Source organism: Symsagittifera roscoffensis, chromosome 9, assembly GCF_963678635.1.
Source record: "Symsagittifera roscoffensis chromosome 9, txSymRosc1.1, whole genome shotgun sequence".
Taxonomy (NCBI): Eukaryota; Metazoa; Xenacoelomorpha; order Acoela; family Convolutidae; genus Symsagittifera; species Symsagittifera roscoffensis.
This window is the reverse complement of record NC_087070.1, coordinates 47,676,255-47,748,343: the sequence shown is the minus strand read 5'-3', so window position 1 is coordinate 47,748,343 and position 72,089 is coordinate 47,676,255. Positions and strand designations below refer to the sequence as shown.

Here is a 72,089-nt window from a genome sequence, read left to right as displayed (position 1 = left end):
TGCCCCTCTTGGGTCGCTAACACAGTAATAAATACCAGCTAGTAAGGAATCCACTTAAATAACAGTGGCGAAGCTGCAACTTCGCAAACACAAATAAAAACGGCAAAATAAGCTACAAAAAGGTCAAAATGGAGTAAACTTGAATGAAAAACAAAACTAGTAAACAAATCTGCAATGTGCCGAAATCGAAACATCGACTGAGACATTAAGAAACCTAGCATCTGCGACATAGGCTCTCAATAATCATCAAACACTAGCCTCAAATAAACCAGATACAAAAATCAAATGCTATGCAGCAAAAGAAAACCAGATATTAAGTTACTGCAGCAAAAGTGACACTCCGAAACTAGGGGCCCAGCTGAAAGCTGGAGAGACCTGTTTGATTATTTTAATATTGATTATTTTAAAATTGTCTTTACAAATCTATTCATGACCATCAATGATTAACATAACGTAAATAATTTAAAAATCATGGAAACATTGAAATCTCCCTTCGAAGATTGAAATCACTCAGGATTCGGCGAGGAACGTACCTGATGTAGAGAAAAACAACAAACTGAACATGTCTTTACAAATCTATTAATGACCATCATTGATTAACATAACGTAAATAATTTAAAAATCATGGAAACATTGAAATCTTCCTTCGAAGATTGAGATCACTCAGGATTCGGTGAGGAATGTACCTGATGTAGAGAAAAACAACAAACTGAATATGTCTTTACAAATCTATTGTTGCAAAAAAGAGTAAAAGGATTTTCTGACAAAATGAAGTTCGTTACAAGTTAAAGTATTACATGAAATTTAGTTCCTACAATGAGTTTTTCAAAGTACGACAAGGCAAGTTAAAGTGAAACTTAAGGGAGCTTTTCACAGTGCGATAAAGCATGCAAATTATTAATTGAATAAAACAACTTGTTGGTCACCTTGTTGTGCATCTCTTCGCCAGAATTGCTAATAAATTCTGCCCGGGGAACGGGACGAGGACCCAGATGGACAAGGCAAACCGTATCAATCATGGTTACATGCTAAATATATTTACAATAAAATCATATGCACAATGCTTCAACAATGTGAATAATTATTCACTAGAATTAAGTGAAATGTGTAATTCACAAACCAGCTAATATTAATGAAATAAAGTATTTTCATTTTTCTATCGACTCTTTAATTTTCGAATTAATTAAATTTTGTCCAAGCATTGCAAATATGACTATAATATGTTGACTATAACTGACATCACAAAAACGTTCTGGAACAAACCGACCTGATTAAGGAGAACTAGCGTAACTCGTGCAACTTCTCGTTGGACTTCTTCGAACCATACAAAAAAACTCAACACAAAGCCAATAGCACCAAGCAAAAGCGAGAAAACGTAAGCATAGCGGATTCCATTGTCTAAAAAATACACACAATAAGTATATTGAATCTTTGTTCCAATGCCAAAAAACTTTTAAAAAAACTTTTCCTAAGTGTACAGCTCTTCCCCGAGACAAATTAAGGACCAGACGCTTGGGCAGGGGAGTTTCCTACAACCTGGTCTATCGATTAAACCCTTAATCCTAAATCTGGATGGGTAGTTTTTGAAGAAATCGAAAAAGTTTGAAAAAATGGCCTAAAAACCGAAAAATTGACTATTCCTAAGTGTATAGCTCTTCCCCTAGACAAATTAAGGGGGTTCCTAGAACCTGGTCTATCGATTAAACCCTTAATCCCAAATCTGGACGGGTAGTTTTTGAGGAAATCGGAAAGATTTGAAAAAAGGCCAAAAAAGTGACTTTTCCTAAGTCTATAGCTCTTCCCCTAGGCAAGTTAAGGACCAGCCGCTTGCGCGGGGGAGTTTCCTACAACCTGGTCTATCGATTAAACCCTTAATTCCAAATCTGGATGGGTAGTTTTTGAGGAAATCGATAATTTCCGAAAAAATAGGCAAAAAAATCAAAAAAGTGACTTTTCCTAAGTCTATAGCTCTTCCCCTAAGCAAATTAGGGACCAGCCGCTTGTGCATGGGAGTTTCCTACAACCTGGTCTATCGATTAAACCCTTAATCCCAAATCTGGACGGGTAGTTTTTGAGGAAATCGAAAATTTCCGAAAAAATGGGCAAAAAGTGAAAAAAGTACCGAGTTGTGAAGCTTTTCTAAGACCGTAGGGGGTGGGATAGGGTAAAAATTGCCCTAAATTTCATGCAGGCAGGTAGGTGAAACGATACTGAATCCATTGGTACCACTTTTATGAGAATCTGACGGGTAGTTTTTTGGGAAAGCGAATTTTTCGAAAAAGCGTCTCAAAAAAAAAAAAAAAAAAAAACCAGATCTCATCTGGAAAAAACTAGGGGCCCAGCTGAAAGCTGGAGAGACCTGTTTGATTATTTTAATATTGATTATTTTAAAATTGTCTTTACAAATCTATTCATGACCATCAATGATTAACATAACGTAAATAATTAAAAAATCATGGAAACATTGAAATCTTCCTTCGAAGATTGAGATCACTCAGGATTCGGTGAGGAATGTACCTGATGTAGAGAAAAACAACAAACTGAATATGTCTTTACAAATCTATTGTCGCAAAAAAGAGTAAAAGGATTTTCTGACAAAATCAAGTTCGTTACAAGTTAAAGTATTCCATGAAATTTAGTTCCTACAATGAGTTTTTCAAAGTACGACAAGGCAAGTTAAAGTGAAACTTAAGCGAGCTTTTCACAGTGCGATAAAGCATGCAAACTATTAATTGAATAAAACAACTTGTTGGTCACCTTGTTGTGCATCTCTTCGCCAGAATTGCTAATAAATTCTGCCCGGGGAACGGGACGAGGACCCAGATGGACAAGGCAAACCGTATCAATCATGGTTACATGCTAAATATATTTAAAATAAAATCATATGCACAATGCTTCAACAATGTGAATAATTATTCACTAGAATTAAGTGAAATGTGTGTTTCACAAACCAGCTAACATTAATGAAATAAAGTATTTTTCATTTTTCTAACTACTCTTTAATTTTCCAATTAATTAAATTTTGTCCAAGCATTGCAAATATGACTATAATATGTTGACTATAACTGACATCACAAAAACGTTCTGGAACAAACCGACCTTATTAAAGAGAACTAGCGTAACTCGTGCAGCTTCTCGTTGGACTTCTTCGAACCATACAAAAAAAATCAACACAAAGCCAATAGCACCAAGCAAAAGCGAGAAAACGTAAGCATAGCGGATTCCATTGTCTAAAAAATACACACAATAAGTATATTGAATCTTTGTTCCAATGCCAAAAAACTTTTAAAAAAACTTTTTCTAAGTGTACAGTTCTTCCCCGAGACAAATTAAGGACCAGACGCTTGGGCAGGGGAGTTTCCTACAACCTGGTCTATCGATTAAACCCTTAATCCTAAATCTGGATGGGTAGTTTTTGAAGAAATCGAAAAAGTTTGAAAAAATGGCCTAAAAACCGAAAAATTGACTATTCCTAAGTGTATAGCTCTTCCCCTAGACAAATTAAGGGGGTTCCTACAACCTGGTCTATCGATTAAACCCTTAATCCCAAATCTGGACGGGTAGTTTTTGAGGAAATCGGAAAGATTTGAAAAAAGGCCAAAAAAGTGACTTTTCCTAAGTCTATAGCTCTTCCCCTAGGCAAGTTAAGGACCAGCCGCTTGCGCGGGGGAGTTTCCTACAACCTGGTCTATCGATTAAACCCTTAATTCCAAATCTGGATGGGTAGTTTTTGAGGAAATCGATAATTTCCGAAAAAATAGGCAAAAAAATCAAAAAAGTGACTTTTCCTAAGTCTATAGCTCTTCCCCTAAGCAAATTAGGGACCAGCCGCTTGTGCATGGGAGTTTCCTACAACCTGGTCTATCGATTAAACCCTTAATCCCAAATCTGGACGGGTAGTTTTTGAGGAAATCGAAAATTTCCGAAAAAATGGGCAAAAAGTGAAAAAAGTACCGAGTTGTGAAGCTTTTCTAAGACCGTAGGGGGTGGGATAGGGTAAAAATTGCCCTAAATTTCATGCAGGCAGGTAGGTGAAACGATACTGAATCCATTGGTACCACTTTTATGAGAATCTGACGGGTAGTTTTTTGGGAAAGCGAATTTTTCGAAAAAGCGTCTCAAAAAAAAAAAAAAAAAAACCAGATCTCATCTGGAAAAAACTAGGGGCCCAGCTGAAAGCTGGAGAGACCTGTTTGATTATTTTAATATTGATTATTTTAAAATTGTCTTTACAAATCTATTCATGACCATCAATGATTAACATAACGTAAATAATTAAAAAATCATGGAAACATTGAAATCTTCCTTCGAAGATTGAGATCACTCAGGATTCGGTGAGGAATGTACCTGATGTAGAGAAAAACAACAAACTGAATATGTCTTTACAAATCTATTGTCGCAAAAAAGAGTAAAAGGATTTTCTGACAAAATGAAGTTCGTTACAAGTTAAAGTATTCCATGAAATTTAGTTCCTACAATGAGTTTTTCAAAGTACGACAAGGCAAGTTAAAGTGAAACTTAAGCGAGCTTTTCACAGTGCGATAAAGCATGCAAACTATTAATTGAATAAAACAACTTGTTGGTCACCTTGTTGTAAATCTCTTCGCCAGAATTGCTAATAAATTCTGCCCGGGGAACGGGACGAGGACCCAGATGGACAAGGCAAACCGTATCAATCATGGTTACATGCTAAATATATTTAAAATAAAATCATATGCACAATGCTTCAACAATGTGAATAATTATTCACTAGAATTAAGTGAAATGTGTGTTTCACAAACCAGCTAACATTAATGAAATAAAGTATTTTTCATTTTTCTAACTACTCTTTAATTTTCCAATTAATTAAATTTTGTCCAAGCATTGCAAATATGACTATAATATGTTGACTATAACTGACATCACAAAAACGTTCTGGAACAAACCGACCTTATTAAAGAGAACTAGCGTAACTCGTGCAGCTTCTCGTTGGACTTCTTCGAACCATACAAAAAAAATCAACACAAAGCCAATAGCACCAAGCAAAAGCGAGAAAACGTAAGCATAGCGGATTCCATTGTCTAAAAAATACACACAATAAGTATATTGAATCTTTGTTCCAATGCCAAAAAACTTTTAAAAAAACTTTTCCTAAGTGTACAGTTCTTCCCCGAGACAAATTAAGGACCAGCCGCTTGGGCAGGGGAGTTTCCTACAACCTGGTCTATCGATTAAACCCTTAATCCTAAATCTGGATGGGTAGTTTTTGAAGAAATCGAAAAAGTTTGAAAAAATGGCCTAAAAACCAAAAAATTGACTATTCCTAAGTGTATAGATCTTCCCCTAGACAAATTAGGGACGAGCCGTTTGTGTAGGGGGGGGGTTCCTACAACCTGGTCTATCGATTAAACCCTTAATCCCAAATCTGGACGGGTAGTTTTTGAGGAAATCGGAAAGATTTGAAAAAAGGCCAAAAAAGTGACTTTTCCTAAGTCTATAGCTCTTCCCCTAGGCAAGTTAAGGACCAGCCGCTTGTGCGGGGGAATTTCCTACAACCTGGTCTATCGATTAAACCCTTAATTCCAAATCTGGATGGGTAGTTTTTGAGGAAATCGATAATTTCCGAAAAAATAGGCAAAAAAATCAAAAAAGTGACTTTTCCTAAGTCTATAGCTCTTCCCCTAGGCAAGTTAAGGACCAGCCGCTTGTTCGGGGGATTTTCCTACAACCTGGTATATCGATTTAACCCTTAATCCTAAATCTGGACGGGTAGTTTTTGAGGAAATCGAAAATTTCCGAAAAAATGGGCAAAAAGTGAAAAAAAGTACCGAGTTGTGAAGCTTTTCTAAGACCGTAGGGGGTGGGGTAGGGTGAAAATTGCCCTAAATTTCATGCAGGCATGTAGGTGAAACGCTGCTGAATCCATTGGTACCACTCTAGAATCTGACGGGTAGTTTTTTGGGAAAGCGAATTTTTCGAAAAAGCGTCTCAAAAAAAAAAAAAAAAAAAAACCAGATCTCATCTGGAAAAAACTAGGGGCCCAGCTGAAAGCTGGAGAGACCTGTTTGATTATTTTAATATTGATTATTTTAAAATTGTCTTTACAAATCTATTCATGACCATCAATGATTAACACAACGTAAATAATTTAAAAATCATGGAAACATTGAAATCTTCCTTCGAAGATTGAAATCACTCAGGATTCGGCGAGGAACGTACCTGATGTAGAGAAAAACAACAAACTGAACATGTCTTTACAAATCTATTAATGACCATCATTGATTAACATAACGTAAATAATTTAAAAATCATGGAAACATTGAAATCTTCCTTCGAAGATTGAGATCACTCAGGATTCGGTGAGGAATGTACCTGATGTAGAGAAAAACAACAAACTGAATATGTCTTTACAAATCTATTGTTGCAAAAAAGAGTAAAAGGAATTTCTGACAAAATGAAGTTCGTTACAAGTTAAAGTATTACATGAAATTTAGTTCCTACAATGAGTTTTTCAAAGTACGACAAGGCAAGTTAAAGTGAAACTTAAGCGAGCTTTTCACAGTGCGATAAAGCATGCAAACTATTAATTGAATAAAACAACTTGTTGGTCACCTTGTTGTGCATCTCTTTGCCAGAATTGCTAATAAATTCTGCCCGGGGAACGGGACGAGGACCCAGATGGACAAGGCAAACCGTATCAATCATGGTTACATGCTAAATATATTTAAAATAAAATCATATGCACAATGCTTCAACAATGTGAATAATTATTCACTAGAATTAAGTGAAATGTGTGTTTCACAAACCAGCTAACATTAATGAAATAAAGTATTTTTCATTTTTCTAACTACTCTTTAATTTTCCAATTAATTAAATTTTGTCCAAGCATTGCAAATATGACTATAATATGTTGACTATAACTGACATCACAAAAACGTTCTGGAACAAACCGACCTGATTAAAGAGAACTAGCATAACTCGTGCAACTTCTCGTTGGACTTCTTCGAACCATACAAAAAAAATCAACACAAAGCCAATAGCACCAAGCAAAAGCGAGAAAACGTAAGCATAGCGGATTCCATTGTCTAAAAAATACACACAATAAGTATATTGAATCTTTGTTCCAATGCCAAAAAACTTTTAAAAAAACTTTTCCTAAGTGTACAGTTCTTCCCCGAGACAAATTAAGGACCAGCCGCTTGGGCAGGGGAGTTTCCTACAACCTGGTCTATCGATTAAACCCTTAATCCTAAATCTGGATGGGTAGTTTTTGAAGAAATCGAAAAAGTTTGAAAAAATGGCCTTAAAACCAAAAAATTGACTATTCCTAAGTGTATAGCTCTTCCCCTAGACAAATAAGGGACGAGCCGTTTGTGTAGGGGGGGGGGGTTCCTACAACCTGGTCTATCGATTAAACCCTTAATCCCAAATCTGGACGGGTAGTTTTTGAGGAAATCGGAAAGATTTGAAAAAAGGCCAAAAAAGTGACTTTTCCTAAGTCTATAGCTCTTCCCCTATGCAAGTTAAGGACCAGCCGCTTGTGCGGGGGAATTTCCTACAACCTGGTCTATCGATTAAACCCTTAATTCCAAATCTGGATGGGTAGTTTTTGAGGAAATCGATAATTTCCGAAAAAATAGGCAAAAAAATCAAAAAAGTGACTTTTCCTAAGTCTATAGCTCTTCCCCTAGGCAAGTTAAGGACCAGCCGCTTGTGCGGGGGATTTTCCTACAACCTGGTCTATCGATTTAACCCTTAATCCTAAATCTGGACGGGTAGTTTTTGAGGAAATCGAAAATTTCCGAAAAAATGGGCAAAAAGTGAAAAAAGTACCGAGTTGTGAAGATTTTCTAAGACCGTAGGGGGTGGGGTAGGGTGAAAATTGCCCTAAATTTCATGCAGGCATGTAGGTGAAACGCTACTGAATCCATTGGTACCACTCTTATGAGAATCTGACGGGTAGTTTTTTGGGAAAGCGAATTTTTCGAAAAAGCGTCTCAAAAAAAAAAAAAAAAAAAAAAACCAGATCTCATCTGGAAAAAACTAGGGGCCCAGCTGAAAGCTAGAGAGACCTGTTTGATTATTTTAATATTGATTATTTTAAAATTGTCTTTACAAATCTATTCATGACCATCAATGATTAACACAACGTAAATAATTTAAAAATCATGGAAACATTGAAATCTTCCTTCGAAGATTGAAATCACTCAGGATTCGGCGAGGAACGTACCTGATGTAGAGAAAAACAACAAACTGAACATGTCTTTACAAATCTATTAATGACCATCATTGATTAACATAACGTAAATAATTTAAAAATCATGGAAACATTGAAATCTTCCTTCGAAGATTGAGATCACTCAGGATTCGGTGAGGAATGTACCTGATGTAGAGAAAAACAACAAACTGAATATGTCTTTACAAATCTATTGTTGCAAAAAAGAGTAAAAGGAATTTCTGACAAAATGAAGTTCGTTACAAGTTAAAGTATTACATGAAATTTAGTTCCTACAATGAGTTTTTCAAAGTACGACAAGGCAAGTTAAAGTGAAACTTAAGCGAGCTTTTCACAGTGCGATAAAGCATGCAAATTATTAATTGAATAAAACAACTTGTTGGTCACCTTGTTGTGCATCTCTTCGCCAGAATTGCTAATAAATTCTGCCCGGGGAACGGGACGAGGACCCAGATGGACAAGGCAAACCGTATCAATCATGGTTACATGCTAAATATATTTAAAATAAAATCATATGCACAATGCTTCAACAATGTGAATAATTATTCACTAGAATTAGGTGAAATGTGTGTTTCACAAACCAGCTAACATTAATGAAATAAAGTATTTTTCATTTTTCTAACGACTCTTTAATTTTCGAATTAATTAAATTTTGTCCAAGCATTGCAAATATGACTATAATATGTTGACTATAACTGACATCACAAAAACGTTCTGGAATAAACCGACCTGATTAAAGAGAACTAGCGTAACTCGTGCAACTTCTCGTTGGACTTCTTCGAACCATGCAAAAAAAATCAACACAAAGCCAATAGCACCAAGCAAAAGCGAGAAAACGTAAGCATAGCGGATTCCATTGTCTAAAAAATACACACAATAAGTATATTGAATCTTTGTTCCAATGCCAAAAAACTTTTAAAAAAACTTTTCCTAAGTGTACAGTTCTTCCCCGAGACAAATTAAGGACCAGCCGCTTGGGCAGGGGAGTTTCCTACAACCTGGTCTATCGATTAAACCCTTAATCCTAAATCTGGATGGGTAGTTTTTGAAGCAATCGAAAAAGTTTGAAAAAATGGCCTTAAAACCAAAAAATTGACTATTCCTAAGTGTATAGCTCTTCCCCTAGACAAATTAGGGACGAGCCGTTTGTGTAGGGGGGGTTCCTACAACCTGGTCTATCGATTAAACCCTTAATCCCAAATCTGGACGGGTAGTTTTTGAGGAAATCGGAAAGATTTGAAAAAAGGCCAAAAAAGTGACTTTTCCTAAGTCTATAGCTCTTCCCCTAGGCAAGTTAAGGACCAGCCGCTTGTGCGGGGGAGTTTCCTACAACCTGGTCTATCGATTAAACCCTTAATTCCAAATCTGGACGGGTAGTTTTTGAGGAAATCGGAAAGATTTGAAAAAAGGCCAAAAAAGTGACTTTTCCTAAGTCTATAGCTCTTCCCCTAGGCAAGTTAAGGACCATCCGCTTGTGCGGGGGAGTTTCCTACAACCTGGTCTATAGTTTAAACACTTAATTCCAAATCTGGTTGGGTAGTTTTTGAGGAAATCGAAAATTTCCGAAAAAATGGGCAAAAAGTGAAAAAAGTACCGAGTTGTGAAGCTTTTCTAAGACCGTAGGGGGTGGGGTAGGGTAAAAATTGCCCTAAATTTCAAGCGGGCAGGTAGGTGAAACGCTACTGAATCCATTGGTACCACTTTTATGAGAATCTGACGGTAGTTTTTTGGGAAAGCGAATTTTTCGAAAAAGCGTCTCAAAAAAAAAAAATAAAAAAAAAAAAAAAAAAAACCAGATCTCATCTGGAAAAAACTAGGGGCCCAGCTGAAAGCTGGAGAGACCTGTTTGATTATTTTAATATTGATTATTTTAAAATTGTCTTTACAAATCTATTCATGACCATCAATGATTAACACAACGTAAATAATTTAAAAATCATGGAAACATTGAAATCTTCCTTCGAAGATTGAAATCACTCAGGATTCGGCGAGGAACGTACCTGATGTAGAGAAAAACAACAAACTGAACATGTCTTTACAAATCTATTAATGACCATCATTGATTAACATAACGTAAATAATTTAAAAATCATGGAAACATTGAAATCTTCCTTCGAAGATTGAGATCACTCAGGATTCGGTGAGGAATGTACCTGATGTAGAGAAAAACAACAAACTGAATATGTCTTTACAAATCTATTGTTGCAAAAAAGAGTAAAAGGAATTTCTGACAAAATGAAGTTCGTTACAAGTTAAAGTATTACATGAAATTTAGTTCCTACAATGAGTTTTTCAAAGTACGACAAGGCAAGTTAAAGTGAAACTTAAGCGAGCTTTTCACAGTGCGATAAAGCATGCAAACTATTAATTGAATAAAACAACTTGTTGGTCACCTTGTTGTGCATCTCTTTGCCAGAATTGCTAATAAATTCTGCCCGGGGAACGGGACGAGGACCCAGATGGACAAGGCAAACCGTATCAATCATGGTTACATGCTAAATATATTTAAAATAAAATCATATGCACAATGCTTCAACAATGTGAATAACTTCTTCGAACCATAAAAAAAAATCAACACAAAGCCAATAGCACCAAGCAAAAGCGAGAAAACGTAAGCATAGCGGATTCCATTGTCTAAAAAATACACACAATAAGTATATTGAATCTTTGTTCCAATGCCAAAAAACTTTTTAAAAAACTTTTCCTAAGTGTACAGTTCTTCCCCGAGACAAATTAAGGACCAGCCGCTTGGGCAGGGGAGTTTCCTACAACCTGGTCTATCGATTAAACCCTTAATCCTAAATCTGGATGGGTAGTTTTTGAAGAAATCGAAAAAGTTTGAAAAAATGGCCTTAAAACCAAAAAATTGACTTTTCCTAAGTGTATAGCTCTTCCCCTAGACAAATTAGGGACGAGCCGTTTGTGTAGGGGGGGGTTCCTACAACCTGGTCTATCGATTAAACCCTTAATCCCAAATCTGGACGGGTAGTTTTTGAGGAAATCGGAAAGATTTGAAAAAAGGCCAAAAAAGTGACTTTTCCTAAGTCTATAGCTCTTCCCCTAGGCAAGTTAAGGACCAGCCGCTTGTGCGGGGGAGTTTCCTACAACCTGGTCTATCGATTAAACCCTTAATTCCAAATCTGGATGGGTAGTTTTTGAGGAAATAGATAATTTCCGAAAAAATAGGCAAAAAAAATCAAAAAAGTGACTTTTCCTAAGTCTATAGCTCTTCCCCTAAGCAAATTAGGGACCAACCGCTTGTGCATGGGAGTTTCCTACAAACTGGTCTATCGATTAAACCCTTAATCCGAAATCTGGACGCGTAGTTTTTGAGGAAATCGAAAATTTCCGAAAAAATGGGCAAAAAGTGAAAAAAGTACCTAGTTGTGAAGCTTTTCTAAGACCGTAGGGGGTAGGGTAGGGTAAAAATTGCCCTAAATTTCATGCAGGCAGGTAGGTGAAACGATACTGAATCCATTGGTACCACTTTTATGAGAATCTGACGGGTAGTTTTTGAAGAAATCGAAAAAGTTTGAAAAAATGGCCTTAAAACCAAAAAATTGACTTTTCCTAAGTGTATAGCTCTTCCCCTAGACAAATTAGGGACGAGCCATTTGTGTAGGGGGGGGGGGTTCCTACAACCTGGTCTATCGATTAAACCCTTAATCCCAAATCTGGACGGGTAGTTTTTGAGGAAATCGGAAAGATTTGAAAAAAGGCCAAAAAAGTGACTTTTCCTAAGTCTATAGCTCTTCCCCTAGGCAAGTTAAGGACCAGCCGCTTGTGCGGGGGAGTTTCCTACAACCTGGTCTATCGATTAAACCCTTAATTCCAAATCTGGATGGGTAGTTTTTGAGGAAATAGATAATTTCCGAAAAAATAGGCAAAAAAAATCAAAAAAGTGACTTTTCCTAAGTCTATAGCTCTTCCCCTAAGCAAATTAGGGACCAACCGCTTGTGCATGGGAGTTTCCTACAAACTGGTCTATCGATTAAACCCTTAATCCGAAATCTGGACGCGTAGTTTTTGAGGAAATCGAAAATTTCCGAAAAAATGGGCAAAAAGTGAAAAAAGTACCTAGTTGTGAAGCTTTTCTAAGACCGTAGGGGGTAGGGTAGGGTAAAAATTGCCCTAAATTTCAAGCGGGCAGGTAGGTGAAACGCTACTGAATCCATTGGTACCACTTTTATGAGAATCTGACGGGTAGTTTTTTGGGAAAGCGAATTTTTCGAAAAAGCGTCTCAAAAAAATAATAATAAAAAAAAAAAAAAAAAACAGATCTCATCTGGAAAAAACTAGGGGCCCAGCTGAAAGCTGGAGAGACCTGTTTGATTATTTTAATATTGATTATTTTAAAATTGTCTTTACAAATCTATTCATGACCATCAATGATTAACATAACGTAAATAATTTAAAAACCATGGAAACATTGAAATCTTCCTTCGAAGATTGAAATCACTCAGGATTCGGCGAGGAACGTACCTGATGTAGAGAAAAACAACAAACTGAACATGTCTTTACAAACCTATTAATGACCATCATTGATTAACATAACGTAAATAATTTAAAAATCATGGAAACATTGAAATCTTCCTTAAAGTGAAACTTAAGCGAGCTTTTCACAGTGCGATAAAGCATGCAAATTATTAATTGAATAAAACAACTTGTTGGTCACCTTGTTGTGCATCTCTTCGCCAGAATTTCTAATAAATTCTGCCCGGGGAACGGGACGAGGACCCAGATGGACAAGGCAAACCGTATCAATCATGGTTACATGCTAAATATATTTAAAATAAAATCATATGCACAATGCTTCAACAATGTGAATAATTATTCACTAGAATTAAGTGAAATGTGTGTTTCACAAACCAGCTAACATTAATGAAATAAAGTATTTTTCATTTTTCTAACGACTCTTTAATTTTCGAATTAATTAAATTTTGTCCAAGCATTGCAAATATGACTATAATATGTTGACTATAACTGACATCACAAAAACGTTCTGGAACAAACCGACCTGATTAAAGAGAACTAGCGTAACTCGTGCAACTTCTCGTTGGACTTCTTCGAACCATACAAAAAAACTCAACACAAAGCCAATAGCACCAAGCAAAAGCGAGAAAATGTAAGCATAGCGGATTCCATTGTCTAAAAAATACACACAATAAGTATATTGAATCTTTGTTCCAATGCCAAAAAACTTTTAAAAAAACTTTTCCTAAGTGTACAGCTCTTCCCCGAGACAAATTAAGGACCAGACGCTTGGGCAGGGGAGTTTCCTACAACCTGGTCTATCGATTAAACCCTTAATTCCAAATCTGGATGGGTAGTTTTTGAGGAAATAGATAATTTCCGAAAAATAGGCAAAAAAAAATCAAAAAAGTGACTTTTCCTTGGTCTATAGCTCTTCCCCTAAGCAAATTAGGGACCAACCGCTTGTGCATGGGAGTTTCCTACAACCTGGTCTATCGATTAAACCCTTAATCCGAAATCTGGACGCGTAGTTTTTGAGGAAATCGAAAATTTCCGAAAAAATGGGCAAAAAGTGAAAAAAGTACCGAGTTGTGAAGCTTTTCTAAGACCGTAGGGGGTGGGGTAGGGTAAAAATTGCCCTAAATTTCAAGCGGGCAGGTAGGTGAAACGCTACTGAATCCATTGGTACCACTTTTATGAGAATCTGACGGGTAGTTTTTTGGGAAAGCGAATTTTTCGAAAAAGCGTCTCAAAAAAAAAAAAAAAAAAAAAAACAGATCTCATCTGGAAAAAACTAGGGGCCCAGCTGAAAGCTGGAGAGACCTGTTTGATTATTTTAATATTGATTATTTTAAAATTGTCTTTACAAATCTATTCATGACCATCAATGATTAACATAACGTAAATAATTTAAAAATCATGGAAACATTGAAATCTTCCTTCGAAGATTGAAATCACTCAGGATTCGGCGAGGAACGTACCTGATGTAGAGAAAAACAACAAACTGAACATGTCTTTACAAATCTATTAATGACCATCATTGATTAACATAACGTAAGTAATTTAAAAATCATGGAAACATTGAAATCTTCCTTAAAGTGAAACTTAAGCGAGCTTTTCACAGTGCGATAAAGCATGCAAATTATTAATTGAATAAAACAACTTGTTGGTCACCTTGTTGTGCATCTCTTCGCCAGAATTTCTAATAAATTCTGCCCGGGGAACGGGACGAGGACCCAGATGGACAAGGCAAACCGTATCAATCATGGTTACATGCTAAATATATTTAAAATAAAATCATATGCACAATGCTTCAACAATGTGAATAATTATTCACTAGAATTAAGTGAAATGTGTGTTTCACAAACCAGCTAACATTAATGAAATAAAGTATTTTTCATTTTTCTAACGACTCTTTAATTTTCGAATTAATTAAATTTTGTCCAAGCATTGCAAATATGACTAATATGTTGACTATAACTGACATCACAAAAACGTTCTGGAACAAACCGACCTGATTAAAGAGAACTAGCGTAACTCGTGCAACTTTTCGTTGGAGTTCTTCGAACCATACAAAAAAACTCAACACGAAGCCAATAGTACCAAGCAAAAGCGAGAAAACGTAAGCATAGCGGATTCCATTGTCTAAAAAATACACACAATAAGTATATTGAATCTTTGTTCCAATGCCAAAAAACTTTTAAAAAAACTTTTCCTAAGTGTACAGCACTTCCCCGAAAAAAATTAAGGACCAGCCGCTTGGGCAGGGGAGTTTCCTACAACCTGGTCTACCGATTAAACCCTTAATCCTAAATCTGGATGGGTAGTTTTTGAAGAAATCGAAAAAGTTTGAAAAAATGGCCTAAAAACCGAAAAATTGACTATTCCTAAGTGTATACCTCTTCCCCTAGACAAATTAGGGACGAGCCGTTTGTGTAGGGGGGGTTCCTACAACCTGGTCTATCGATTAAACCCTTAATTCCAAATCTGGACGGGTAGTTTTTGAGGAAATCGGAAAGATTTGAAAAAAGGCCAAAAAAGTGACTTTTCCTAAGTCTATAGCTCTTCCCCTAGGCAAGTTAAGGACCAGCCGCTTGTGCGGGGGAGTTTCCTACAACCTGGTCTATAGTTTAAACACTTAATTCCAAATCTGGTTGGGTAGTTTTTGAGGAAATCGATAATTTCCGAAAAAATAGGCAAAAAAATCAAAAAAAGTGACTTTTCCTAAGTCTATAGCTCTTCCCCTAAGCAAATTAGGGACCAGCTGCTTGTGCATGGGAGTTTCCTACAACCTGGTCTATCGATTTAACCCTTAATATTAAATCTGGACGGGTAGTTTTTGAGGAAATCGAAAATTTCCGAAAAAATGGGCAAAAAGTGAAAAAAGTACCGAGTTGTGAAGCTTTTCTAAGACCGTAGGGGGTGGGGTAGGGTAAAAATTGCCCTAAATTTCATGCAGGCAGGTAGGTGAAACGCTACTGAATCCTTTGTTACCACTTTTATGAGAATCTGACGGGTAGTTTTTTGGGAAAGCGAATTTTTCGAAAAAGCGTCTCAAAAAAAAAAAAAAAAAAAAAAAAAACCAGATCTCATCTGGAAAAAAAAAACGTTTTCATAATACCTCTTTAATAAATCAAACAGGAATTATATTTGTGACTTGGGTTGGAAAGTGAAATTGTAATATGACACTACGCCCGATGGTGTAAAAAGTCTGAAACATACGCTATTAAATCGCCACATATATTTAGCGCAGAAAAACGTGAAATTAAGCACAATAATTGAACACTTAATTGTGAGATCTATCCTGTAAAAAAAAAGAAATCGTATTAAAACGCAAGCGTTTCCTTGTATCATTATATGCAATAAATGTTCTAAAGTAAGACTAAAATTGAAGTTTCCAGCCATCGAGACTTATGCAAATCGATACTTCGCCTGTGACAAAACACCAGAGACAACTTATACTAAAGCCAAAACTGCTGGTCGAAACATGCAACTGAACAAAAATGATAAGCGGATGCGACGAAAACAAATCTTTTATCAAAAATAAAATTAAAAACCTATTTTTCCAGCTTATTATACAGATACTCGAAATCTATTTATAAATATATTTCAACAAGCACCCGAATATAGAGCACAGCAAGAGTAAAGGAAAATGAAGAACGAGATGTTGTGATGGTCTCGATGCAAAACAAGCTCAAGTACGACAATGTATTCTTTTTTATACGATGAAAGCATTAAATAAAAAAGCTATTTCATATTAGCCTTCACTGTATCATTTTAATATCCATATTAATTGATAAATTATCAATTCTTTACACATCCCACCAAACATGGCATTAATTAACGATGCGATTTATTATCTAACACTAAATGGTTATGTCATTTCTAAATTGACCCTGATATTTTTTGTAGTTGTCTGCAAATTTTCTGTTTCTTATATCGTTGTCACGTGAATATAGCAATGATTTCAGTTTCTGGCACTTTTGATCACATGTAGGAGCAATTATAATTCTCGCCTGTTATAATTCGATCACGAGCTGCTAGTTGTGATCACGTTTTGATGGCAATGCTGTTAACTTGATATATTTTTGATCTGGTTTGATTGTTGATTTTCTACCACGAGTTGATTTTGATGGTGTAATTATTATGTATTGGCTGGGGTGAGTAGATGTGTGACGTAATAGTCGTGGTAGTACATGAAGACTACAGCTGGTTGGCCCATTATGAGACTGAGCCACATGAGAATGTTGCCCTGCCTAGCCGTCAGTCGCATTGACACAACTGCCAGAGGAACCTATACAAACAATACACGTATGTGAACAAGGTTATCTGACTACTGTGCAAGTCGCATAGAATGTTTAGACCACAGTAATCAATGCAAAAAAAGCAAAATAAAAAACTGTATTTTAAAATTATTTTTCCAAATTTTGTCAAAACATTCTCCTCAACTTTTTAGGGAGAAAAAGGTAGAATAAGTTAGGTTTCGGGATACGCCGGCTTTAGAAACACACACCAAAAAACGACAAAAATTGCAAAGAGCAGTTGATAGCTCTAAAGTTTTGCTTTTACAACATTTCACTGCAAATGAAGCCCTTTCCATTAGTTTGAAGTTTCACTCTCAATATGGAACTTTCTGTATCTTATCAAGTCAAAGAAACAAATTTAGTCTGAAGACTGATGCTTGGACAGGGAAGTTTCAACACCGAAGCGTTCAAGACTGAATGTAAAAGCTCGCAAAAGTGATTTGCGTTATAATTATCAATTAATTTGACGATACCTGTGCCATCATTCCCAGGAATATCCAGAGACGGAACACCTTTAGAGGTACACTGACCAGGTACTCGTGGAAGAAAGCAGATACCAGAAAAACAAAGATTGAAGCCTGGATCTTCGAGAACCCTGAAACATACCATTCGTCTATGTTATAACATTTATTGACGATATAGCAGTTCAGTTTTACACAAAAATCATCATTGAATTCCTATTCCTGATTAAGGTCTACATTTTCAACATGCTTCAAATTGTTCTGGACTAATAGGTAAGGTCTAAGGTTGAAATGGTAGCGCCAAGTAATAAAGCGTCAATAATGATGTTGGTAAGTAGTAAGCCACTACCTCTCTGAAGCAGTGGCTTGTACACGTGTCGCTTGCCCCACTTGTGCACCGGGATGTTCCACTTCTGCCAGAACTCCGCCTGGTTCCGGCTGTTCCACCAGTCCAGGTAGAACTCCCGGTCTCCGAATCCAGTCACCTCTACTCAACACGCACACATACTTAGACATTATTATACAAATGCGTGAAACGAGTGAACAATGTGCCAACACCGGAGGACAATAATGATATGATTGTACATTACAAATCGACTCTTCTTCAATTTCAAATCCCCTAGCAAAAAACTAAGTCGTTCAAAATTGAAATTCTGTCCAATCAGTTTTAGATAAACTTTGATCAAATCTTCTTTTATTCGATTACATTAACGATTAGGATGGATATTGCTAACTATTGCCCCTCAAAGATACCTAGTTTAAATGTTTTCACTATTTCTAAAGGACTATTTCAACTGTTAAGCATTTAAGAATTTTGTACCTTCTAAGGAATTGCCCTCTCTTTTGCAATTGCATTAGCTTATAAGCAGTTCAGAAGATTACTTTCATCAATTTTTCAAGTGAATGTATAGGTCAATTTTTCAAGTGCATGTAATTAGGTAACACAAGGTTAATTACTGTTTGCCTTTATCTATTAACCTTCTAAACTCGTTTCACCTAGTTGCATGACTCTATTTGAGATTCAATTTCCGGCTTTGAGTACGATTGTTAAATTTCACCCTTCTATTGCGTTGTTTTAGAATAGAATTTCCCGTATGCGCAAACAAATCGTGGTATTTTGGAAGAAGATATTTTCATCCCAGAAAGATAGACTGAGCAAAAACTTGAACCAATGAACGTCCTTTAATTTGTTCCAAACTGACAGACTACCCGGATTATTTCTTCAGTTTTTTTAACACTAAATTCTGATTGGCTATCATAATATTCAGGCATTCAGTCCCTTCTTCGACATTGGTTCTCGATGATGCTGATAACGCGTATTGTTTGAAAACATATGAAGTAAAAGCTGAAAATGACGTTATTGGTGAGTGCCAGAACTGTTGGCAAAAAAAAGGCAAATAGATTTGTTGCTACCATGTCATGGAGCTACTTTTTTTATATTGTATCAAGCTAGGGCTTTCTGTATCGGAATTTGTTGCGGTTGTTGAACATTATGATGGTAATACTGCGTATTGGCGTATTGTTTGGAGTGTACCTGCTAGAGCATTTAGTGTGGAGTGGAAGAAGAGGTAGAAAAAGAGAAGCCACAAGATCTGGTTGGGCACTGCCAACTTCAGCAACTTCTCCACCAGACGCATGTAGTCCATTGTCTACACACAAACACACAAAACAAGCCATTATTAAAAGACATGACTAATCCTCGCAGAAACACTGACGCAGAAAAAAAACCACGCGATAGCAAAGAAAGAAAAAAATAAAATCATCGGGACAATATTATACTTAAGTAGTATATGTTGGTCTAGAGCTAAAAATGTACATGAAGACCTCTGTGTATAAATTTAGGGAATATATATCCAATCTCCAGGCTATGTATTAGGTTAGGGAATAGGTTTCGCCATGAATTAACATAAAAGGATGCAGATGGTTAGTTTCAGGTTTTCGGCGAGCAGAAATCCCGTGTATCAAGAGTTAGGGAATGTACCTACCATGTACTAAGAAAGCCCAACGTTTTAAGGCAGAGTATTGAACCTGTTACGGCAAAGTGAAAAGTAGGGTTGTGTACAAAAAATTGATTTGTATAAATTTCAAAAATTGCCAAATGTTTTCTAATTGTAAATGATTTATATTTTATGTGTAGAATTTTAAAAAATGTAGTTCTCAGAAATATTAAGAAAATGAACTGTTTTTTAATAAATTTTAAGCACAAATTAGTAACTGTCAACAAGTCAAAATTTTCCACTCAACACTATACTATACTCAATTATGACTTTTTGACAGTTACTGACCCTAATGTAAATGATTTGAGCTGAAAATTAATTTAAAAAATTTTCATGTCTCAACTTTTTTGAGAAATCGCAAATTTCAGCTGTTTTAGGAAAATAGAACTATTAATAGCTCAAATTTCAGCAAATGGCACCATACTTTAAATTTTGAAAAAAAACTGACGATAAAACTCACTTTTTCTGCAAAAACTCAAAAAACATCACCGTTGTTTTTCCACGATACCAAAAACAAAACCATCGTTCCACTTAACACTTATACTCAAATGATTTTCTGTCGAAGTAAGTGTACATTTAAGCAGGGGCGGATTTAGGGAGAGGGGACGAGTAGCACCACCCTAACTTAGCATGTAAAAAATTGAAAAAAACTAGGTCATAAACACTTTCATGTCTCGATAGGAGTTCATTCCAGGCAAACATGCCAGACACTTGAATTTCAAAACAGCGACAACGGTACAAAATTTACGAATAGAAACAGCCGACAATCTTTGAGCAGACACAATTTGAGCCCAAAAAATATGATTTTATAGAAAAAAAAGTTCCACGGTAAACAACAAAGTCCCACCTTAAACAACAAGACAACATGTGCATTTGCAACTACAATGAAAGTTGTTTACAGCACAAGAAAAATCAGTGACCAACAATCTTTGAGCTGAAACTACTGGAACCGAAAAAAATGATTGAACTTTAATGAAACTAGAATGAACAGCATTTGCACTTGCAACTACAATTGAAAATACTTACGGCAATATTTGAGCAGACACCAACTGAACCATAAAAAAGCTTTTATGATTTTAAAAAAAAAAATCTTTCAAATCGCCCTGAAATTAGAATGAACAACACTTGCACTTGCATTTACAATTAAAACTGTCCACAGCACAAGCAAAATCCGTTGTGGCAATTTAGCCGACGAAACTTGAGCGAACAAACGAAAAACCAACAATTCATTTTTCTCGTTTTTTTTTCAATTTCCTTGATACTGAAAAAACAAGCTCCGGTCACGACTTGAAATCGAGGCCTTAAAGCACAAAGGCAACTGAATCACCTCCAGGCCAAGGGGGAAACAACCGGGAAGATGTTAAGAGAAAAAAATTGAAAAGAAGACAGCTGCATGGTCAGCAAATAAATTCAACTGATGTTGATAAACTAGTTGATAACTAAAAAAAGTCTATATTCATTGTTTGTTTTTGACAATAGAAACTTAAAATTTTTTTTTCAAAATCGAGTTAGGTCATAAAAATCTAATTTGAAAGCTGACTTGACCCATAGTAGCTATCCGCGAGGTCGAATAAAAATTGGCCGAGCATAAGCCCAACTTAATCTTAGTACTTTTCCATCCTACTAAAAGGCCAGCATGAAACGCAAATTGCATACAATTTTTTTTTCCAGCATACGTTTAGCTGGAAAAAAAATTAGACCCCCCAAATTTTTAACAATTAGATTAAAAACCTTGAAATTGAAAATATTGAAAAAAAACTAGGTCATAAACACTTTCATGTCTCGATAGAAGTTCATTCCAGGCAAACATGCCAGACACTTGAATTTCAAAACAGCGACAACGGAACAAAACTTACGAAAAGAAACAGCCGACAATCTTTGAGCAGACACAATTTGAGCCGAAAAAAATATGATTTTATAGAAAAAAGTTCCACGGTAAACAACAAAGTCCCACCTTAAACAACAAGCCAACATTTGCATTTGCAACTACAATGAAAGTTGTTTACAGCACAAGAAAAATCAGTGATGTGGCAACTAAACCAACAACCTTTGAGCTGAAACTTTTTGAACCGAAAAAAATGATTGAACTTTAATGAAACTAGAATGAACAGCATTTGCACTTGCAACTACAATTGAAAATACTTACGGCAATATTTGAGCAGACACCAACTGAACCATAAAAAAGCTTTTATGAATTTGTTTAAAAAATTTTCAAATCGCCCTGAAATTAGAATGAACAACACTTGCACTTGCATTTACAATTAAAACTGTCCACAGCACAAGCAAAATCCGTTGTGGCACTTTAGCCGACGAAACTTAAGCGAACAAACGAAAAACCAACAATTCATTTTTCTCGTTTTTTTTTCAATTTCCTTGATACTGAAAAAACAAGCTCCGGCCACGACTTGAAATCCAGACCTTAAGGCACAAAGGCAACTTAATCACCTCCAGGCCAATGGGGAAACAACCGGGAAGATGTTAAGATGTTGATAAACTAGTTGATAACTAAAAAAAGTCTATATTCCAGTTTGATAACGCTTGCCAATCGCAAGCGTAATAAATATTGCATTTCAAAAAATTGCGAGATATATTCAGTAACAAAATTTCTGAAATCGAGTTTCTATTAATGTTATGTTGCTTGAAACAAAGAGCTTTTTTCGGTTTATTTGAAAATTAAAAATTCATCAACTATGTTATCTTATTGCTATTGGACTGTGAAAGCACATGCTATCAAAAAGCCGTGAAAATGACACCAAAAGTGGCACCAATATTTGCGACTTAGATTGGAAAAAAAAGAATAGTCGTACAACGTACTATTACACTAACGTTCACTAAAGTTGGCTAGTGTACAAAAAAGTCAAAACTACAACCCAGTATCTGATTTTAGATCAAGCACTTTCTAATATGCATTTTCGAAACTGGAAGTCGTCCACGTTTTTCGTGGGCCAACTTCGTATTCGTAACTGGTGAACGCGCAATTTACCTTACTTTAAGCGGATGCAATTGGATTGAACTCAAAAAGTACATATATAACCAAGTGCTTTTATAAATGCATTAATATATATGAAAGTACTTCTGTAGAACTAGGAGACTACTGCCCCAGTATCTGATTTTAGATCAAGCACTTTCGAATATGCATTTTCGAAACTGGAAGTCGTCCACGTTTTTCGTGGGCCAACTTCGTATTCGTAACTGGTGAACGCGCAATTTACCTAACTTTAAGCGGATGCAATTGGATTGAACTCAAAAAGTACATATATAACCAAGTGCTTTTATAAATGCATTAATATATATGAAAGTACTTCTGTAGAACTAGGAGACTACTGCCTAAAAAATAATCAAAATCATCTCGACCTTTATAAGTCAAAACCTTTTTGTTCTTTTACACTTAATAAGCACACTGCAATATCGAACTGGCGCCATACCGCTTTTCAACCAAATACTATCTGCAACTATACCACTGGATCTTATATAAGAAGAAAAATTTCTCTATTTCATTATTTTGTAAATACCAGGCAGCAAAGACTGCGCCCAAACTTATCGGATATAACACACATGCTCCTTACACAATAACGCAGAAATTGTCGTCTGTTTGTTCTTTTAGATAGACCATGAAAAAAGGTTAACTTAAAGCTGGAAAGGCACACAAAAATCGAAAAGATTTTCAGCAAAAAAAAAAACATTTAATATAATCGCCAGCGTAATAAATGGCTCAGACAATTGTTACTTCGTTCATTAAACGTTGCACGGCAAAAATTCTAGCAGGTCAGCAAACGAAATACAAACATTCGGTTGTGTAAGGTTGTACAGTTTTTTTTATAAATTTTGCACCAAATGAACAAAAGCAGTAAAGGGATAAACAATGGTAAAAGTCAGCACACAAAATTATTTTTAAACTAAACGAGCTCATCATCCGACTAAGTTAACATCAACCCGCCCCCGCCCCTCTCCATCCCTAAATCTGTTTAAGGGGAGAATGTTAACATGATTCTTAACTCTTACTTTGTTGATATATTTAGTAAACCTGAATCCAGCATTTTGCCCGCAGCTGTTAACCCAAATAAAACACTCTGGGGTGGAAGATCAGTAGAAGGGGTCTGGAAAGGAAAATATGTTAACTGGATCCTCGTCAACCATCCACCAGTCACCAAACATTTACGGAGAAATTTTTATGCATTTAGATAAAGACAAAAAGCCAGCACTAGTACAGTGCTGATTTAAATTATCCGGACAAAACGAACAAAACTTGAATTTTCAAACACGTTTTTCTCAAATTGGGTTAAGATTAGACAAAAAGTGAAGAGAACAAAAGTTGCTTAGAATTTCATCAAAATTAATATGGTGCTATTTTTTCTCCGAAACTCTCAACCAAAATTTTACCACAAAAATGGGTCATTTTGGCTTTTTTCAATTCATCAAGAATTACACTGAAACTACTTTGTTAATTGATAAAAAAATTTTATCACAAGAAGCCTCTTACATAGCCCAACAAAGTTTAACAAAGGTTAAATCTCCAAAAACCAGTATAAGAGAAAAAGTTTTTACTTGATAGTCAATAAATGTGATTTTTACTATATAAAACCCAGAATCTCTGTTTAAAAACAAATTTTAAACAATTTGCGCATTTTTTGGAGATTTAACCCTTGTTAAACTTTGTTGGGCTATGTAGGAGGCTTCTTGTGATGTAATTTTTTTATCAATTAACAAAGTAGTTTCAGTGTAATTCTTGATTAATTGAAAAAAGCCGAAATGACCAATTTTTGTGGTAAAATTTTGGTTGAGAATTTCGGAGAAAAAATAGCACCATGTTAACTTTGATGAAATTCTAAGCAACTTTTGTTCTCTTCACTTTTTGTCTAATGTTAACCCAATTTGAGAAAAACGCGTTTGAAAATTCAAGTTTTGTTCGTTTTGTCCGGATGATTTAAATCAGCACTGTACTTGGACTGGTCATCAAAATGAGTTAATCTGAATGAAAATACATGCAAAAAACCAGGACAGAAACAACTGAAAATGCAGAACTTTGTGACGATAGGAGAATTGCACACAGAAAAGTAAGTGCGTGCAACTATCATGAACATTCACTTGCTTCAACCGATCTAAAAAGGAACCATAATTAGAGTTAACTCCAATTTGTTGACAATTATGTATAATTTCGTTCAACGAACCTGAACGAAAAAAATTAACATACAAAGTGACAATTCATAAACACTTAAAAACGGCTCATTTTTGGGAATTCTTGGTAGGTTTGGGTCAAAAATTGGTAGCGACCAATCAAAATTAGTATATAATGGCAAGAAATCTTTAAAGTTGGTCAGCAAAAATTGAATATCAAAAAATGCTACCAAAGAAGGGAGGCTTCTGCGGTGAGTGGTCGAATCAATGAGGTAGCGCATCAGCACAATCTACCATTGAATGTATTTGGTGCCCGCTATATGTTTCAGTGCCAACAATTAAGTTGCCAACAATTTGTCATTAACTAAACATTAAACCTATAACAAAGTTAGTGGCAGAGGCTTTATTAACCATCATTAGCAAACCCTTACCAAAAAATAACTCGTTTGAGTTTATCAGTGCAAGCATAATCCATTGTTGGAAGAAGGCCAAAATAACGAGAGTTAAAGATACTGTCTCTAAGACACGTCGTCCCAGAAACCACCAATGGATACGCCACTGTCTTTTTCCCAATTCTTCTTTCTCTTTTTGCGAAACAACAACGCCATTGACCTTGAAAATAGAAAAGGATCAAGTTCACATCCTCAATTCTGATTGGCTGAATATTCCAACTCAGAGCCAAGTTAACATCCTCCGCCATTTTACTTCAAAATTAAATTTCAACACAAACATTTCTACACATTGGCGAAGCGAAGCTTCGCAGCACCTGAGATAAAACACATATATAGCATGGCAAACTAGCCGACAGAAAGATGAAAGCCGCAGAAAATTGCATTTTGAAAAATGTCGAAAAAATTGATCAACCGGAATTTTCACTTTGTCTTGATTTTGTCTTAAAAAAAGTTCCTGCTAAAAAACATGCCAAATGAGACAATTGAATGCTAACTGAGCAACGAAATAAAAATGAAAGCGGTAACAAAGCCGACAATACCTGAGCAGACATACGTTTAGCTGGAAAAAAAATTAGACCCCCCAAATTTTTAACAATTAGATTAAAAACTTTGAAATTGAAAATATTGAAAAAAACTAGGTCATAAACACTTTCATGACTCGATAGAAGTTCATTCCAGGCAAACATGCCAGACACTTGAATTTCAAAACAGCGACAACGGAACAAAATTTACGAAAAGAAACAGCCGACAATCTTTGAGCAGACACAATTTGAGCCGAAAAAAATATGATTTTATAGAAAAACGTTCCACGGTAAAGAACAAAGTCCCACCTTAAACAACAAGACAACATTTGTATTTGCAACTACAATGAAAGTTGTTTACAGCACAAGAAAAATCAGTGATGTGGCAATAAACCAACAATCTTTGAGCTGAAACTACTTGAACCGAAAAAAATGATTGAACTTTAATGAAACTAGAATGAACAGCATTTGCACTTGCAACTACAATTGAAAAAACTTACGGCAATATTTGAGCAGACACCAACTGAACCATAAAAAAGCTTTTATGAATTTTTTTAAAAAATCTTTCCAATCGCCCTGAAATTAGAATGAACAACACTTGCACTTGCATTTACAATTAAAATTGTCCAAAGCACAAGCAAAATCCGTTGTGGCAATTTAGCCGACAAAACTTGAGCGAACAAACGATAAACCAACAATTCATTTTTCTCGTTTTTTTTTTCAATTTCCTTGATACTGAAAAAAGAAGCTCCGGCCACGACTTGAAATCCAGACCTTAAGGCACAAAGGCAACTGAATCACCTCCAGGCGAAGGGGGAAACATCCGGGAAGATGTAAAGAGAAGACAATTGAAAAGAAGACAGCTGCATGGTCAGCAAATAAATTCAACTGATGTTGATAAACTAGTTGATAACTAAAAAAAGTCTATATTCCAGTTTGATAACGCTTGCTAATCGCAAGCGTAATAAATATTGCATTTCAAAAAATTGCGAGATATATTCAGTAACAAAATTTCTGAAATCGAGTTTCTATTAATGTTATGTTGCTTGAAACAAAGAGCTTTTTTCGGTTTATTGGAAAATTAAAAATGCATCAACTATGTTAACTTATTGCTATTGGACTGTGAAAGCACATGCTATCAAAAAGCCGTGAAACTGACACCAAAAGTGGCACCAATATTTGCGACTTAGATTGGAAAAAAAAGAATAGTCGTACTACGTACTATTACACTAACGTTCACTAAAGTTGGCTAGTGTACAAAGAAGTCAAAACTACAACCCAGTATCTGATTTTAGATCAAGCACTTTCTAATATGCATTTTCGAAACTGGAAGTCGTCCACGTTTTTCGTGGGCCAATTTCGCATTCGTAATTGGTGAACGCGCAATTTACCTAACTTTAAGCGGATGCAATTGGATTGAACTCAAAAAGTGCATATAAAACCAAGTGCTTTCATAAATGCATTAATATATATGAAAGTACTTCTGTAGAACTAGGAGACTACTGCCTTAAAAATAATCAAAATCATCTCGACCTTTATAAGTCAAAACCTTTTTGTTCTTTTACACTTAATAAGCACACTGCAATATCGAACTGGCGCCATACCGCTTTCCAACCAAATACTATATGCAACTATACCACTGGATCTTAAACAAGAAGAAAAATTTCTCTATTTAATTTTTTGTAAATACCAGGCAGCAAAGACTGCGCCCAAACTTATCGGATATAACACACATGCTCCTTACACAATAACGCAGAAACTGTCGTCTGTTTGTTCTTTTAGATAGACCATGGAAAAAGGTTAACTTAAAGCTGGAGAGGCACACAAAAATCGAAAAGATTTTCAGCATAAAAAAAAACATTTAATATAATCGCCAGCGTAATAAATGGCTCAGACAATTGTTACTTCGTTCATTAAACGTTGCACGGCAAAAATTCTAGCAGGTCAGCAAACGAAATACTAACATTCGGTTGTGTAAGGTTGTACAGTTTTTTTTAAATAAATTTTGCACCACATGAACAAAAGCAGTAAAGGGATAAACAATGGTAAAAGTCAGCACACAGAAGCTTTTTTAAACTCAACGAGCTCATCATCCGACTAAGTTAACATCAACCCCCCCCCCCCCTCTCCATCCCTAAATCCGTTTAAGGGGAGAATGTTAACATGATTCTTAACTCTTAGTTAGTTGGAATATTCAGTTAATCAGAATCCAGCATTTTGCCTGCAGCGGTTAACCCAAATAAAACACTCTGGGGTGGAAGATCAGTAGAAGGGGTCTGGAAAGGAAAATATGTTAACTGGATCCTCGTCACCCATCCACCAGTCACCAAACATTTACGGAGAAATTTTTATGCATTTAGATAAAGACAAAAAGCCAGCACTAGTACTTGGACTGGTCATCAAAATGAGTTAATCTGAATGAAAATACATGCAAAAAACCAGGACAGAAACAACTGAAGCTGCAGAACTTTGTGACGATAGGAGAATAGCAAACAGAAAAGTAAGTACGTGCAACTATCATGAACACTCACTTGCTTCAACCGTTCTAAAAAGGAACCATAATTAGAGTTAACTTCAATTTGTTGACAATTATGTATAATTTCGTTCAATGAACCTGAACGAAAAAAATTTACATACAAAGTGACAATTCATAAACACTTAAAAACTTCTCATTTTTGGTAATTCTTGGTAGGTTTGGGTCAAAAATTATTAGCGACCAATCAATAAGTATATAATGGCGCCCAAGAAATCTTTAAAGTTGGTCAGCAAAATTTGAATATCATAAAAAGCTACCAAAGAAGGGGTGCTTCTGCGGTGAGTGGTCGAATCAATGAGGGAGTGCATAAGCACTATCTACCATTAAACGTATTTGGTGCGCGCTATATGTTTCAGTGCCATCAATTAAGTTGCCAACAATTTGTCATTAACTAAACATTAAACCTATAACAATGTTAGAGGTGGCAGAGGCTTTTTTAACCATCATTAGCAAACGCTTACCAAAAATAACTCGTTTGAGTTTATCAGTGCAGGCATAATCCATTGTTGGAAGAAGGCCAAAATAACGAGAGATAAAGACACTGCCTCTAAGACACGTCGTCCCAGAAACCACCAATGGATACGCCACTGTCTTTTTCCCAATGCTTCTTTCTCTTTTTGCGAAACAACAACGCCATTGACCTTCAAAATAGAAAAGTATCAAGTTAAGATCCTCAATTCTGATTGGTTGAATATTCCAACTCAGAGCCAAGTTAACATCCTCCGTCATATTACTTCAAAATTAAATTTCAACACAATAAACATTTCTACACATAGGCGAAGCGAGGCTTCGCAGCACCTGGGATAAAACACAAATATAGCATGGCAAACTAGCCGACAGAAAGATGAAAGCCGCAGCAAATTGCATTTTGAAAAATGTCGAAAAAATTGATCAACCGTAATTTTCACTGTCTTGATTTTGTCTTAAATAAAGTTCCTGCTAAAAAACATGCCAAATGAGACAATTGAATGCTAACTGAGCAACGAAATAAAAAATAAAAGCGGCAAAAAATCCGACAATACCTGAGCAGACATACGTTTAGCTGGAAAAACAAAAAAATAGACCCCCCAAATTTTCAACAATTAGATTAAAAACCTTCTTTTGCCAACCAAACGTCTCTAAATGAAAGTACTTAGACGATATCATGTAAGCCGAAATCTTTCAAGCCAAATAAAGGATAAAAGAGAAAAAACTGATATACCGAAATCAAATTTGGTAAATTTAAAACCAACATAAAACACATTTTGAATGAAACAACGTAAATTTAAAATGCAGACATGCTCAAAACTGAGCAAGAAAAAACAGATTTGGAGATGACCACCAACTTGAGTCATCCTCTGAACAATTTTACTTACGGGAAAAAGTCAAGCACTCGGTTGCAATACCAACTAAAAGCTAACACTTGAAAGATTTGAAATTCTTCTTGTTTAAATTGATTTATTAAACAAAAACGTCTTCACCTTAATTTCACTCTCATCGCTGCTGTCCGAAACCTCCGATTCCGATGTTATTACTCGCACAGGGAGTGGCAAGGGGTACTCAAGTTCATAGCAAAGAGTCGGACATATTAAGAAGTAATACATGTTTCTAATGGTCAGATTTTCGGGATACATCAACTTCCGAGCGTCATTTTGCGTCTCTGTTATTTGCTCTTTCCTTTCTGCTGTCGCCTAGAAACATAAAAGCATTTCGACTTTTTTGTTTAAAAAACAATGAGCATTTAACGTCATCATTACATAATTATTCACATATTATCGCCTAAGGGTCCGCTCCAAAAAAAAACACAATTTTCCGAAGCAACTTTCGAAAAGTGATCAGCGACGCAATTTTCATCCAAAAACTCGCGTGCAGCGTAGAAAATTTGACAAAAAATGATCATTGTAAAGTTTTAGCAGCGCTTGAAGTTTGCTATCCTGAAAAAAGTCGAATCAATGATTTGTGGTTTTTAAGATTCCTGGTCTTTAAACCTTGTGCTCTTTACCTGTTGTGGCGTTTTTCCATTCAAATCATCGCTCTCTGTTATTGAAACGCTATTATTTCCTCCATTTTCAAGTGCTTTCGTATCCGTCTCATTTCGCTCGACTGATTTTTTCTTCATAAGCTGACATCTTAGCGCCGAGTTCACCTTAAAAAACAATGTCTTCAAGTCACGTCACTAAGCTTTCACATATTTCTAATTTGCTGTATCCATACTTGACAAATCGCCAAAAAACTAAAACCACTTGTAGAACAAGAAAGCTGGGCGGAACTTTGCTTATACTCGGTAAGCCTATGATGCAAATATTCATTTCAGAATCTTAAGTTATCAGTTCAGAAGTTACCGTCTGTTTTCGAGTTCAGATGATTTATTGTTCAATTACGCGGTGGCAGTTATGTTGTTTTCGATCTTTTTGGTAGAAGTAGTAGCCATTCATATACGTACAGGCCGGTAAAAAAAGCTTAGAGGACTGAATTTGTGTTTAAATTCAGCAAGACGGGCAGCTACCTGTTTATAGGAGATGAGTTTGAGGAAGACGACTGTAACAAGAAGCAGCACAGGCACCGATATGTGAGGCTGAGGCGGCGACTGACTGCAAAAACAATACATATCAGAGCTGCTTAGAAAAGATAAACAAACTGCTTGACAAGCATGATAGCCTTTCATAGAGCCTCAGTGATTCACAGAAACTCCAATTATTAATTATTTTATCTAAGTATCTAACTAAAACCCAAACGCGAAGCAACACTTTGCATATCCTCGCAAAAACCAAAGACTGAAATCTGGCTACATGTAGAAAGGCAGCAACCAAAAAAGTAAAATTAGGTTTAGCATCTTGAATAGAAGCTGCTCCCGCGATTGTTCAGCAATCAATAAAAAAAATTAAATTGAAAAAGAAATCAGTTTTTCTAAACTGATATATTTTTTAAAATGTCAGTTTTGAGGGTCAAAATTAGTCAAAGGCATAAGATTATTTTGACAATTTAGGTATCCATACAACTTGTTCAAGTAAGACCATCATACTATGCAACAAGCGAAACACCACACAGTAACTAAGCGGAAGTTTTCCAAAAAATAATTTCGAGCCTAACAACGATTGTTTTTCAGAATCCCAGACAATTAGGAGGCTAAAATTGATTATCCCAAACAATCACGGATAAAAAAGCAGCTGAAAATCAATTAACTTGAAAAAATGATGGTAAAGGCAATGCACAGGAATTAAAAATTGCACGGTTGCTGTGCAAGAAGCGAAGAATTTTCCGACCATATTCAAAAAACATTTTCTTTTTTCTTCGTTTCAGTGTCACTGTGTCCATGGTGTGATGAGATCTACACAAACATGTAAAAACTTCGCAGCCTAAATGTCTAATTTTTATAAAAAGAACGTGCGGGTTACCACTTAAAACTCGGGCGATTCATTAATGTAAAGAATCACCATAAGGCCCGACAATGGACCTTCGTGTTCATTAAAAAACAGGTGAAGCTTCGGAGTATATTTGGCCGATGCGGACAATTGTTTACTATGGTATAGGTAATTTTTCAACAGAGAAAAATTACCTATACCTAGTAAAAACACGACAAAAAGTAGCGCTATAAAGAGCAAAAAGAAAAAGTCGAAATAAGCCTCGAATTAGTAAAAATTCTGCTACATCTCGAATTCGAACCAACTACCTACTGCGACCTGGAAATTATGAGTCTCACGCATCAACTACTCAGCCGCGGACGCTTAATTAAAACTAGCTACCCGGCGCAGCTAAAGCTGCATTTTTAAACAAAATATTATTTTAAGCATTTTCAAATGACTGCCAAAACAACTCAAAACAAAAATTCAGACATGTTTAAAAGCTTAAATGAAAAAGAAAAACGTTATGGCCGCCAGCTTAGAGTTCAGATTTTGCTATTAAGGTTATCTTCTTCTAAATTGTTGATCTATTTGCCACCTTCTTCCAAACTGTTTCGATGTACGTTTGAAAAAATTCAAAAAAATGCTTTAAACCGAATCATTCAATATTTTTGGAAAACTGTTTCAATGAATTCATTACTTGTTCCACTAATCAAGTAACATACCAAGTAATTTTCTCATTTCTTTTCAAAGTATGGATAACTGATTTAGAGATCAAACATAAAACTTGGAAAATGTTACCTTTTCATCTACCTCATTATCCTTCAACTTAACTTTTACAATACCAATTCCGGTGATTGTCTCCTTACATTGAAACTTGTAAAAAAAAGTTGGTTTGATATCAAATTGTCCACTCTTGAAAAATTTCTAGAATGTTCTTTCCAAAAACTTGAAAAATTTTAAAGATTAAAATTTTATTTGCATTATCAGCATTTTATTTGAAGTTTTTTGGATAGAACAATCAAGAAATTTTTCAAGAGTGGACAACTTGAGATATCAAACCAACTTTTATACAAGTTTCTATGTAAGGAGACAACCACCAGAACTGAATTCAAAAGAAGCTTAAAAAGGCCCAATTGGCTTTAGACTTAATACAGATTCGTAAGTGATGACAGCATTGCTTGGTAAAAAAAACTTTGAATATATAGATGAAAAAAGATCTAATTCTTTGAATTAATTCAGAGTTCAAAGAAAAAAACAAGCTGTTTTTCAAGAGAGGACATAATGAGGTATCAAAGTACATTTTTTATAAAGTTCAATGAGATGAAAGAACTATCGGATCTGAAATCGATCATAATTACATTGAATTGAATCAATTTCGAGCGAACAGTCCCATGTGATTATCTCATTGAATGGGAAGACTTCAAAGAAAGTGATGAAATGAGATTTAAATAATTGATTTTTTTTTTCAAAATTTTAGAGGAGCATTCAAGAAAATTTTTAAGAGTGTACAATTTCAAACCAACTTTTATACAGGTTTCAAAGTAATGAGACAATCGCCGGAACTGAATTCAAATGAAGTTTAAAAAGGCTGATTTGGCTGACTTGATACAAATTCGTAAGTGACGATATCATTGGTTGGTTAAAGACTTCAAATATGTAGATGAATTGAGATCTAGATCTATGAAATAATTCTTTGAGTTTACGAAGGAGATCACTCAAGCTGAAAAAGAAAAACTTTTTAAAAGAACGATAAAAAATTCAATGAAAATTTTAAAATTACTGAATAAAAAGAGCGAAAGAGACAAACTAAAAAAGAAGTTTCAAATGATAGTTTAAATATACAGCTAAAAATATTTTTAAAAATGGATAAAAAAAGTTTGGTGAGAAAATTTTAAAAATAGAGAGAAAAGTGTGGAAAAAGTTGAACTTAAAGATTGATACAAAAAAATGGCGTGCATGATAGTTAAGAAAATTAATAGTGTGAAAAAAGTTTGATGAAAAGAAAGACTAAAAAGTTCAAAGAAGATAAAGAAGAGATCAAAAAAATTTAAAAAGATAAAAAGGAGATCAGAAAGATGCCTTAAAAAGATAGATAAAACAGACAAACTATAAAAAAAACTAGTAACATGATAGAAAGATAGACGAAACAAGTAGATACAACAGATAAATTGAAAAGTTAAATGAAAAGATAAACTAAAAATTTAGATTCGAAAAGATAGATTGAAAAGATAGATTGAAAAGATAGATTGAAAAGATAGACGGAAAAGCTAGATTGAAAAAAAATGATAAGACAGATCGAAAAGACAGAAAGTTAGGTGAAAACTAAATTGAAAAATGACAGACAAAAAGATAATTTAATTCAATAAAAAAAATTGTTGAAAAGAAATAAACTAAAACATGTTCTAAAAGTTAGATTATAAGGATGTTTTGAAAATTAAATTACAGATTGTTCAAAAACAGGCGAAAAATTACGTAATATGATAAAATATTCAGATAGAAAAAAATAAAGCAGGAAATTTGAATAAACGTGAAAAAGATCATTTGAAAAGAAAGATTAGAGACAGATGAAAACATAGATGAAAAAGATAGATCATAAGATGGATAAATAAATTAGTTGAAAAAATTCAAGATAAATAGAAAGACAAACAAAGAGTTGGGTAAAACAAGGAGACCCGAAAAATAGATAAATAGAACGAGCAAAAAATAGTTAAAAGGAGAGATAGATAGTTAATGAGATAGAATAGATGAACATATGTACAGAATAAAGCGCTGCATAAAATCGCTTCTTTTACCTATTTTTTCTTTCCTTAGCTAACAATTTTCCGTCGAACATCTTTGAGAAAAGAAAAAACAATTCTATGAAAACACTAGGTTGAATTAAAATACAAAGATTTTAGACACCTTGATTATCTTCACTTCAAATACATAGAAACAGAAAGATTAACGACTCAATGATTATGACTAATCAGAAATCTTTCCCTCCTCTCTATCATCTTTCGTGGACTTTTTGGCCTCTTTGGATTTCTTGAACTTAGATCTTGTTGATATGATGACCTTGTGCTTTTTAGCACTTTCTTGTTGAAAAATGGACACTTCGACGACTGCTGGTTTCGTCTCTGCGTCCATCCCTCTGTCTTGAAGTGGTGCGCTCGAAAAAGCCAATTGTGCCTCTGGTTTCATAGTCACTGCCGCTGGGTCTGCCTCCTGCTCTCTGTCTTCAAGTGGTGTGCTCAAAGTATCCTGTTGTACCTCTTGATTCACTGTCACTGCCTCTGGGTCTGCGTCTAGCTCTTTGTCTTCAAGTGTTGCGCTGGAAGAAGACTGTTGTGCCAAGGGATTTACAGCCAATGCCTCTGGGTCTGCTTCCAGCTTTCTATCTTCAACTGGTGCGCTCGAAGAAGCCTGTTGTGCCACTGTCACTGCCTCACGCTTCGATGTTACTTGCCTCATTCTTGCCGCAATGGACCCCTCCTCAGAGGCATCCGCTTCTTTGAACACCAGCTTCACCGATTTAACAGCTTTCTTCTTGCTTTTACCACTGTTCTCTAAAAAAAGAATTGTACTATTTGAACCCGTAATATTGCAAAATCCCAGCAGGGAAAAATTATTTGATTAAACTTACTCGATGGCCCAATAAAAGCTCCATTTGATGAGGCGCGGGGATGACTTCTATTGTTTCTCCGTGTCATGAGATGTCCAGAAGGCAAAACGTCTTTGGACTCCTCTAGGTCCACCTGCGATTGCAATCCCGAGTTACTCGAGTTGCTGTTATAAAAAAGGAGATTTAATGCCGCAGAATTGAATTTAAGAAGTGGTCTTTCCCTGTTTAAAGTTTTTTCAACTTGTTTTTTTAGTCCTCCATGGAGGAATTTTCCCTCACTTCGTGTGAGAGCCGGGCAAACTTTTCGGCATCTGAGATGACCGCATCGTTTTTGAGGTAATCTATACTGTCCTGGAGAGCGATTTATTGCGAAATTTAAGTCTCCAAGCGATTTATTGCGAAATTTAAGTCATTATTTGCGCCGACAAAAATGTTTTCAAAACTAACTTGGAGGCCACTTACGGTGCCTACTACTGATGTTTTTTTCTAGAGAATCACAAATTGAAGAGTCTTAACGCTGGACAAAAGTTTGAGACGAATGATCAGGATGAAAAGTCAGGGACGGGTGGGTTCAGTCTGACAGTTTGAACTAAAATAGTAATGACCTTGTTTAAAATGGTAGTTATTATTAGCGTTATTATAAATAGTAACTGAAGACAGCAGGTCACACTCAGGTTCAACAACAGAAATCTCCAATTGATAAAATCAGATATTCACCAATGGCCTCGTGTGAATTGATTTGCTCAGCCATCCTTCCCTCCATTGGTCTACCCCACTATACCCTACCCTACTCCCCTAGAGAAAGCTAAAAAAGGGCGACAAATAGGGGGTAATAGGGCGCGAGTATAAATTTAAATTGAAGGGGAAGGCTCGGGGGGCATGGCTCTAAGCAGGAAATCTGGGGGGATAATATAATGTGTGTGTGGGGGTGGGATAATATAGTGTGCAGGGGGAGGGGGGTTAATAGCTAACTGCAACTCACAAATAACAAAGCGATTATTCAAGTGTAGATATAATGCGCTGAACATAAAGAAGAGATTCAATATGCAATAGCGCAGTGAAACTACGCACACAAAACCACAAAACAATACGTTGAATATTTATAAGCGAGAATTGGAATGATTTTGTGAATGAGTTCATTTGGCTCAAATTTGAAGTTGTTCATTTTGCATAATTTGAAAAATCTAAAAATTTACGATATGGCTTAAACGTGAAAAAATTCTTTCGTTAAACATGCAAAAATAATCCGTTGAAAACGCTTAAACATGGCGGTATTGTCAAGCCGGCATTTAAATATATAATCGATTTCCAAATTTCCATCTAAGTGAACATTTTCAATGAACAATTTAAATTGCGAGTTAGGTTAGAAAAAAAGTTTCGTACTGATACACTAGTTGCCTGCTGGTGTAAATATGCCCTTCCAAATCCGAAACTTTTCATTTCTTAGACAATCATCGTGACATACTTTTTAACGGCTTTTTGAAAATCCAAGAACAGTCTAGCCAGATAATTTGATTAAGCAATGTCATAATGCTGTATACTTCAAGCTGGTGCTCAATAAATTTGAGATAGTGGATCGTCTTTGTCATTTTTAAAATCTAAATTATGAGGAAGAAGTATTTTTTTTCTCTAAATTTTCGATTTAAATGAAAGTAGACATATTGACCAGGTGTATGATGTTAACTGCTTTTCTCCCGCTTTGTAGAGGGGACAATTTTTGTTTATCTTTCACTTTGCTGGGAAATCATATTTATTAGCGATTTCATTAAATGGTAATGTAAAATATTGTGAAATAAAGCACCTGAGTTTCTTCAAAAGGAGGTTGCCCATAGAATAGTATCAGGTCCCTTGTCTTTAATAATTTCGAGATCGTCCAGTACTAGTTTTCGTTGAATTATTTTGACACAAATATAAGCAACAGACAAACCAAAACATGTCAAGGAACACAAGGAACAAAAAATTTTGCCTTACAGCTCTCTGCTTTTCAAGAACAATTTATGAGTGACATTTTTTTTTGCTAAAGTTAAAAAAATTGTAGCAAATTAACTACAAGAAAGATAGTAAAAATCATCTCGCAAGAGATCAAATTTAACGTAAACAATTATTAACTTTTTTTCCTCAAGCTAGCGAAACAAGTTAGATACATAACAAGTAAGGACTATAGATTGATTGGAAAAATCCTCCCCGTCCTCGCAAGCTGGAAAAGGAACGCCAGTATAGGGAAAAGAATACATCTTGGCATAACTAAACCAGTTTCAGTTTTTCATATCGCACCTCTACTAGCAAATATGGAACTTGAGCGCCATTTGTAATTACTGTATACTGATTATTCAACATAGGTGAAACAGGGCTTCGCGATACCAAAAAAAACGTAATCATGTAAGCTATACGACAGAAAAACAACCACATGCAATTTTGAAAAGGTCAAAAAATAAACAATCTTCAAAAAATTAATTTGAGGAAAAATGTCCAGCAAAATAACTTTCGGTGACAAGTAAGTCCTCGGAAACATTCATCGAGCAGCAATTAAGACGAAAACACTAAACTCCCGTTGAGCCGAATGCAAAGTATGTCGATGGTTTGGAGCATGCAAGAAAGCGACAGGCGCGGAACCGCAATGCGGAGCAAATACCAGACCACAACCAGGGAAGCACGAGCCCAGCAGTGGGTTTAGCCTAGTCTACACTGCTGCGTCAGCGGCCTCCAATGGAAACGACGGGGGTGTACCCGACCCCAGCGGGAGATTAAACGAAATGAACAGCGAAGACGGAGAAAGATAGACAGGAAAAGGAGGACAACGAATGGCGTGGCATAACTGAAATGTGGACATGCAATATACGAGCCAGAATCCAAACGGCTTTGAAAAAAAGATTGCCATGGATGCTAAGAAGCAACGCCGAAGGGCGAGCGGAAAATGTCATGCTCACGGAGATTAGGGAGCATACCGGAGACATGCTTTGGATCAAGCACGAGACCTCACTGGAGTGAAAGTGTGTAGTAATAAAAGCGGAATTTTTCTGCGAGATGAATGGGCTTGGATACGGAAAGAGCAAGCTAACAGGAGAACCATAGGAAAACAGAGCACAGCGGTAGAAGTGGATAACACAAGATTTATGTCCACCTATCAACCCCAGTGGAACGGAGACTCAGTCGAATTTGAAGACTAGAGAACCAAACTAAATGGCTGCATTAGAACATAGCGGCAAAAGACATCATTCTAGTGATAGAGGGAGACTTTAATTACTCGGTCTCCAATGCAAAAGAACGCGGAGATGATGTTGCAGGGTGGTTTCAGGGTCAGTGATTTACGGGTGAGGTGGTAAAAGACTATAAGTTGGTAACAAGAGAACAGCTTGTGCTGGGCTAGCTTCCTTTTTAAAGAGGAATACATAGGCACATGGAAAAACCCTGCAAACGGGTCTAGGAATGAAATCCATGGTTTCATTGTCAAGCGACAACATCGGAGTCGTTTGGTGAGACGAGTAAGAACAGTCGCTATGAGGTAAACGCTATCAGACCATTGCCTGAAAGGCATGTGACGTAAGCTGAAGATAAAAACCATGACCAATTGTGTGGATAAAAACCATCACTTACAAGTGCGGAGCTAGACAAGCTACGAAGATCAAATATAGTGCAAAAATTTCAAAGAAGAACCGACGAGGACAAAGATAATTAGCTGTCAGGAACTAATGAATGATATGGCTAAAAGAGGACGAATTACATGCAGAAAGAAAGTAAGTGGAAAGCGCTCTAGCAGCTAGGCTGGACTTGCTCAGTGACAAGATAAAGACCTTCCAAACAAGAAATACAGAGCTGACATCTCGAATCAGGGAAGCTAGAGCAGAAAGAAAGATAATCAGGAAAGAGTATAAGAAAGCCAAAGTGAGATAGGACGTAGACTGGTAGCAATAGATAGTATGAGAAGCGAAACGAGCCAAAGAAATTGGCGACATACGGAGCATGTACAGGATCCAGAAAGGAGTGGTAATAATAAACATACAGACGGTTCACACCGAATTCTTTAGCCCCGATGAGTTCAGAAAACATTTCCAGAGCGTGTCTTAACAGGTTAGAAAGTCCGATAGAATGCATAGTGAAAACGGGCAAAGATGACAGGAAACGCAACGACGACCAAGTTCAGAGAGCAAACAGTAAGGTGTAGGAAGCAATCTCGGAGAAGGATTTCTAACCGAACTCGCAAAGATTAAGTACAGCGCCCCCGGGGTTAGAATAATTGCAGCAAAATGCCTGAGCGGAGATGCAAAAATTTAACTGTTTCAATGCAGTTTGAGCCTTCTGAACTCCACAGTGCATGTGAGGCTCAATGAAACCAACGAACGATGGATCATACCATTACGTACAAAACACGCGAGGAATGATCTCAAACTAACCGAGGAGTACACTTGCTGCAAATTGCCAGCAGCAGGCATCTTTGCCACCAGACTGAGAAAATGGGCAGAAAAAAAAGCATAGCAGTTACACGAGAGGTCCGTCTACAGCAGACGCGACAAGGTCCGGCCGAAAAAAACAAGGTCCGGCCGAGAGTCGAACCCCCTGACCTTAAGTTACAAAGGCGACGGCGTTAACTCTAGCCGAAGTGCTAGAAGTGCTACTATAAAACAAACCAAACCGTTTTATCGAAAAAAAAAATTTATAAAAAATTATTAAAAATCAGACTTTATAAAATGACAAACCTACTAAATCAATTTCTAACTCAAAGGAAAACCCATGCTTAGCAAAAAAAGCCGAAAAAACAAATTTCATTTAAAAAAAAACGGGAAACGAAAAACACGAATCTGAAAAAAAAAACATTAAAAAACTATTTGAATAAATAACTAGCACAGGAAACGGAAAGTACCTATTTACTACCTAAAAGGTAGTTTTATTTGAATTTTCAATAAATTTAGCATGTTTAAAGTTTACATTCGTACACATTTGACCATTTTAAGCCTAAATTTATTTGATTTTCAAGAAATTTAGCATGTTTAAAGTTTACATTCGTACACATTTGACCATTCTAAGCCTAAAATTATTTACGGAAAGAAGTCTAGAACCCGATTGCAACACCTTTGTTTCTTTGTTTATAGCAACACCCGTTTATTGAAGGACGGCTAAGATAAATTAACATTACAATGAATGATGCATTTAATGCTGATATATGACTTCATTGATACAATGATACAGTTTGCTGATATATAATAATAATAATAATAATAATAATAACAAAGGATTTAGGAATATAATCCAAGGGTTCGCATAGTAGTAGTAGTAGTAGTAGTAGTAGTAGGGCTTTTGTGCTCGTAGCACAAGGGGTTTCCCCCTTTCAGTTTTTCGTTCTATAGTGAAGTTTTGCTTCTACAGTCATTCATTGTGCAATCGCAAGCAATTCTCCATGTGCACTTGTTCATTTGTTCGTAGTCCTTCTCAAATTTTCTCCAAAATAACCACAATATTCGCTTCTTCAGTCTGCTTGTCATTGCATAAAACCCAGTCATTGCATTGTTCAAAGTTTAGTTTTCAGTTATAAGTGTAAGTTTCTTCACGTCTCTACAGTTGTTGCATTCGCATAAAATGCGCCAAGTGCATGTGTCTGATTCGTTGTATATATGCGTTTTTATAACGCTGGTACGGCCCTATCCAGCTTGTGGACTGACGGAAGGGCCCCTTTTGTAATTTACCTTTCTTGTTTATCGCAAGCTTTAAAAAATTTTGTGGCATCAGAGTTGTTAATTAACAAAAAAAAACAGAAACGAACCAAAAACCAATTCAATTACAGTGAGAACTAAGCCAACAAAAACAAGCTGAAAAAAAGGCCGATAATTATTTCTGACTGAATATTTTGGTTATAAAAGAAATCAGATCATGTCCGGATTTATAACTAGGCTTACAGCGGTCCTAGGCGTAGCCGTAACCTCTAGACCAAGCGTGCCGGTAACCCGAAAAAATTCTATATTCTAATTAGATAACGCTTGCTAATCTCAGCGTTAAAAACGTCTGAACGTGTCTAAAATTCCTCACAAAAAATTGTTAGGAAAAACAAAAACTGACTATCGTGTAGTCTATTGTTTTCCCTATTCTCTTGCAGTGGAAAGAAATTTTACGTGATATTTTTGGGGAAAACTAATTTTTCCTTACAGCAGCATCACAGGAGGCACAAGAATCAGAGCCAGCAAATTGAGAGACTGCAACCAGTGAGCACCTGTAGCGGCCAAGCGCTTTGACGCCACCGCTTTTTCAAGGCAGACAGCCAGACCAATTTTAGCATTCACAATAATAACTATGCCAGATAGCGTTAATGATGAAGCATTTCCTATGAATAAGTACTGTTTAGGTGATATGAGCACGCCATATTTAAGAACATTCTCTAACGCTAGTCTCGTTCCTGCAAGTACAAGTAGCACGATAACCCAATTCATGATCCCAGAGTAATCTTTGAATCCTGAAGTAGATGAAAAATGGGAAACTTTCACAGAATGACAAGCGCAAACTATTTCTTCCCAATTGCATGGAAATTTTTCTGCGCTAAATTTATGTTTCTTTTTCGGGTGATTAACTTTTGATCTTGACGCGGAAGAATAATCATGCCGTTGTTTAACGGTACCGAGTGTACCTAGGTCATCTATTTCGCTAGGTGCAACATCCATTATAGTACCTTAAACTTTTCAATTTTGGTAAGAAGAACAGGAAATAAAGGCGAGAAACAGGAAATCTTGTAGAGCTACACAAAAATTGAAGACTATAAATCTTCCTTGAGAACTGCACACTTACAGAAACAAGACTGCTCGTATCAGGGCGAAGCCCTGAATGTTCCGACTGCCTTTTAAGGTTCATGGAGCAGCAGTAAAAGAATAAAAAATTAAATGAATAAAAATAAAACGAAATTTTTTTTGAAAATCATCCCCCACATAAATCACAAAAAGATAGATTTCGTTCCTTGTAACAAATAAATTATGGCAAATAAGCTTCGTTCAACCAATTTATCAAAATCATCATACGCCACATAAAACACAAAAAGATAGATTTCGTTCCTTGTAACAAATCAATTATGGCAAATAAGCTTCGTTCAACCAATTTGGAACGATTCACAAGACGGATTAAATCTCCGCTTACGCGTCAATAGCGCCAATTATATCGCGCGTTAATTGTCCCAAATTGGCAATCTTTAAACCTTCATAACTTTTTTTAAAAATGATCACAGGTGAAATATCTTTTCAAATTTAAGCTCAAGACAACAATAGCTTTTGAATGATATAAAGAAATTACGTCAAAAACGGCTAGTTAGAAAGTCGAAAATTGTCTGAAGAAAAAAAACCCACCCCGAGCACAAATATTCCGTTACTTTCGTAACGAAAGTCGGAACAACAATTCGAAACAAACAATTGAAAGGATAGAAAGCACGAGCTGATTGAAAGAGTCGTAAAATTGAATGGAGACTATCATGCTTTCGAATAGAGCCTTAACGGTACCGAGTGTACCTAGGTCATCTATTTCGCTAGGTGCAACATCCATTATAGTATTAAATAGTTTCAGGTAAAATGATTTGCGGGGTAGCCGTGGTGACCCCTTTTTCATGGTTGTGATTATTGGAGCGAGCTCATTACATCTGGCACTTGAAGATTGGGCATCAGTAGGAGGAAACGAGGAACTGCAAGAAGACGTCATCCATTACAAGGGAGTAACGTTTCATCCCAAATCGAAATCGAATAAAATCGTACGAAACATCTTGAGAGACGAAATTAACAGAAACGAGTCTGTAATTATCTGGCACGACGTAATAAACAATTCGATTTCAAAACATCCATTCAATCCAAGGACTCCCCTTACTGCCAATCAACTAGTATCAGAAATCGAACCCCTAATCAATTCGCATCCTCGAAATGAAGGCCTTGTCTATTGTCAGAGAGACGGAGCACCCTATATTCTTGAAGATCTAAAGAAACTTCCGATACCAGTTGTTCAAGTTACAACAGACATAATTTCGAATTCGAAACAACAGGACAAAGATCTACTTGAAGGATACAGAGAACTGCATCAGGAAACCGCACTTGAAATCAAAACTTTAGCTATAATACGAAACAACAATAGCAACTTGAGTGATATCATAAAGAAGAAAAAGAAACCGTCAAAAAAACAACGAGAAGCACGAAGGAAACGAGAACAGAAATAAATTGTGAGTTTAAATTTCAATTCGTGACGGGACTGGGCTTAATTGTCCAGGCTTGGATCAAATTTAAATTTCAATTCGTGACGGGACTGGGCTTAATTGTCCAGGCTTGGATCAAATTTAAATTTCAATTCGTGACGGGACTGGGCTTAATTGTCCAGGCTTGGATCAAATTGTAAATAAATTTTCTCTATCCCATTTTCTCCTTCTCTCTGTATCCACCAATATGACTAAAAATTGCAAAACGTGCAAAAAACCCATAAATGCCAGGGACAGATGTTTCAGTTGTGTATCATGCAATGCTCAAATGCATCTTGAGAGCACCTGCACTGGTCTTACTAACACCGCCATCAATGGCATAAAAGACTTGGGTTTGAACGCAATGCTTCTATGCGACACATGTGTAACTAATAACGAAAGAGATAACTTCATAAAGTGTAGGACCATGATGCAAATGAACGAGAAAATTGAAAAAGAGAGTGAGGGAATACAAGCACGTCTTGAAAATATGGAAAAAACGCTGAGGGCATTGGTTGATGAAAAAGTCGAAAACGCTACAAAAACCACATGCGAAAAACTGGAAAAAAGCTATGCAGATGTACTCAGTGTAAAACCTGTTAAAGATGTGAAAGCTCAACCAGGAGCTGGAAAAGAAGTAAAACAAGAAATACATCATAATATCAATAAAAGCTTCCGTATACAGGGGATCAGAGAAGATCCCGAGAAATCAAAAGGCGAAAATTTTGTCCCCACAACCGAAAAAGTACATGAGGTACTAAAAAAGTTAGGAGTTAAACCACAAATTGAAGAAATAAAAAGGCTAGGGAAATTCAGCAAAGAGCGCATCAAGTCAAGAACTTTATTAATAACTCTGTCAACGGAACATGAAGCACGATTGGTGCTGGCAGAGAGCTTCGAAAAAAGAGATGAGCTGCGGGATGAGGAAATTTACCTTCTGCCAGCATTATCGAAAGAAGATGCGAGGAAGGAAAACCTATGCTTAAAAAGACGAAGAGAACTTCTAGACGAAGGAGTCCCAAAGGAGAAAATCAAAATCAGGAATTTCGAGCTGTTCAATGATGGGAAAAAAGAGACGATAGAAGCAGAACAAGCAGATGATGCTTGACTAGGCTTTCTCAACATCCTGCAAATGAATGTAAGAAGTCTCATAAATCTCGAACGACGAATGAAGTTTGCAAATGCTATAGCAACATCAAACTATGACATAATATGTCTCTGCGAGACTTGGTTAAATGAAAACATTGCATCATCTGAACTAATGCTAAATGAATACAGTATTTATAGATCAGAACGACAAACAGCCAAAGATCAAAATTTGCATGGTGGAGTACTAATAGCAGTGAAACAAACACTTTCATCTAAATTATTGCCAAATAAGCAACCTGAATGTTGTTTAACTTGCAGCATCCAAATAAACGATAAGCGAATTATTGTCTGCTGTTTTTACAATCCACCTTCGAGCAGCAAATATCGCTATTGTCTAGGCGATTTCGCACAAATATTAAATGAAATCGAGAAATCAAATCAATCAACTGCAACAATTATTTGCGGAGATGTAAATTTTCCAAATGCAAACTGGATTGACTATAGTAGCAAGGAAAATGAAGAAAACTCAATAATTGAACTAATCGAGCAACATCAGTTCGAGCAGGCAATAGATTTTCCAACTTGTGGAACAAACACCCTAGACATTACATTATTCAAAAATTGTCACATTCATGCGACTCCTGACGAAAATTTCTCAAAAATTTACAATTGCTCCGACCACAAAGCAATCAGCATTCTAATTGAATGTCCTCACCATGAGGTAAAAGTCGCTATTGAAAACTTTCGAAGCTTCGGTAGCGTGGACTATAACGTAATCAAGAAATCAATACTAAGTGAGCCTTTCTCACCAGTATGTCACACAAACATCAACAGAATGTGCGAGGAACTTTACGACTATTTGGAAAATTTGGTAAACCAACATGTGCCTAGAAGAACGAGACGTCGCCAATCACTTCCGCCATGGGTTACGCCAAGTACCTCAAACCTCATGAACAAACTGCGAACACAAACTAGATTATACAAATTGAAACCTACAAGCTACCGCAGAAATCTCATTCTATCTCTAAATAAAATGGTGGAAGAAGCAGTAGAGGAAGATAGAGTAAACTATCAGGAAAATTTGATGTCCACTCCTAACACACATTTAATTTTCAAACACTTTAACAGTCTGAAAAAGTCAGAAACTCTCCCAAAGACTATGATCAAGGACGAAATAGCTGTTACTAAAGCCAAAGAAAAAGTGAACTTTTTGAATGAATATTTTCACTCTGTCTTTTCGCCCAAATCAAGCTTCAACCTCAGTGATATGAAGTGCGAAAACACGATATTGAGTAACTTCAGTATCTCAAAAACATATTTGAACCAAATTATAACAGAGCTGAACATAACAAAATCGCGGGGCCCAGATGGATTCCCACCAATTTTTTTCCAGCGAACGGCCAGAGAAATGACCACAGTTTTGCATTGCGTTTTTAACAACATCAAGAGGGTAAGAAAAATACCAGATAAATGGAAAGTTGCGGCTGTGTCGCCTATTTACAAGAAAGGTGACAAACGACTAATGGAAAACTACCGGCCGGTGTCACTCCTAAATATCATGAGTAAACTCCTGGAAAAATGCATGTATCCAGCGTTGTATGATTATTTCATTAGATTTCTCACAAGAAGTCAGCACGGTTTTGTTAAAAACCGTTCAGTTGTTACAAACATGTTATCTTTCTTGAAAGAAATCTACGAACCTAATGACAAGAACGCTGAAAACCATGTGATCGCATTCTATACCGACTTCTCTAAGGCATTCGACAAAGTCCCACATTATGAACTACTAAAGAAAATGAGCAACATTGGAGTTGGAGGCTGTTTCCTTGAAATAATCGCAGACTATCTCAGCAACAGGAAACAATTTGTTCGTGCCGACAATTTCTCATCAGAAACTTTAGAAATTACAAGTGGCGTACCACAAGGATCGTTGATTGGTCCATTATTTTTCTGTATCTTCATAAATGATCTTCCTGAAGTATTGAAATTTAGTGACCCATTTATCTTTGCAGACGACCTAAAATTACTAGCAGTGAATGTAGACACAAAGGACATCCAGCAGGACCTAAAAAGCGTTGAAAACTGGGTAGACAAAAACAAGATGAGTCTGGCACTGGACAAATGTTTTAAAGTCGAATTTAGAGGAAATCAACACGAATTCATTCTTTGTGAAACAGCAGTGGAAAGCTCGAATGTGATAAAGGATCTAGGAATACATGTGTCCAAACATTTAACATGGACAACCCATATTGACTCAAGAATGTCGAAAGCGAATAAAACGTTCTATTGCATCCGCAGAAACTTAGAATTCAAAGTCAAAATGCGCATAAAACTTGGTCTGTACAAATCCTTAATACTTCCTGTTCTAACGTATGGTCTAATTATTTGCAATATCTCGAGAACTTAGGGAGATTAGAAAGCTTCCAAAAGAAAGTCTTAAAATGGATCACGGGAAACGATTCTGACTATACAGAGCAGCTGAGATTGTTAAACATCCTGCCTCTTGCGTTGTTTCTCCAGCTGAACGAGTTACTGATGATGGCGAAATTCATGCATGAAGAAAACGATCACATTATGCTCCCAGCAAAAATTGAAAATCCAGGAAGAACGAAAGAAATGTTCAACCTAAACAAGACCAGAACTGAAAAAGCTACAGGAGAGTTTACATTCAGGACGTGCCGTCTAATAAACCGACTAAATCAGAAAATTGAATTTCGAGAAATGCGAGGCTTAAAGCGAAGATTGATACAGACGATGTGGAAGTTTTTCGACGATCAATTCTCAGAACAAAACAAGTGCACATGGGTCCTCTTCCGTGACTGCAACATGTGCCGAAATAACTGGACAAAATTTTGAGAACTTTGGGGATATCATCCCATCAGTATCCTACTGAAAATTCACAACAACAACAACAACAACAACATGCTCAAGTTTTTCGCGACAACTGAAAATGCGAAGTAAATAGAACAGAGGAGTCGAGTTAGAATCGCGAGAAACTCGATAGAAAAATACGATGTAACAGTCGCCTACTTAAGTAACATATGAGGTTAAGGAAGAATAGGTCCTAAAAACATTGGCTCAAGATACAGGGAAACTATTTCAGATGGATCAACCTAAAACTCCCCTACCTCAACATAACAAATATAAAACACACTCAAGAAATTTAAATTGGGTACTCACATGCCGGCACACTCTAGAATTGGAGTAACTAAATTAACCAGCAACTCTAGCACAAATGGGTAATCAAGTTTAACTCAAGAATTTTTGGGTACGTCAATTTTAGCTCAAGAAACAAGTTTCATGATTACGTAATTTATTATGTAATTATAGTTGTTCAAATTTGATTGGTTAAAAAGTTTTAGAGCCCTTTTTAAACATGTTTCTCATTTTTCGGATCCTTGATCGTTATTTTTATATTGTAAAAAACTTTTAATCCTGATGATGCACAAAAAGTGCGAAAACGTTTGAATTAATATTTTAATTTTCTTATAAACAAATTTTGGTTCTGGACCATTGGGAGACTTCGCTTGTCCACCTTTCCACCAAAGGTTCACTCTGGTCCACTTCTAATCTGTGTCTTCTTATCCGCAATCGCTCTGCTTTCTGTTTTTAATAAGGCAGCTCTACTCTCGTGTGATATTATATCTGGAAATTGCAAATAACATTTTTCGCGCTTCTTTTCCGACCACATTCCCGCGATTGTAGTGTAACAGTTGCTTACTTCAGTCACATATGAGGTTAAAGAAAAATAGGCCCTATTGCATGAACTAACATTCGCCCGGAAGTACATATCGACGGAAAATAAAGTTAACTAAAAAACGACCGGCCAGCGTCTAAACTAAGCTCTACATGCTTTTCACAGTCTCTACTAAAGCCAGTTCTTTTGGTGGTCTTTCTAACATCGGGTCGACAAAAACGTTACTGCTTTCGGCTTCGGTCAAAACACTCAGATTAACTTAATTACATGCAAAATTAGTGAGCTCATGGCTGGGTCTCAGTATCCCCAGACCACGAGGTCACTCCTAAAAACAGGGCTACTACTACTTATTATATTACTATTGTTTTTGTTCAGTAGATAAAAATCATCATCTCTATCGAAGATGGATCAACCCTTTCCCCCAACTCCTAGCTTCTCATCCTTGCAAAATGAATTCAAATGTTAACTAAATTCAATTCAAGACATAACCGGGAAGCTAAAAATTTATATAAAAGAGTTTCAGTTCAACTCCCGAGACCCCTCTGGATTCCTGAATCCGGGGAAATAACGTCCTTATCTTCCTTCCGGAAGGCTGTCTTCTACCCTTCACCGTTGTTGTGAACGGTCTTGCAACTATTGTAGCGACACAATAGTTGAAATTCGGAGCGGTCTCTGCTAACTCTGCAATTCGTTGTCGTTTTTCAATCACAATTCTCGTAGTTATTGCTATCGCAACTATTTTTGTTCTGATTTTATTCTGGTTTTCTTCCAAAATGGCCGTTTTTGACGCTTCTCTGAATTATTACGTCATCACTTCGAATTTTTAAAATTTCAAAATACCAGAATATCTAGACCTTCACCGTTTGACTAATCGTCCCAATAACGTTGTTAATTTCTTAAAACCGTCAATTCGGAAGGTTAGCTGCTAAAATTTCGAATCCATCCAATCTGCAGTTTTGTCCATTCTGGTCGAATGTCACATATTCCCCACACAGCCCGGTCAATGTCCCCATTGAATCTCTCAATGTTCGTAAAATTGGTACAGTGTCATCGAACAGAATTTACAAAATACACGAAATTACTTTTATCCGCGTCAAATCGACTCACTGCAGCATATAAATGGCATCATACTACACTACTATAGCCTTCTAAATTTATTCAGTAATCTGCAACTTGAGGATATGACTTAAGATAAAACATTTTTTCTGACTTCCAACGTCAATGCCCTTTTTTAAAACTTGTTCTCCTAGGTTTTAAAAGGTGTTAGTTTGCAGGACAGTCCTGCCAACCAACAAGCTAAAATTAACCTACCATGCTTCTTCCCTTCGGAAATTTTAGTTGTTATTGTCCTGAATATCAAAATTAAGGAACTCTGTGGTTAGAAAGAACAATGAAACAATCTCCCTCTTCAAGAGATTATCCAAGTCTTTCATGTCACCACAAAGTGATCAATTTTCCTAGTTGATTAAAAACAATCACGCAGGCTGCAATATTTAAATATACTCTTTACTCAAGTTTTTCTAAATAAATAGTAAGTGTCTCTAAAGCCACTAACTAAAATCAAAATGCAAATTTATCAATGCAACAAATTCTTTAATGCTCAAAACTCAACTAAATGTTTCAGTTTTCAATTACAACTTGGTTGCTTAGTTTCTCACTTGAGTTTTCGTCACACCCATAAAACAATTCTGGGTTTAACTTCTTCTCTTTTGTCACTTCTTTGTTTCTTCTTTTTTCATCGTTTAGAAATTCTAAAACTTCTAAATTCTTCTTAATTTTCTTTCTTTTTGCATCTTGTTTTTCGGCCATTTGTCAATGCTCCATCTCCTCCTCCTGCGACATTGACTCTGCACTTTCAGTTTCTGTGTCTTGCAACACATCGTTAGCTATTCTGACGCTGTTGGAAGCAGTCCTTCAACACTTCTGCTCTTCTACCCTCTGTTTACAGCAAGGTAGGGGATATACGTTAGATTCTCTGTTCCTGCAGAAGCTGTTGTGGAGACACAACGTCACGTTTCTCTCGAAATCTTCCTTCAACATCTCTTCTTTTTCCTTTCCACTACGTTCACTTTTCCTGGAAATTCTCTTCACCGCGGTGGTAACTGCATTCCGATGAGTCACGAAAGCTCGCTTGAAAGCTCCTGCCCCAATGTCCAGCTGATACCCACTGTACACTCTGCCGTGCTTCGACATATGCTTTTTGGCATATTCCTACAACCATGCAGTCATGTTGGCTGTAAACCATGGCATCAGTCGTCTTTTTGCCCATATCTTTTTTACTTCCATCGGAATGTTCAGAATCTTGCACATGGTCTCAAAAAGATCTAAATCTTTAGACAATCCAACTTCTGCAATTGTTCTCTCGTTGGCGCCTCCTGTCTATTGTTCTCTCTCACATGAGCTTCCAGCCATCGTATCGCCATCATAACTATGCTATGGGCCGTGATGAGTCTGGTATACCCATGGAGAGCAGCTCTCCAGAGTCCCAGATCAACACCAGATTACTACGCCCGGAATATCACCATGTTTGCAGCAAGCAATGGCAGGGAAACTCATCATGCGTTAACATGATGCTCCTCCAGTTACACTTTCGCGAAGCTTCTAGTAGTGGTTCCACTTCCATCATCACTCGGTGGACTTCATCATTCTCATCTACTGTATTGTAATCCGTAACGGTTGATCCTCTCTGTTTTTGTCTTTCAAAATCGCTGAAGTTCCCACTGACGTATCCCATGAAATTCTTTCCCAGTATCGGTTCCAACTCCTTCTTAGTTCTCTCTGGAACTGCTGAGAACATCTTGCACAATAACTCATAAGATCTTTCTGACATTCTCGCTAATCTCACACACTTTGGCATTGAGAAGGCTTGATCCAAGATCATTCTCGTACTTTTCACATCCACAGCTACGAAATGCACTGGGTATCTGCTCTTGCACATTGGAGCTAACGTCGATCCCACCAGATATCACGCTTCCGATGGTCTGCGATAAGTTTCACTGTGTCTGATGTTCTTTTCCGCCTCAATCGCTTCCTTTCATTTTCCTATGTGTTTTTGCTCAGTTTGCAAAACCCCTGGGAACACCTCTACACTGATGGCCGTGACCATCTCATGTTTCTGTTCTAGATTCAATAGTGACTCTTAAGAACCAAACATACTGTAGAATCCTAGTGCAGTCACTAGATTGACCTCGGTTCCTCCATGGCAACCTTCGATCAATTCCGTTTCCGTCTTCGCTTTCATCACAATGTTCCCAAACAATATTGTCAACTGTTTGTGTTGTTTCTCCAGGGTTTTCACGCAATCTGGACTTTCACAAACGCTAAACGTGACCCTCCAGTCCACATACTTCTGCCAGACAGCTACCAGGATTTACCCAGTCTTCTGCTCCCCAGCCAGGCAACTCCACTTTGTCTTCCCCGTTGCTCTTGGAGACTGTTGTCATCACATTGTATATGATATTAAGATCACGCATGTTACAGTCCGCATTTAGTTCCCTCTGCTCATCTTGTGTTGCAAGTAGTATCGAATCAGCGTTGGGACTAGGACACCACAATTGTCCAATTGTCTCATCAGTTCCCACACTACCATCAAGCTCGTTCTTAGTAATTCAACTGAGAATCCCAATCCAAATTCTAGTCGTTTGTCGGATTCTGGCACGGAAGGTGCAGCTACCTTTTCTTCTAGGACTAGTCACAGTTTGATCTGCGGGATAGCAGTGCTCCTAATCGTTGCAATTCTCGACGTCCAGAACCTCAGCAACACCGCTTTTTCGTAATCAAAGAAGCAATCGCGTATGTCTTCACTGAGAAACGGGTTGTACACCATCCCTATGACTACGGACACGTAACCGTATGACTTCTTTCTGATTGGTCTACAATATTCATTGGATTTCGGCAGTGCTCCCATGGATTCCTTAGTGAGTCTCAGTTCTTTGTTCGAGAATCTCCTGATTTCGTCTATTTTCCTCATGGGTTCTAGCTCCTCGGGTTCTTTCATGTTCACTCTCATCGTGATTCAGTCTTACGTCTTGTAATGGCCTTGCATTCACTGGGTCCATCGTGTTATTAGACGGCAAACTCTAGGTCGGCAAACCTCAAGGCAGTTGTAGAGCTGAAGTTTATGCCAGCCGCTATCAACCAGTCCACTCCTGTTATCGAGTACAACCCGCTGACCGATAGCCTTGCTCCGTTCAGCATCCTCACGGCATCCGCTGCGAAGCTCACTGTCTGAAGGTTCAGTTTCATCAGGTCATCCTTGTATATGTGCCATGGAGAAGGTATTGGCCTCGACCACATTAGAGAGCTCCTGTTTGGACGTCGCTCCTTTCGACTGGTGCTCGTTGTCTCAGATCTCGTATCCGATCTAGAGGCGCTGGTCGTTTCCGCTGTCGAGTTGACAGGTCCTAATCTTCGTCTAGGGATGATGGTCCTCCTCATGGGCGCTTCTCCCAATCGATCTCGCACATCTGTTCTGTGCCCGGGTTCGCTGGAGCTTTGCGGCTTATAGATGGTCACGGCTGGGACCGCTCCCAAGCGTGTTTCCAGGTTAGGAGGCACAAAGGTGGTAAATGTCGGTTCGTTAGAAACTCCCTCTTCCTTCAGCACTCCCGTGTCAAAGAGTTCTACTTCCAACTCATCCAATCGCTCTTGGTAGACTCTGTTCAAGCAAGCCTGTCCTTCTATGCTATCAAAGTGAATGCCGTCAGTGGTCAGCCTGGACTGATCCATTGCCCTCAGTTCGTGTTCGATATCCATAAGGATCATCCTTCCGGCATTCTGACTTGCAAGGTTCCTCAGGATGTTGTTCCACCTGATCATTCCTTCGTTGTGTCTTCTCCCTGTTGCAATCAATGTCCTCGTGTTCATTGGCACAGTGCAAACGGTCAGTACCGCGCAGTTGAACTTCTGCCAGAGAGTGGTAAGCAAGCACACCATCATTGATTCCCATAGTGCTTCCTCCTCATCCGAGCTTCTCGAGATGTTATTTGTCCCAACTAGGATCATTACATTAGGAATTCTCCCTGGATTCATCAATTCCACCATCCGAAATAACTGGGCTATCGTCGCGCCTCCGAAAGCCATCACCGTGGTGATCAAGGAGGTCCTCAAGTTTGAGAGCACCCTGACCAAGCTGTCTCCCAGTATCAGATGTGATGTCCCCAGTGGTGGTTGCTGCAAATTTACTGCCGGGTTCCAGGTCGCTGGATTGAAGCAAGCTCTCGGATCCGCCTCCGGAACTCCGGTGAAGTTATACTTCAACTGATTATTCTTTTGCACATCCATTACCCGTGACACTTTCTTCGCCGGCATCTTTCGTATCTTCCTGTCTGGGACTCTTGAACTCCCCATTGTTAGCGTTGCATTGCTAACTCCCCTTTTGGTCATTACGTCTTGGGAGAGCTGTACTCTGCCCATATCGTCAACCGTTCCATAGGGTGCAGTCACCCCGAAACCTGGCGCATTCCTGTTGGCTACTAGTCGTCCAGCTGTCTCTATCAGCTTCCTCATCGTCTGCTCCACGACTGGGTCACCTAAGGTATCACACGGGTCCGGGATCGTCACTCGACCTGTTGTAGCTGGGAGTCGCGTTTCTGTCGTTTGACTCATTTCTCGAGGCGTCAAGAGCTCCATCGGGGACTGCCCACGAGGAATACTCCTTGCAGGTATCACTTTTTTCACGGCTGTAGTCAATGCCACCCGTTCCGATTGCTCCTTATGGTCCCGCCTCAAGCGTTCAATTTCTTCCCCCTGCTTTTTGTTGCAGTCTTCAAACAATTTCTTCCACATGTCTCTGTCGTCCTCCGTAATGAGCATGGTCTTAGTCACTTCATCCAGCTCATTCCTGGTCCTTTCCAGCTCATCCTTCATCCCATCTAGATCTTGCATGGTTCGGTTCGTTTGAACCCCTTGTTCTACTTTCGCCCTCTTTGGTGGCACAGCTGCTCTCAATGGTGAACCGGACGAGGCAGACTCGCTGTTCATTTAATGATGCTTTATCGTCAACCCAGGCTTGGGCTTGGAGGGCAAAGGCATTTCACCTGCTTGATAAGTCCTAGAACTTCCCAATCCAGACTCATTCGCCAAGTCACTCCCTGAGAGAGCCCCGTTTCTCCACCTCATCACTCTCATGCTCGGGCGGTCTCATCACTCTCATAGTAGTCCACTTTTTCCGTATGCTGCCATCAATAGGACTTCCGTGGGGCGGTCCCCGCGGTTGTCATGCCCCAAGATGTTTATCAGGGCGTTCAGCAACATGACTACCTCTGGGTCCTCCAGAGCGAAGTCTCGATCCATTAGCCGACGATAGATCGCATCTACCGTCGGTCCTACATATGCCTCTGCCAGGTCCATCAATTCATCCAAGTTAAAATTGTCCATTCTCTTTTCAGGTTTGATTCGATTTGATTCAAAGGTTTGACTCAAGTGAGCAATTAAATGATCAATCAGGATCTAGAAAAGAGGTCACGAATATCACACTTGTCAGTTTCACCTTAACTTCTCGTTAAAATTTATTTAAAACAGTCAGATAAAAAAATTTTGATCCTAAAATTTATTAAAATCAATCGGTCTCTAAAATTTTGGAATTTGACCTAAGATTGAACAGTCCAAACTTTGGATCTATTCCTAAGATCGTTATTCAGATGTTTGTGGTCAATAACTCCTTTGTAACATTCGCCCGGAAGATACATATCGATGGATAACAAAACTAAGTCTTAAGACGACTGGCTAGCGTCTAAACAGAGCTTTGCATGTTTTTCACCGTCTCTACCAAGCCAGTACTTTTCGGTGGTCTTTCTTACATCAGGCTGACAAAAACGTTACTGTTCTCCGGCTTCGACCAGAACGCTCAAATTAACTGAATTACATGCAAAATTAGTGAGCTCATGGCTGGGTCTCAGTATCCCCAGACCACGAGGTCACTCCTAAAAACAGGGCTACTACTTATTATATCACTATTGTTTTTGTTCAGTAGATAAAAATCATCATCTCCATCGAAGATGGATCAACCCTTTCCCCCAACTCCTAGCACCTCATCCTTGTCAAAACTAATCAAAATATCAGTTAAATTCAAGTCAGGACATGACAGGATGCTAAAAGTTTATGTGAGTTAATAAAAGTTTCCGTCCCGAGACCCTTCCGGATTCTTGAATCCGCTGAATCAAGCTCCTTACTCTTGATTTCTTGCTAATCCGGAAGGCTGGTTCTCACCCTTCACCGTTGTTGGCAAGGGCCTTGCAACTATTGTAGCAGCACAATAGTTGCAACTCGGAGCGTTCTCTGCTATTCTGTAGTTCGTTGTCGTTTTCCAATCTCGATTTTCGTACTGTTCGCAATCGCAGATAAAAGTTGTTCTGTTTTTTACTCGCTTTTTGTTAAAATGGCCGTTTCAGCATTTCTCAGAAATGTGACGTCATCATTCGAAATTTTGAAAATTTAAAATACTAGAATATTCTAGCCCTCACCGTTTGGCTAAACGTTCCAATAACGTCGCTAATCCTTCGAAATCATCAACTCGGAAGGCTTACTGCTAAAAATTCGAAGCCTGCATAAATTGCATTTTGGCCATTCTGGTCGAATGTCACATACTCCCCGGACAGTCCGGTCAATGTCCTCATTGAATCGCGCAATGTTCTAAATGGTTACAGTGTCATCGAACAGAATTTACAAAATGCACGAAATTACTTTTATCTACGTCACATCGACTCACTGCAGAATATAAATGGCATCATACTACATCACTATAGCCTTCAAATTCTTTCATTAATCTGCACATTGAGAATATGACCCAGGATAAAACATGTTTTCTGACTTCCAGTGTCAATGTCCCGATTAAAACTTTTTCTCTTAGATTTAAAAGATGTTGGCTTGCAGGACAGTCCTGCCAACCAACAAGCTAAAATTATCCTACTACGCTCCTTCCCTTCGGAAATCTTGCTTGTTTATTGTCCTGAATATTAAAACTAAGAAACTTTGTGATTAGAAAGAACAATGTACCAACCTCCCTCTTCAAGAGGTTACTCAAGTCTTTCATATCACCACAAAGTGATCAGTTTTCCTAAGTGATTAAAAACAATCATGCAGGCTGGAATATTTAAATATACTCTTCCCTCAAGCCTTTCTAAATAAATAATAAGTGAGTGTCTCTAAAGCCACTTCAACTAAAACCAAAATGCAAATTTATAAATGCAACAATTTCCAAACTCAACTAAATGTTTCAGTTTTCAATTACAACTTGGTTGCTTGGTTTCTCACTTGAGTTTTTCACACACATAAAACAATTCTGAGTTTTGACGTTTCTTCATCATCCCTTTGTTCTCTTCTTTTTTCGTCGTTTAGAAGTTCTAAAACTTCTAAATTCTTCTAATTTTCTTTCTTGTTGCCTCTTGTTTTCTCGACCATTCATCAATGCTCCATTTCCTCCTCCTGTGACGCTGACTCTGCACTCTCGGTCTCCGTGTCTTGTAGCACGTCATTGACTATCCTGACGCTGTTGGAAGCCGTCCTCCAACACTTCTGCTCTTCCACCCTCTGTTTACAGCAAGGTAGGGGATCCACGTTTGATTCTCTGTTTCTACAGAAGCTGTTGTGGAGACACAACGTCACGTTTCTCTCCAAATCTTCTTTCAGCATCTCTGCCTTCTCATTTCCACTACGCTCGCTCGTCCTGGAAATTTTTTCACAGCGGTGGTCACTGCATTCCGATGAGTCACGAAAGCTCGCTTGAAAGCTCCTGCCCCAATGTCCAGCTGATATTCACTGTACACTCTGCCATGTTTCGACATATGCTTTTTCGCATACTCGTACAACCATGCAGTCATGTTAGCTCTGAACCATGGCATCAATCGTTTTCTCGCCCATATCTTCTTCACTTCCATCGGAATGTTTAGAACTTTGCTCATTGTCTCAAAAAGATCTAAATCTTTTAGACAATCTAATTTCCGCAATTGTTCTCTCGTTGGTGCCTCCTTCCTGATGCTGTCAGGCTTCTTGCGTTCATTGGCACCGTGCAAACGGTCAGTACCGCGCAACTGAACTTCTGCCAGAGAGTAGTGAACAAACACACCATCATTGATTCCCACAGTGCTTCCTGCTCATCTGATCCTCTGGAGATATCATTCGTCCCAACTAAGATCATCACATTGGGTATCTTCCCTGGATTCATCAGCTCCACCATGCGATATAATTGGGCAATCGTCGCGCCTCCAAAGGCCATCACCGTGGTGACCCATGAGGTCCTCAAATTCGACAGCACTCTGACTAAGCTGTCTCCCAATATCAGGTGAGATGTCCCGAGTGGTGGTTGCTGCAGGTTCACAGCCGGGCTCCAGGTAGCTCGATTGAAGCAGGCTCTCGGATCTGTCTCCGGAACTCCCGTGAAATTATACTTCAATTGATTATTCTTCTGCACGTCTATTACACGAGACACTTTCTTCGCTGGCATCTTCCTTACTTTTCTCTCTGTGATCTTCGAACTCCCCCTGAGTGGCGTCACGTCACTTATCCCTTGTCTGATTATTGTCTGGGAGAGTTGTACTCTGCCCGTATCGTCAATCGTTCCATAGGGTGCAGTCACCCCGGAACCTGGTGCATTCTTGTTAGCGACCAATCGTCCAGCGGTCTCTATCAGTTTTCTCACTGTCTGTTCTACGACGGGATCACCCAAGGTGTCACTAGGATCCGGGATTGTTACTCGGTTCGTCTCTGCTGGAAGCCGTGTCTCCGTTGTTTGACTCATTTCTCGAGGTGTCAAGAGCTCCATCGGGGACTGCCCACGAGGAATATCCCTTGCAGGTATCACTTTCTCAATGGACGTCGTCAACGCCACCTGCTCCGATCGCTCTTTGTATTCCTGCCTTAAGCGTTCGATCTCTTGACCCTGCTTTTTGTTGCAGTCTTCAAACAACTTTCTCCACATGTCCCGGTCTTCCTCCATCGCCAGCATGGTCTTCGTCATATCGTCTAACTCCTTCTTCGTACTTCTCAACTGATCGTTCATCTCGTCCAGATCTTGTATGGTTTGGTTCGTCTGAACCTTCTGTGTTACTTTCGCCCCTTTTGGTGGCACAGCTACTCTCAGTGGTGAACCAGACGAGGTCGCCTCGCTGTTCATCTCCCGATGCATTCTCGTCAGCCCAGGTTTGGGCTTGGAGGGCATTGGCATCTCACCTGGTTGGTAAGTCCTAGAACTTCCCAACCCAGGCTCATTCGCCAAGTCACTCCCTGAGAGAGCCCCGTTTCTCCACCTCATCACTCTCATGTTCGGGCGGTCTAGTACTCCTCTTTCTCCATATGCTGCCATCAACAGGACTTCCGTGGGGCGGTCCCCACGGTTGTCGTGCCCCAAGATGTTAATCAGGGCGGTCAGCAACATGACCACCTCTGGGTCCTCCAGAGCGAAGTCTCGTTCGATCAGCCGACGATAGATCGCATCTACCATCGGTCCTACATATGCCTCTGCCAGGTCCATCAATTCATCCAGGTTGAAATTGTCCATACTGTTCTTTCCAAGTTTGATTTGATTTCGATTTCAAGTTTTGACTCAAGTGAGCAATTAAATGAACAATCAGGATCTAGAAAAGAAATCACGAATGTCACACCTGTCAATTTCACCTTAACATACATCGTTAAAATTTGCTTAAAGACAGTTCAGATAAAAAGATATTTATCCTAAAATTTATTAAAATCAATTGGTTTCTAAAATTTTGGAATTCGACCTAAGATTGGACAGTCCAAACTTTGGATCTATTCCCAAGATCGTCATTTAGTTGTTCATGGTCACTAACCCCTACTTACCCATGATCTTAATAACCTAACACATAACATAACATAACGCACCTCTCACATATTACACACAACTTAGTCTTTGGCCTAACACCCTCTCGCACATCACTCAGCCTATACTTAAGTAATATTTCTTATGTAGATATACTTGTATGTTCGTATCAGAGAATATCACGTGTACAAGCGCGTACAATTCCCGAGGATGCAGTCTTCCTCTATTTGGATCGTACACTGGAAGCGAAAGCTCCTTCACGTCCATTTCCACAAGGAAGTCCCTCAGCCTCGTCAAAGACAAGACTAGATTTTCTGGGTCCACGTGTTGCTTCTCTGTCGCCCTCGTTACCAGGAAGCATAAGTACTTTCCCGGTATTTGCGACACCGCCGGGGGTAAGGCTGCTACGCCCCCTATCCCTGGTCTTTGCTTCCAAAGGAATTCCACGTTTTTATATTCCCTCTTAAAATCTGCCGCTAGCGCCGTCCTAAAACTCATGTCTGCGGTGATAGCTACCGCACATGTTCTGTTTGTGAGTATGAAATCACTATCTGTTAGTACTATGTTACTTGAATATTCATTTGGTAAATTAAAATATGACTCAACTACCCTGCCTATGTCAGGTTTCTTAGGTTCTTCGCCTGTTTCTGCTTCTAAGTTTCCTGTTTCTCTTGCTATTCTCAATTTTTTTATTATCAAGTTTTCAGTGTTGGTAAGTCCTACCCCCACTCCCCGGACAAAAATATCCATCGGCGTCCCCGTCGATCGCATACCGGGTATTAAGTCAAGATTAGAAGCTGGAATGAGAAGTTGTCCTTCCTGGGCAGCCCAGGAAGGATCATCTCGTTCGGTCTTAATGTATTTCGCGCTTTCGCGATCTACGTCTTGAATCGTAACGCTGGTCTTTTCAGGGTCTGATGTCATTTCGTTCAGCCACTCTAAGACACGCAGGTTCGTCAGGTCTTGTTCATTTGACTGCTGTTGCTCATCGTCGAACTCTACTTCGGGTTTCGACCAGTCGTCAACCCACTCATCGTTGTGATCATCGACTATGTCAATGTCCTGTGACACTGTTATTTCATCTAAACCCACCACTTCCTCCACTATTTTCTTTAGATCTATCCTATCCACTACAAAGTCGTCACCGTAAGGATTGTATTTCTTTCTTAGTCTCGTCCCGTCTTTCTGACGAGTCTGCATCGTGAACGGAAGATCTGGTTCCATGTTCTTGGGAACCTCTGTCTGTTCGGAATCTTGCCAATCTTCCTCTGCGTAGGGCAAGGTTTCATCGTCCGCTTCGATCTGTTCGTTTGGATCCAGGTCCAATGGTGTATCCGTACCTTCCTCTACGACTTCGTTTCCATCGTTCTTCTCCCTGGTGCCTTTTTCATTGACCTCACAAGCAGGATCCATCATTGGATAATCCCCTTCTTCCATGTCTGCAGGTATACACCAGTCTTCTGTCGATGGATTGTGTGGCTTGATGTTCTCGTAGTGGGCCGCTCGGCCAGTACTCAGTCTATAAAAGCGTCCCTCTTGGTGCACCTCTGTAATCATGAAGGGTCCCCTCCACTTCTTCAGAAGCTTTTTTGTCCCTTTCGGTGGTAAAACGTTCTGAAATACCCATACGTAGTCTCCCACCGAGTAAGCCTTTGCACCAGCTGCTTTCTTGTCGAATCTTTTCCTCTGCCTTGCCTGTGCCTGCTGAGTGTTTCGTCTACACAAGTCGTTCAACTCCTGTTGGCGTCTGATCACATCCCTCACGTAGACCTGTGGGGATGTTTTCTTTCCCTCATACTCTGGGTAGAAGAATGTCAAGGGTAAAGACTTCTCGTGTCCCGTCAGCATCATGTGTGGACTGACTCCAGTGGTGGAGTGTTGCGTGCTATTATAAGCTCCCATCACCTGTGGAAGGTATCTGTCCCAATCGGTCATGTACCTGGAACAATATACCCTCAGCATCGACACTAACGTCCTATTCTGTCTTTCCACTAAGCCATTCGTCTGAGGGTGGTATGTCGTGGAGTGAGCCTGAGCGACTTGTGACCGTCTCATAAGCTCTTTCGTAAGCTCGCCTACGAAAGCCGTTCCATTGTCCGATTGAAACGTCATTGGACATCCGTGTCTTGCTATCCACGTATTGATCAGGTGGTCGCATGTCTCTTCCGCCGAGGCAGTTATGCAGGGCACGGCCTCTGCATACTTCGTGAAGTGATCTATCATGACCAAGACTTGGTTGTAACCGCTGTCTGTCATGCATATCTTCTGGTGATCTATCTGCACCACCTCGTTGAATTCAGACGACTCAATTGATTGTAAAGGAAATCGCAACTTCCTAGGATCCTTGACCTGTTGGCATGACAGACATGCTGTCACCCACTTCTCGCATGCCTTTTTCATCCCAGGCCACTCAAAGCGCTTCAGAATCCTCTGATACACTTTGTCGATCCCTTGATGGCCCATCTGATCATGTGACCTGAATAATAGTTCTGTCTGATAGAGTTGCGGCAACACTATCGCGTTATATTTGTATAAGACCTTGTCTTCTTCTCTTCTCCTGCAAGCCACGATCCCGTCCTTGTTCAGATATAACCTCCCCTCCTTCTGCATGAAGTATTGTCTCAGGATCCTATAGCTGTCTTCTTCCAGGTCACCTTTGTCAGGTGCACCGTTTTCTATCCACCTTTTTAGGTTGCTTGTCATGCGATCATTTCTCTGCGCCCTTAGAAGGTCCGAGAGTCTGTATCTCGCCTTCAAGTACGTCTTCATGACTCTCATCTGACTGTTCAGCTCGTTGGGCTGATGTGTGTCTTCTTCCATCTTAACGCACCAAATCTTCGCCAACGGTTGTGTTTCTTGTTGAAACGGCTGAAGATCAGTCCTGACTACCTCTTTCTGCGGCAACAGGCTTATCGAACGTTTCGATACCGCTATCGTTTCTAAGTCATCCGCTGCGTTGTCAAAGACTCTTTCGCTTGGTATTAGGTAGCGATCACTGTCAGGATCCTGGTACACCTCTCTGTCCAGGTTTCTCGCCCGAGTTTCCACTAGTAGCGTGTGTATCGCCAGTTCTGACAGTTCTGATCCCGAGGTCGAATCCCTGTCTGAATAGGTGTTCATTCTCGAGCTTTCTGACTTATCATCCGTCGAAGGTGTTGTGCTGGAGACTGCACGCTCCTCCAGATCATGTCCGTATTTCCTTCGCATCCATCTGAAGTCCCCGGACAAAACTTTGTTCTCTAGGTCCTGTTTCTCATCAGGAATTTTCTCGTCTATCTCGGACTCCCCGGACAAATTTTCTTGTCCCGGGTGTTGATCTTGTGATCGCTGGTTCTTCTCACCATCCGTCTCCCCGGACAAATAGTCCTGCAGCTGATTTTGTTCTACCTCTTCACCCTCTTTATCCCGGTCTACAAAGGTGACAGTTTTCTTTTGCTTGCCGCTCTCCTGTCCTTTCTGTCCGTAAGAAGTACTGGTTAAAATCTCCTGGGGTATTGAGGATACTAGTTGCTGAACTATTGTCCTACAATCCCTCTTGTGCTCTTCGTGCTGTTGTCTGGACGGCATGATCTTCACTTTCTCACTGACTGTTAGCGATGCCACTGCTGCTGTCCACTCGGGGTCATCTCTGGTCACTTCTCTTTCTAACAATCCACCCAGTATCCGCATCACTTGTGGTGTGACTTGCACCGTTTTATCCAATAATGAGAGGCTGTTTATATTCATGCGAGAGAGTTCTTGCTGTACCAGGTTCGAGCGCAGCAACAAATCCAAGGGGACCGGGTCCTCCCTTGACAGGATCTTTATCTCGGCTGCTTTCTCTACAGGTAACTCAGGATGCCCCGGAATTGGATGTCCAGACTTATCCAACCATCTCGTTAAGGGAAGCGCTTCATAAGTTTCTTTGTCCAGAAACGAGAATCCCTCCTTTACTTCCGCCTGATTGGCCTGCTTCTGCTCCAATCTTTCATAGAACTCAGTTTTCTTGCTGAGACTGTCAGCATTCTGATGTTTATCACGCATCCTATGTTCGATTATCATATGGTAGCCGTCCAATCTGACTATCCATCTACCAATATAACTCTGATCCATCGAGTAGGTCTTCAACCAGGATAACGCTCTGTTGTCCACGCGTAACTTGAAGGGAGCGCTCCCCAAGTATGCACGGTACTTTTCCACGAAGGTGACTACTGCAAACATTTCTGCTTTCGGTGCGCCATATTTCATCTCTGTGTCACTCAAGACCTTGCTGCCGTATGCAATGGGACGGAGGACTGTTCTTCCGTTCCATTCTTGCTCTTGATGCAATATTCCTGAGATGGCCACCACCGATGCGTCTGTGTCAAGAACATACATGCCCTTTTCTGTAGGCATGCCCAGCACTGGCGCTTCGCACAGTTCCCGCTTTATGTTCTCGAAAGCAACTTGTGCCTCATCGTTCCATTCGAACTTTTTCCCTTTGTTGCGCATCAGCTTCTGCATCGGGTACACCTTGTCCGCGTATCCTTTTATGAATTCTCGGTAGTAATTGGCAAACCCTAGGAAGCTCATGAGCTGTGTGTCCGTTCTAGGAGCTTTCCATGTCAGCACAGCCTCTACTGCTTCTGGATCTGGCCTCACACCATGCCGGTCCACCATTCTTCCCAGGTACTTGATCGAATCCCTAAGGATTTCACATTTCGATGGTTTGCATTTCAAGCCTGCTCTTTTCATACATCCGAAGACCTCATCGAGTCGATCAATGTGATCCTCCAGGGTTGGTGTCGCTATGACTACGTCATCCACGTAGCACATCAAGAGATTCCCGTACTTTTTGGTCACTCCTGTCAAAGCCTGAGCCATCAGCCTTTGAAAGGTTGCTGTTGCATTGCACAAGCCGAAGGGCATCCTCTTCCACTGGTACAACCCCAATTCGCACGCGAATCCGGTTTTCTCCCTGTCCTTCTTTCGCAGAGGAACCTGCCAGAAGGCAGAACCCAAGTCCAATGTGGTGAAGAACTTTGCATCACCAAGTTTGGATAGGCTCTCGTCTATTCGCGGTATCGGGTACGCATCTTTAATCGTTACCGCATTCAAGTAACGAAAGTCGCAACAAAATCTAAGCTGCCCCCCTTTCTTTTTCGCCATTACTACTCCGCAAGCCCATGGTGATTTCGAGGGTTCTATCATGTCGTATTCAAGCAACATTTCTATTTCCGCTCGGCACGCTTCCGATTTATGTGGCGTCATTCGCCTTGCGCCTTCCCTATGGGGAACGGCGCCCTCTTCTAGTTCGATTTCGTGTTCGACGAAATTACAGCAACCGATGTCCGCCTTATGTTTTGAAAATACCTCGGCGTTCCGATTTAGGAGGTCCCGCAATTTTTCAAAATCTCCCTCACCTATTTTTCCTTTTAAATGTTCTATTTCTGGCAAAACCGGTTTGTCAGAATCTAGTTCATATGACGAGGGGCGTTCCGGAAAATTCGAGCAGCTTGATAAGCCGTCGTCCGTTTCGGATTTCATTGAAAACAATTTACGAATAGATTTTAATTCATCAATCCTCTTTAAAATTTTATCTTTATTGGCATGATAAGGACAGTCTTTCACACTATATTTCTTCAAGTTTTGTGTCTCTTCATAGTCGGTCCTCATCGGCAATGCGTAACCAAGCTTCTTTCCACGCTGGATTGAAACCGTGGTGTCCAGTGTGTTCAACAACACACTGACACACAGTCCGTTTCGCGTTAACGAGAAGCTCCGGCCTAAAATCACCGAACTCTGACTATTTGGATTCGGTACTAAGCAAACCTGTTTACTATCACTTAACGAATTCAAATTTCTCATTCTAAAAATCGCTACTACAGCTTGTCCTGGTTGTAATTTTACTTTTCTATCCAAAAAAACTGGTACCTTATTTTCATCTGTTATTATCCTATTGATTGGTCTCTTAACATACTTTCGGTCCGGGTTTCTAATCCGTATTAGACCGTTGTTCAAGTCAATCATCACATCAAAATTCCTGACAAAATCTCTGCCCAAGATGAATTGGTCGGCATCGTCCAGATTCTCTACCACCAGGAAGCTCATCCAAAGGTTCCGTCCTCCCATGTGAAGGACCGTCACCGGTGTTCTTCCGGCTACGTAGATAGCTCCTCGATTTGCAGCGGCTAGTCGGAGATTCGTAGGAATCAGATCTTCCCGCGTGAAGCCCATTCTCTCCCAGGTTTTTATCGGCATCACACCCACCACCGCGCCTGTGTCCAGAAGCCCTGTGACTCCGATTTTTGTTCCGTTGGTGTCAAGCAGGTGTGCTGTCACATCTGCTTCATATCCAATGTGTACTGCGTCTTGTTCCATCATGGCGTCATGGCCTATCCTGCGGACTTTAAGTTCCTCTTCCCCCAAATAGATCTGCCCCATTTGGTCATCATCTGTTGTTATGTAAGTCCTGGTGTAGATGCTGATTCCATCCACGTTCAGCATTATTTGATACGGCCCATAGACCTCCAAGTAGCGTCCATGAAATTTCTTCATGCGAGGGCCACCCGTTGTTAGTAGTGCTCGCACAGCTCTCGACTCAGTGCGTGGCTCCACCTGCCTCAGATAATCTGCATATGTGTCCAAATGCATTAAAGTGAACTCTGATGGTTCACTCAAATTTCTTATTACCTGGTGTCCAGCCACTGAGATTATCGACTGTATCTTCTTTCCTTGCGGCGCCATGCCGAACCTCTTACCGGAGATCACTTTAAGTTTCATATCTAAACTGCTTGGTGTTTTCGTCTCCTCGAACTCCGTTGCCTCGAAGGTATTCAGTTGCTCCTGAAGCTTTTCATTTTCCAGTTCAAGTTTCACTTTTTGTTCGATCTCTTTCGTCACCAATTCCTGCTGTACTCTATTTAGAGCATCCTTTGCGGCTGCCTTATAATCGATCTTGAAGTCATCGGCCGCAGTTGCTGGTTCCGGTTCACGTGCTTCTTCTGTTACCGCTTGCATTTTCTTTGCCGCCAGCTCTTGAGGTTTGTCCTTCCTGCGTGCCTCTGCTTCGCTCAAGAGTCGAGCCTTGCTTGCTTTTACTCCTGATAAAGCTTCTTCATGCCTTGGATGCTTGATGTCTGCCACTGCATCCCAGAATTGCGGACAATCTGATTTAAAATGACCTTCCAAGTTGCAAAAGAAACACCTCGGGCCGAATTTCGCAATTACTCCTCTCATGAAATCCTCATGGTCCAACTCTGACGCATCTTCGTCCTCGAGGCTAAAGCCTATTGCTTTCATGCCTTGTTTGTAAGCTGGGCATGCTGACACGTGATGGTCTGTTGAACTACAATTGGCACAAGAGCGTCTCTTGTCCATATCGTCCCTCGGTTTGTACCAATTGTTCCCTTGGTTTGCTGGTCCGTTGTTAAAATTGCCATAATTGTTCTTGTAATATCCAGATCTCGAAGGAGGTTCCAACAATAGATACTCTTTTGATTTGAGCCTCAACTCCTCCGGTGTTGGCGCATTAGTTGATAGTGGTGTGTAATGCGTTGCTAGCATCGTACGAAGTTCATCATTTTTCACACCATCGATGAATTTTGAGGCTACGGCCAGGTTCATCCTTCGGTTTGACTCATCCGGTTGGCTGCGTCTTCTCAGCATTTCCAAATCATCGAGAAATTTGTCTATTGTTTCATCTTCTCGTTGCCTCCGTTTCTCGAAGCGCATCATCGCCTGGTGCCCCTGCACCCCTGATCCGAAACGGTTTAACAAGATTTCGAAGATTTTCTCAGCAGTGTCACGTTGATACTGTTTCTTAGCCATGACACAGTTCAGGGCTGTCCCTTCTAAGTTGCTGGTGAGCGCGCTGCATTCCTGTCTCTCCGACAAGTCCTCTTCCTCGAAATGCAGCTTCATTACCTCTATCCAGGTATCAATACAGCCATCAGATTCGTCCTTGTAGCATCTTGGCTTCTTAAAGACTCTTCTGGACTTTTCACTGCGTTCATTGGTTCTAGATAACCGCGTCAGGAATGTCTCCAAAGACCTGTTCAGGGGTTCAAATGCTGTGGCCATTGCCGTAGCATCCCTTGAGTGTCCCGCCTGAGTGTCCTCACACCTTGTCGAAGGCTCTGTGTGCGGTGCATCCCTGCAATCCGAATCACCATGAGCGTTTCCCGCTTGGCCCATGTGACTCCTCCTCGGGCTTGTATGCCCCATGTTGCCAGAATCGCTTCTCCCGGTCGCATGTGTGCTTTGCGTTGGTCGTTCGTTCGAGGTTTGTCTGTTCCCCGTTGAACTTGCTCTACTGTTCGGGCCCCATGCTGTATTACCCCTTGTGGCATAGCCTGATGAACTGCCCCTGCCTCTAGTGGATCCATTTGTCTTCCTCCTTCGATGTTCATTGAAGTTCACCCTCGGTTCCCTGCTGGGACCTCCCGAGTTCGGCTCTCCTTCTTTTGGTCCACTCTTGCTGCTTAGTAGCCCGTCCAACCTATCCATGATAGCCTGCGTTCGCCTCTCCATCATCGCGTCTATCTTTGTGTCAAGAGACCCAAGAGACTGCTCTTGCTGAATTCTTAACTTCTCCATGTCGGCTCTTAAGCGTAACTCCCTCTGTTCCGCCTCTCTTGTCATTCGCGACAAGTTCCTCGTCATATGTTCGTCCGTTCTTTCTTTCAAGCGTTTTTCGCTTCTGCCAACTTCTTGTCTGTTGCGGTTTATTTCTTCCCGCAGACTTTCTCTTTCAATGTGAACTGCTCTTTCCAGTTCACTCATCCTTATCGACATCTGTTCATTTTGTTCTCCTAAACTGCCCACTATGTTGTTTAAGGCTTCCTCTAGTGCTGCCCCGTTATCCATGAGTGGCGTCACTAGTGGTGGTGTAACTCTGTCGGTCCCAGGTAGCTTCGTGCTGGTAGAGATCCGGGCCTTGACTCTCTGTCTTGACGTTTTATCATTATTTATTTCAGGATCCGCTAACGCGTTGCCAAGCCCTCTGGTTCTACTCTCTTCAGGTTGTGGCTCCGAACTTGTCCTAATCGTGAAGTCCTTCGACTGGCCCGGCGTGTTTGCCTCTTTGCTTATCGTTGTCACTACACCAAATTTATCCATGGTTCCAGTCTCTCTTCCGACGTGTGCCTCACTCTCCTGGATCGAACTATTGAGACTGACTTGAGATCCAAAGTCCCCTTGCTCCTCTTCATCCTCTTCCTCCTGGGACTCCCCATCGTTTCCTGCTCCTCCTCCCATGCTGAATGGAAAGATGTTTCCGAAGGTGTTCTTCATTCTTTCTGAGAACGATGATGAGGTTGTTTGTTTTCCAGTTCCGCTTGCCATCATAGTGTTGTCTGTCGGAGATCTTCTAGTTGCCGTTACTTCAGTTGAGATGTCGGACAGTTCCGACATCTCCTCTCGATCCAACGTCCCGGTGGAAGTGGCAAAATCATGGCCTTGTTCTACCGGAGTAGATTCACTCGCCAGCCTTCTGCCTCTCCCTTCCATCCATTTACTCCCTGGTTGTCGTTCATGGTATGGTCCGTATTGACCTCCACTTCTAACAGTTCTCTTTGCTCTTCTGAGGTCTTTTGACTTCTCGTTTCAACCATTCTGCCTGAAACCGTCCCCTCTTTATCGGACCGGGTTCGCTTGATCCAATCCACAAAAGGATCGGTCATCGTTTTTCTTTGCTTTTCAGGTATGAATTTCCTAGAGCTATTACCTCGTTTTGGTATCCTTGACTTGTCTAAACTCATTCTTTATTTGTCACTTTCCTATGCCTACTCTTGACTCAATTGCTAGAGACCTTATAGTTTTATTAACAATAATAATGACACAACACAATAAATTTCACCCGATTCTATTAAATAGTGACCACGAATCCCTGTATGTTGTCAGAGTACAGTTTGTATAAAATTTATTCACACTAGCCGATTATCGGTCCAAAGATCTGGAAACTAGCACAATATGATGTTATCAGTCAATTTAAAAGATAGTGTAGTCACCACCCAACCAAGCACAGTTTAGGTTGATTTAAAATCAAAAACAAAAAAATATATATATTGACACAATATGAATGTATATATAAAAAAAACGTATGTGTCTTGTACTCTTAGTCGGTCGCAGTACAATAGTCGAACCTGTCTTTTAAAGAAAAAGCTTTCCCTGCTTGGTGCTGCACCAAACAGACAAAACTTTGAAGGCAGTAATTTTCTCAAGTGGGCGTCTATTGCACCCACCGAGTACTGTGTTACCTATCTGCCTTCGGACTGCCCGAGCTAGACCTACTAAAATCCTCAGGGCAGTTACTTTTCCCAAAAACGTATTATGTTTCAATCCACACCAATGAGTCACGCTCTTTTTAATTTAGACTTAGTGTCGCGAATATCCGAGTTCGGACCTGTTTTGTATTAGTCTGGTTCTTTTTGAGAGGCAAGTTACCAGTGCAGTCACTGATACCTAGCCTGTGTATTAATAACCTAATACCTCTCGCTTTTTAGTCTTTCTTTCGTTTACCTAAGTCCTTAATAAAATGATACCCCTCCGGAATGGCAGAAATAGGACCCTTCCGGACTGTCAGAATATAGACCCCTCCGGATTGGGACCCCCACGGAATTAGCAACTATAAGACCCCTCCGGATTCGGACCCCTCCGGTTTTGTGGAAAGTAGACCCCTCCGGATTCGGACCCCTCTGACTTTGAAAAATTTCGACCCCTCCGGATTGGGAGCCCTTAGCTCTGTCAAAGTAGCTTTTTGTAGTTTTCTTAATTTCAGCTTATACCCCTCCGGATACGTTCTGCGTTGCTTTTATGCTGTTTGAATTAACTGGGAAGGGTATAGGGTCCTTTCCTAGACCCCTCCGGATTGAAGTTAAGGCACTTATTTGACAATTCACACAAACGGTGAAGGGTCTTATCACTTGCCTAACTTCGACTCTATTATGGTTGTCTTGTGCCTTCAGCCTTCCCTTTTTGTCTAGAACTGTCCTAAGTTACTTAGTTCAATCGCTATCAACTTTTGGTAGGGGTATAAGGGTTTTTCAGAAAAATTTATAAAACGTGAAGGGTGTACCCCTCCGGATTTGTGTAATTTGCTAAAAACAATCTCAAAAAATTTTCTCGCTCGCTTTTCCGAAAAATTTCTGATCCTATTAGTAAGCTCAGCTAATTTCTGATCTATTGGTACCAAGATCAACTCGATATGATCAGTAGTTCCAAAGTTATTAACCAAAACGTCTTTTTTCCGAACTCAAAAAATTTTCTCTCTTATAGGTTCCGCCTAACTTTTTCCGCAAATCTGGTCCTTTCGACCTAAAAATTATTGATCCGAGCTCAGAAGGCCTATACTCTTCTAGTTCAATGCAAAAGACCCAATCTAAAACGCTATTGTAGAAAAATTTTGCGAAAAACTATGCTACCTGGACCCCTCCGGATTGATGAATCCACCAAATCAAACACGTTATGTTCGATTTCTCTGCAACCCGGAAGGCTTTCGGGTAGCGGATTTTAAGACTTGTAGATTCACTAGTGGACGTTGTCCGAACAACTATTTTTACTGTCCTACCTCAAAAATTTCAAAAAATCAGTACCAAACTAGTTCCAACCACTTCCGAACTAAAGTTAACCGGTTCTACTTATTACAGTAGTGCAGTTACGATGTAACACACTAACTTAGCGCTTTTTTCCGTTTCAAAAAATATCGATATCTCAAAAATCGCGACTTGTGGGGGGATCAAAATATCGCTATTTTGACCCTAAAAACCGGTCTGTTTTCGTTGTTTTTCACTGAAAAACGATATGTGACTATTAAAATAGGCTATATGAATAAAAATATTAGTAATACTATACCCCTCCGGGTTTGTTTATTATCCGAATTAAGGTGCTTAACTCGGATATTCGCAGTTCGGTGAAGGGTCACTACAGTGCAGCACTGTCGAGCCCCCCACAGATTACTATCTTACTTTTTGTACCAAAAGGGATACAAAACTTGTTAACGATACCCAACAGTCGATTGTTGTTGTCGTTGAGCCCCTTCTTGTTGCTCCTTGAACTGCTTGCCGGATCGGTCTTCACCCAAGACCCTTCCGAATTGAGCGCAAATCAGCTGACCCTTCCGGATTGAGCGCAATTTATCATTAACGTGCTTAAATGCTCAAATAACCCTACAGTACAAGCCTCACAAACGGGCTACAAAATTGATCGTAACGATCCTGACTGATATAAATGCCTGTAACAACAAAATATCTATCAACAACAAACGGGGGGTTGAATCACATCTTGTCTGGGGGGATGATTTCTACTGATTTTTTACTTTTTTACTGTTTTTGGTTTTTTCGGTTATTTTTTATGTTTTTTGTTTTTCTTGGGTACTATACTACTTTTTGTTTGGTTTTGCTTATATCTTTAAGTGTTTTTGGTCACAAACCACTCAGGGGATGAGGGGTTCATGATTCCCCCCACCCTTCCTGGTTCGTGAATTTTCGGTCTTAACTAGGTTAAAAAACTATTCACGGTAATCCGGAAGGCTTCCGCTTTCCGAACTACCCTTCCGCCCCGGCAGTTTAGGCCTATTAAGGGCGTTAATGTGAGCATCCGCTCGGCGCGGAGTGCTCGTTAACGGTTCCGCCGGTCATGATGTTATGAAAGAATAACACCCAGGAGCGCCATAAAAACATACATGTAACATTCGCCCGGAAGATACATATCGACGGATAACAAAACTAAGTCTTAAGACGACTGGCTAGCGTCTAAACAGAGCTTTGCATGTTTTTCACCGTCTCTACCAAGCCAGTACTTTTCGGTGGTCTTTCTTACATCAGGCTGACAAAAACGTTACTGTTCTCCGGCTTCGACCAGAACGCTCAAATTAACTGAATTACATGCAAAATTAGTGAGCTCATGGCTGGGTCTCAGTATCCCCAGACCACGAGGTCACTCCTAAAAACAGGGCTACTACTTATTATATCACTATTGTTTTTGTTCAGTAGATAAAAATCATCATCTCCATCGAAGATGGATCAACCCTTTCCCCCAACTCCTAGCACCTCATCCTTGTCAAAACTAATCAAAATATCAGTTAAATTCAAGTCAGGACATGACAGGATGCTAAAAGTTTATGTGAGTTAATAAAAGTTTCCGTCCCGAGACCCTTCCGGATTCTTGAATCCGCTGAATCAAGCTCCTTACTCTTGATTTCTTGCTAATCCGGAAGGCTGGTTCTCACCCTTCACCGTTGTTGGCAAGGGCCTTGCAACTATTGTAGCAGCACAATAGTTGCAACTCGGAGCGTTCTCTGCTATTCTGTAGTTCGTTGTCGTTTTCCAATCTCGATTTTCGTACTGTTCGCAATCGCAAATAAAAGTTGTTCTGTTTTTTACTCGCTTTTT

The 72,089-nt window shown here is 39.0% G+C and overlaps 1 protein-coding gene across 1 annotated transcript; it reads right to left on the bottom strand.

The window, feature by feature from the left end:
- Nucleotides 1-16,218: 16,218 nt before the first annotated feature.
- LOC134854914 (diacylglycerol O-acyltransferase 1-like) lies at nucleotides 16,219-41,824 on the bottom strand. Its single transcript, XM_063871315.1, has 9 exons — nucleotides 41,134-41,824; nucleotides 30,560-30,644; nucleotides 30,056-30,199; nucleotides 29,535-29,744; nucleotides 28,536-28,715; nucleotides 18,988-19,102; nucleotides 17,803-17,940; nucleotides 17,466-17,587; nucleotides 16,219-16,982 (listed from the first exon to the last, which is right to left on the bottom strand). Exons 1-9 carry the CDS (start codon nucleotides 41,640-41,642, stop codon nucleotides 16,833-16,835), a joined length of 1,653 nt encoding a protein of 550 aa, XP_063727385.1. The 5' UTR covers nucleotides 41,643-41,824; the 3' UTR covers nucleotides 16,219-16,832.
- Between the last annotated feature and the right edge of the window lie 30,265 nt (nucleotides 41,825-72,089).

Excerpts from the sequence above, each read along its gene's own strand:
- LOC134854914 (XM_063871315.1), bottom strand. The coding sequence starts at position 41,642 with ATGGATGTTGCACCTAGCGAAATAGATGACCTAGGTACACTCGGTACC. Across the intron at positions 30,645-41,133 it reads GTGCCTCCTGTGATGCTGCT|TCAGTCGCCGCCTCAGCCTC; the intron begins GTAAGGAAAAAT and ends TTGTTTTTGCAG. Across the intron at positions 29,745-30,055 it reads ATGGAAAAACGCCACAACAG|GCGACAGCAGAAAGGAAAGA; the intron begins GTAAAGAGCACA and ends TTATGTTTCTAG.